This window comes from Sinohyriopsis cumingii, chromosome 5 (genome assembly GCF_028554795.1).
Source record: "Sinohyriopsis cumingii isolate HCF-2022 chromosome 5, ASM2855479v2, whole genome shotgun sequence".
In the NCBI taxonomy this organism is placed as follows: Eukaryota; Metazoa; Mollusca; class Bivalvia; order Unionida; family Unionidae; genus Sinohyriopsis; species Sinohyriopsis cumingii.
Genome location: NC_142965.1, coordinates 48,561,938 through 48,634,026, shown reverse-complemented (window position 1 = coordinate 48,634,026; position 72,089 = coordinate 48,561,938). Strand labels below are relative to the sequence as shown.

At 37.2% G+C, this 72,089-nt stretch overlaps 1 protein-coding gene across 3 annotated transcripts; it reads right to left on the bottom strand.

Annotated features, from left to right (window-relative positions):
- Positions 1–40,267: 40,267 nt before the first annotated feature.
- LOC149799108 (metalloreductase STEAP4-like) lies at positions 40,268–62,226 on the bottom strand. 3 transcript variants are annotated; one of them, XM_089958123.1, is made up of 2 exons: positions 61,974–62,226; positions 40,268–42,103 (listed from the first exon to the last, which is right to left on the bottom strand). In XM_089958123.1, the coding sequence occupies exon 2, from the start codon at positions 42,099–42,101 to the stop codon at positions 40,593–40,595; it is 1,509 nt and encodes a 502-aa protein (XP_089814249.1). In that variant the 5' UTR covers positions 42,102–42,103; positions 61,974–62,226; the 3' UTR covers positions 40,268–40,592. The 3 variants fall into 3 exon arrangements, with proteins under 3 accessions (XP_089814249.1, XP_089814248.1, XP_089814250.1); XM_089958122.1 differs by lacking the exon at positions 61,974–62,226 and adding an exon at positions 43,345–43,530; XM_089958124.1 differs by lacking the exon at positions 61,974–62,226 and adding an exon at positions 43,399–43,529.
- Positions 62,227–72,089: the final 9,863 nt, after the last annotated feature.

Genomic DNA, 72,089 nt, shown 5'->3' with positions numbered 1-72,089 from the left:
CTGAAGGATAAACCTCGACAAGCGTGCACATTCTGGCCGTGTTCACTAACGATGGAACACATTCTTGTGTGAGATGGCGTAATTAATTTCTTTATACGATCACTATATGCGCATCAAATACAAAATTCTGAATCATAATAGAAGATTCAATGTAATTAAGTTATTCTGTATTAAGAAATATCAATAACAGTCTAATGAAGCCCTTTTTAAAATTTAGCAGATCAGCAACCAGGGCACGCAATTCATCTCTAGAGTACAAGTGTTATCTTAGGATCACGTGATCTTGACATCACCTCCATTCAACTAAGCCATGGTATAATTTGACCGAATTAGTGGTTGCCATCAACTTGGTAATACCCTTGATTTATGAATAGAGTAAGTACATACTTGTACTCTTCTTATAATATAGGTCAGCAACAGAATTAAATAATTAATAAAATAGCATTAACCAAATGACTCAAATAAAACTAAATAATAAAAAATTATCCGTAACAACATATATATTACATATCATGCACATTAAGGAATTAAGGTTAACATTGTTTTTAAAGTATAGGTATAAAGCAGTTAGATATACCAATGCAGTTGGTATATCAAATTATGATCTGCCAATGGCGTATGAATACCCATATACAATCTAGGTTTCAATATTAAGCTATTGTGTCTATTGACTCTAGATCATTGATGAATTCCCACTTCATCATCATTTTGCATATATGAAAATAACTGGAAAATATGTTATTAATCCCTGTTATCTATGTGAATTAAAACATAGTACACAGCTTCATCAACATCACACTTACTCCCCCTCTCTCTCCCTTCTCGCTTCTGTCTGTCTCTGTGTGTCTGCCTGTCTCTGTCTCTGTCTTTCTCTCTCTCTCTTTCTCTTGCATCAGGAATAAAATAAGTGTTAATCTGTAGAGTGATAGAGAAGAAGACTTAAAGCTAGATGAAAAATTTCAAACTTGAATTTTCACAAAGTAACCTGCAAGACCCTTGGTCGTCGTAATAGTATGTGTTCACTTTCCAAAATATTTATCTGCAATATTCACAATACCAATGATACAAAGTTTGAATACCCTATCAAGACTGTAGGGTAGATTTTTCTGTTAGAAGGCACACTCATACTATACTCCATTAATTGTTTTTTTTTTTTATAAAAACAATGTTTTTAAAACTATATTAAGGTTTTAAAACATTCATTTTTAAATCTGAACATGTCAGAAGGCTGCTCTCCCTCCCTCTTTATCTTTCACACTATTTTGGATGTTAAGGCTAGAATAGTTGATCAACATAGAAACATAGGGATGGAAAATAATTAAAAATATAATCTTTTGTTAAGTCTCCCCAAGACTCTCTCTCTCTCTCTCTCTCTCTGTACCATCGTCGCAAGTTAAAGGCGAAAATCCGTGAAAAACAAAAATAGAGATAAATATGGTAATGAGAATTCGAGATCCATAACCATTGTACTCAACAGAATTTGCACACGTACATCTGTGATGGTAGCCAACAAACGTCCACGTGAAAACCCATATCAAGGTTATGAGCTGCAGTGATGTCAATTCTGAAGTAGATCGCGATACACAGGCAACCATTTACTCGAATTTTACGGCCTGTAAATCAGTTATTTGTTTTGGGTGTTACCTCCATACACCAGAGACGTCAGTTTTTTTTTCTTGTCAACCAACACCGTTTCGAACTATTCCATACTAATTGTCTTATCTTCCATGGCCACCAAATACAGTTTGGCAATTGTACTGAGAATGCTTTGTGCCGCAGCGAGAATTTTTTAATAGACACGTATTCTCACATGCAGCAGTAACGAAATTTTGTTTGCCAGATGTCCCTGCGACATCGGTTCCTATTGACATAGCCCCGACGGCAAATCCTACTGGTGTACCGACGATGGTAACTGTAGCCACAATTTCAACAACACCAAGGACAACAGTGGCCACGTAGTTTTCCACAAATAGCATGTACAACTACACACACGCCTTTGTATTTCGCGAGTAAAACAGGTTTTTATTTTTGACAATTTCATCTCGCAGCTATTGTTCGGCTTAGATTATTTATGTCATTGGTAGCTTTGAGGGTCCATCACAGTTCTTCTATTAATAATGTGACCTCGTAGTAGAATGTCTCTAGAGGGAGACTCCTGTCCATACTCATCACTTCTGGGTGCAATGAGCACAGCACTTCTAACCGAATGTTCTTTCTTTCTTGAACTGGTGCAACTGCCATGCAATAAAAGGCTATATTTTTCTGAGGAATATTTAAGTCTCAGACGATTGTACATTCTAGCGGCCTGGAACTATGGTTCATATAGAATCATACTGATTACGCCGTTGAACATTGTCTGAAACGATCGTTGTCGTCTTCGCCCAAGAAGTGTTCTACGGACAAATGCGTCATTATTCAATAATATTCGATATCTTTCTTTTCTTGGTTGTGCCAGTGCTGGTTTAACATGATCAAAAGGACATATAACCAGCGTAGATTGGTCGGTGAATTGTACTTCCTTATTGTAGAAATATTCCATCGGTGTTTTAGCGCCCGCGAGTGTAGTCTTCGACTTGCTTGTTTTCGCATGCTACTGCAATGTTTACAAACTACATTTGATCTAAAAGGTTGATTTATATATGACCCTGAGCGAGATTATATTTCAGTGTATACAAGTGATGGTTAACATGTCTTTGAAGCAGATATTCCTCGACAAGAGGCACAAATGACCACGTATTTTAGCATCCCTTATCAGCCAATCCAACAACTCATCTGTAACTTCCGCAACATAGGCGCTGAGTGCCTCTTCAAAATCCATCATGTATATGCAGTGATGATCTTATTTTAAACACGGTCGCCAAAGACGGTTAATAACCCCTGATTCTCATTTATCCCATGAATCTCTTCTTTCAAACTTGTTAATTTTGTACAAGCCTGGAACTAAATAAGTTTTTAATCAGTTATGTTTGGAACCTGGCTTAGATATATAATCTCTATATTATCTTACTTTAACTTCAGCATTAAGATCTTAAGTAATAGTCCTTTTTCTGCTAAATCAATAGTCCTGCTGGTCAAGCATCACGTTGTACACAACATGATTGTAGATAAGAACTCAACTGTGGACCACTAAGATTTCTTATGACGATGCAAGGGCTTGCCTTAAATATCTGATTACATCATCATAACACGGTTGATCTACAGCGGATGGTGCAATCACTTGCAGCCGATTTAACATTAACCATCTCTTGATCAGATTTAATAAAAGTTAATTTTACCCGGATCAGGTCTGACCAACGAGCGTTGCACGAACTAAATTCAGAAATACGAAAACTGTTTGGGTGGTTTTGGATCTAGCGTATGTAACATTAAGTGATATATGCTCATGCCAAAGCGTCGACATGGATCTCATCAATGACATGAGCACAATCATTTTACACTCAAAGAATGCTAGATGAAACATCAGAGTAGATATGTAAGCCAAGATTATACTCGGTGGTCAAAGTCCATGCATTGGAGGTAAAACCATAATATAATACATATGGACGCGAAGCTGTCCACAATATGCTATGATTCGCGCAAGTATTGGATAGTAAAGCAGCCGTAAAAAAGTGTTACTCACGGGGTCGCCTGAGAATGGCGTGCCAAGCAAGCGTTGTGCCAGATTTACCTATCCTCGTCAAGACAACTGCCCGTGTATGGTTTAATGTGAGCTCCTCCCCTCCCCAGGCTGATCTTTTATTTCGCCCACATGATCGGGTACATGCAAAGTACACACAAATCTGCACTAATGGTCGTAGATATTGCCAGCAGGTACAAAGAAGCCATGCTGTTGTCGTCAAAAGATTCAAAAAGTGTTGCAGACGCGTTCAAACGTATCTTTGAACGTTCGCTTCTAACATGGCCATGTTTGCTGAAGATAGAGCAGTTGTAGACGGAACATCATGCAAACATATCGGTATACATCGTGACCAAGCCATCGTGGAACAACTAAATGGCACACTTGTGGTCAATCATAGCAGCGTTGAATAATAAAACCACATACAAGATCGGGTTGAAACCCATTGTCGCGATGCGGCAGAAAACTATAATCAAGAACCAAAAAGGGTTTTCACAGCCACTTTCATTAGACCCACTCACAAATAAACTTTATGGATATCTGTATCCTCTGTTAAAAGAAGACAGTATCCTGCTACTGACCCAATGTGATATCTAGGTGCTTTCTCGATCTCAGACAGAATCGATATTCCGGAAAATCAATGCCCTACCATATTTTGCTGGAACCGTATGTTGCCCTGGCGGACAAACAAGTAAAGCCGAATGAGGCATTAGTGCGAGAGGAATTACAAGTCATTCCCACGAATACACAATTACCACCAAGACTTTTTACGATCGCACAATGCCCGTACGGGTAAATGGTGACACCATGGGTGAAATCCGTCGCTTGGTATCCAGAGGGTATAAATTCACCTTGGTGCAACGACACACAATTATGTGATGTTTCCGCGACCAAACAAGATTTCCGTATATGCTTAGGTACTTCATATATATGTATCATCGATGACCCTTTTGTACAATCACGCGTAGGGCTCCTTTTAGGTTCTTAATATTTTTATTAGAGTCAACTGTCATCAAATACAGTTTAGGGCGTAGTCTTACGTACTCCCATATTGGCTATTCCACGAATAGGTCCTTAAAGTTTCCCATTACTTTGCTGTTGACATTGCAGAGCAGCGGATAGTCCTTCGGATACTCACTGGTGTCAAACTCGTTGACGAGTATTGCCTCACCCACGTTCGCATAGACGTAATCAGTAGTATGTGAATCCGTGTTCGTGGATATTGACCACAGCTTGGACTAGTCATGGCAGAACTCATACATATGGACCATCGACATATCCAGCACGGATGCGTCAACATAGGTCGGTTCAACCGTTTCCTTTTTATTTTTTGATGTAGAAGGCAATGATTCCATCATAGAAGGTCTTCCGGGAATCGATCAAACGCCATGTCTTCAATCAGCCTGTTCTTTTTGTCTTGCTCATTGTCCAAGACAAGGTCCACGCGGATTTTCTGCTGCAGGTCCGCTATGTTTATCCCAAACACAGCAAATGAGTTTCAGAAAACATTTCTGCACTCGTATATGTAAACTACTTTGCAGATAAGCACCGTTATCAGCACCACCATATCGGCAGAGTTCGTCAAAGTTCGCTGCAAGGTTGTTCACTAGTTCATCCAGTCCAGAATTCAGGAACAGCTACTGACCCAGCCAGAACGTCATATATTTCCATGTTGTTGATGATGTACGGTGGTGGGCGGCGAACAAGGCGCAAATGTCTTGGAGCGCCAAATTCCTTTTGGGCCTTCATCTTCGCCCCGAGCGCCACTTACCCTTAGTACGCCACTGGTATATTCGCGAAGATTATGGAGCACTACAAGAAACTTCTCTTGCTTGGGAGCCGCACACAGTTGCAGGTTGCAAGCGCCGTGCGCGGCTCCTCTATATGCGTCAGTTATGTGACAGTGATCACGAACTTTGGAGCTGTTGAGCCCAAGGGGACAACCACAAATACAACAGTAAGTCTCCGCGGAAAACTCGCAAGTATCATTCAGCTTGAACAAGATCACCTATTACGAAAACATGTTGTCCTCATTTTTCTCATTGACTACGAACAGTGGTGGAATACGTCCTGGTGTTAGTATATAACTCGATGCACGAAAAAGTTTGTACGCGTAAATATGAAGCTAACTTGCAAGCATCTGGAAATCATCCATCATGAACTTCCTTCAGAGTATTTTTCAAATTTCTCGAGGATCTTTGCATAACCTTAATTAGTTTCGTCATTGTCGTTGTGGATCAAAACCATTATAGCACCACTATGAAACCATTGCTGTGATGTTTTTGAAGCTAGAGAACCATCTTTGAATAGTAAAATGGCATGGTAAAATTCACATTGAAACAATGTCAACCTTCACCCACATGTTGTAATGTTGATATAATTACCAGGCACATATTTGATAGAAACTTCACTTCGTCTCCGTTTGTTTTGCATACTTTTGGGATGATTGCCCGGTGATCTTGAAAAACTCATCAGTGAGTATATCCCACTGTAGGTATATGTGACTTTCTCTTACAGCTTGTAATCCTTATTCCATGCTCCCGCGCGGATTGATAAAAGTTGATTCACAGTAGGCATGCTCGTATATAAGGAAAAAACAAAGTGGTTTTGTTTACTTACGAACTAAATTTTATAAACAACATTTGCTTTGATCCGTGACGACCTCATCGGCTCTTCGCGTGACGGGTACGTTACCTTTTTCCGTGACGGTGCTTTTGGCAAATTTTGCCACCGCTCAGGATAATACTACTCGGCAACAGATCAACCTAGCCGGCCAAGCAGAATACATGACTTTGCTCCGATACGACACTGAGGGCATGGTCGAGCAGCTGGGCCAATACGCAACAAGAACAAAATTGATTTGAGATATTCATAATGGCAAGTTCTTGTTTTCCAAAGATTATAACTGTACATCGATTGCTTCCTATTGACATTATATTGTATTCTTTAATACGGTATACTGCTTGTCTATCTATCTTCTCATGGTGTTTGTCACAAAAACTGCAGTAGGTCATATCCATTGATATTACTAACGACCATTCAACATGGCTCATAATGGTAATATTAAAAGGCAGGGTAGAATCTCGTAATCAGTCCATTTTGCCATGCGGCAGCCTCTGCAGCTTGATATAACATAGCTTTTCTTGTTCGAATAAAATTGAATTCTAGCGGGCATGTGGGTGAAATCACTACACACTAACTGTTGCGATACTACATCTATCTAACTCTAAACTGACCATCCTTTGTACGTGCACATTCAAGAATTTCAAACGTGTTACAGTGGGTATCTTTGAACCTGAAAGTTTCTACGACTACCGCTTTGTCCTTGAGTATCGACTTTATGGATTGTGTGTCTCTGCATTTGAATATCGTTTCGCAGAAATGCCATCATGTCCAGGGCTGAGTATTATTCCTCACAGTATTAATTAGCTCACAATGAGTGCCATTATTGTTTCTATTATGCTGAAATCTTTTCTCTGATTAATTTATTCTTGGCTATCTTCGCTATGATCATTGTCCTCACTGGCCATTTTAATGTTTTCACTGTCTTCACTAGTCATTACAGTGTAATCGCTGTGTAGCTCCGTCAACGTCAGCGATTTAAATTTATTCTTATACATAATCTTGCAATGCTTTTTCTGGCGTCATGATATGACGTCACTGGTTGCCTAATTGTATCGTAGTACCATAGAACCTAGGAAAGACTGGACGTAAAATGACGTATGTTTCCTATTAAATAATGATAATGACTAAACCTTATACAGTTTTAATAATGTAATGTAATTACAGTCCTGTAATAGAAAATTATTAAGGCAACAAAAAAGTGCACGAAAATCTTCGGAAATCTTTTACGGTAATCGGTCTGCCACGCAGGCCTTCTGTTGCCAAAACTTGACGTGATTTCATTACATGTTACCTCTATTGCATGCCAATATACACTGTTCTTTATATACTTGATAAACAAAAGTCCATGGTATTCAGCATGTGAAATCTCACGAATGTTATGGAAAATTATTAACAAAGTACTTTTTCCATGTTATTTTATGTAATCACCCATCGATCGGGAGATATGGATCCTTCTTATCTCTCTTTCCTGTTGATTTGACCCAGTAAACAAATTTGAACCCGTAAACATTCATAGACGTTTTGCACTGTAGCTGTTGTCATTTGTTTCCTTTATATACAAAATGCTAATAGGAGCGAGCATCTGCAAGAATCCGGTGTAATGCAAAGGTTTATTGTTTCACTTAGGTCTCACTGGATAGTTTCGTATTTTGACACCTTTCTAATTTTTAAGGTAGAAGGCATGAACCTAATTATCACAAGCCTAGCATTTATAAATTCACACATAAGCTAAATCTGTAATGTGGTTTAGATTTACTTTGAGTTAGGTTTGGAAATGGGTTGGCTTGTTGGTGACTGCCTGTCACAGTTAGATAAGCATTGGAGATTAAATGCGTAACTTGGGCTGCAAATGAGCAGCCGACTTGGTATAGGTATTCACGTGTGTCTGCTACAGTAGTAAATATCTAACAATCTAGATAGTTGAGAGGTGATGAAAAGTATACTAATTTGTTATAGTACTAGTGAACTTTATTCATGCACAATGCACATACTGATTCTTTTAGCTTCCTTGCCACAGGAAAATATTCAAAATAGCTATTTCCTGTCAAAAATGAATGTAAAATTTAGGGGTTGGTGGCAGTGTTGGTTCAGTATAAAAACCACCAGTTGTAGCAGAAATGAACCTGATTGCTGCAGTCAAAATCTCACATGTATGCTTTCTACAAAAAGCATTAGTTTGTTTTTATTTGTATCTTCAGTGTAAAATTATTCTCATTTTTCTGCAATATGTCACTGTTGGATGAAAATTCACCAGATAAACTGTCCAGTGACACCTTATGCCGCATTTTGCAGAGCATGTTGACAGTGTTGATACCACTTTAAACATGCTCTGCAAAATATGGATAACTGTATTCCGTAGACACTTATGACTCAAAATGTCCATGTAAAATCTCTATAAAACTTATGTCAGCAATTTCTTCGGGCGGGGGTCTAGGACAGGATAAATTGCTGAAAGAAAAATTTCGATCCAGACAATAAGATTTTAGAGCAAGTAATTTTCAGATACATTAGTGTGCTAGTCGCCACAACTATACTAAACTCCTGTACTTTAAATTTTGAATCAAATCCCTGTCTTTGATGTGATGGGTCAGTGCTGTAAAGCCCCCTACATGTGACCGGAATACACGTCAAAACATGATCTGTATAATTATTTTCTGTTTCAGATTTCGTTTTATCCACCAGCCTATACTTGTCATTTGATTTTTTTTAAAGAACCCACATGTTCACGTGCATAAATAAATGTCTGCCGTGTGCGAAGTGATTCGGGGCTAATTAAAATTAACCCAGTTCATGCTAATGAGTATTTAGTTTCTATATTTCTACGTTGATGGCTGAATGAAAAAGTATTAAGTTGCAAAGGAAACAATAACCATTCATGCATTTGGTTGTAATGTTGCATGCCATGAACAACTACATAGATTTCAACCAAACATAAAAGGTAAAAAGGGTGGTAAGCACCTTTATCCCTGGGGTTAACTCAGTGAAGTTTCATCCAGTCCCTATCCCGCCGATTCACGTTGACTTAGAAACACTAATCACTGTACAATGTTGACCTAAACTAGGAGTTCTTATTTTAAACGGTTTTAATTTATTTTACATGTACATGGCTGTTCATATACGTTACTTAGAATTTGGAAGATGAGATTAAAAGCTTTTTTGTTAAAGTTGTAGAGGATACTCATTGGATGCTTGTTTTGCAATCAGTGGATCTGCGAACAAAATTCTAAACGTTTATCCCAATACGAGGTTGACCGCGGTACTCAATTTAAACCAGCCTCAGACTCCTAATCCAAGTATCTCTGATTCGTTACCTGCCTAAGCCAAACCGGTTCGGCTGCCTCGGTATGTCCATGGGAAGGCATTTTGTGTCATTTTCATCGGCATGATATGTCCTAATATGTTTGTTTTTTTTTTTTTTTTTTAAAAATACCATTAAAACGGTTAAAACCGTTAAAACCGAAACTAAAACAATAATATAAATACAAATAAATTACAAAATAATAGTCCAGCGTGCCTTTTTACAGGCAACTGCTCTTTAATGTTGACCACTGAAAGGTAGGACAGAGGTAGGGTCATACGTATCTGAAATCAATCCAAATGCAGTTAATGTTAACCTTTAATATGAAAAAGCAATATTTTTCCAACAGTTTAATGAGTTTGACACTGTATTTAAGATAGACAACATAGTTTTCACGCATGGCCTCGAAAATAAACTTTCATAAATACCATTTACATCAGCACGGTCTCTGAAGACAGTGTTAGACATAGCCCCATGTTGGTATTTAGCAAGTATTATTACTTTTTCTCCTGTTTAAAAACTTTTAAGTAGAATTAACCAGAAAATGTATATTAGCGTCACATATCAATATAAATTATCGTCAACAAACTTTCCTTAGACATGGCAGGTTGCCGAGTGGTCTACGGCGCAGATCACTAACACCTCACCCCTGTCCGTGTGTGTCCGACTCACGGCTTCAACCAGCCTTGATATGTGAGAAAGCCTGCCATTAGTGCCATTAGCATCTCGTGGGTCAGTGGTTCTCCCCGGGTGGCTTCCCAAACTCATCCTCCACCGATGATACTGGCCACCAGATATGGCACATCATGTGCTGAAATGGCATTAACCAACACATACCTCCATCCCGCCAAAAAAGAAACGATCTTTATCCCAACCGATAACGAGGACAGCACTTAGCCCATGCGTATTGTATCTGCCACGTATCGTACTGATGTAACGTAATTATTTATAAGGCTAAATGAGGACAGCACTTAGCCCATGCGTATTGTACCTGCCACGTATCGTAATGATGTTACGTAATTATTTATAAAACTAAATGTTATAAAATAGCCTAAAGATGTTTAAACTGTTTAGAATAAGATGTGATTTTGTCTGAATTCCTTATCTTTAATCGCTTATAAACAATACCACATAACAGTGGTGCGTAACGTGTTACATGGTATCACACCACCATTATGTTTTACTACATATTCTCATAGTTTCATAAAATTCATAACAGCCAATGAAATAAGATTTCGACAATTCTGAGTGTTTGAGTTTTAAATATATAGTCATATAGTGTACATTACCATCTATAATAACAAAAGATAATCCAGTAACCTTCAGACGTTTAGGCTTAAGTAATCTTATATTAGGTTTTAGGTTAGTTCAGAAACTATTTTCATCACTGCAAGTTATCGAGCTATTAAACTTGAAATGAACTTTATGGTAACTCAAGAGAGACAGTTTTAAAAAAAGCATGTATCATCACTAACAATTATAACTGTATTATAATCCAGCGACGTCTGTTTACAGAAGATCCATTCTTTCGACGTGTTTACCAGGAAACTGCAATTATAACTGTAGGGTAGTACAAGGAGCAGAAACGCATTCCATCCCTTGCGCTAGCAATATAATTGGGACACGGTGGAGTGGAGTGGGAATTTAACATTGCCTTTGGGACACTAGGAACTCTAATGGGAATGTAACATTACGCTTGGGACACCATGGCACCCTAAGGATATTTCAAATTTCGTTTTGGACGGAACGGGGTATTTGGAAATTAAACATGTCCCGGCGGGCTTAATGGGCCTTATGGGAACTTAAACAATACGTTTTGGCACTGTATTGAAACCTATGGCATTGTAACGTTGTGGGTCAACTATAGCAATCCAGTGGAAATAGAATATGATGGGTCAGTATGTGGTCAGTGAAACTGTAACATAGGAATGGAAAATATTGGAAGTCAAACAAATACACACGTATAACGGAGAAACACTTTTTATAACTGGTAGAAACGGTGGAAATTCTTAGGTATAGTTCTGTATTTAGAGCAGGAATTGAAACTTTGGAAAGGATCGTATAAACTCCTATTATATATTTTGTTAGAGCGACGGGAAAGTTGGACTGATGACCTGATTCCAGGCATGCAACAGCAACAATATTACACTTTAGCAAAAGCACGGAATGCGCTCAGTGTCATTTCACTATATTCATAGTTGTTGTTGTTATTAAAGGTACGAGAGTGGCGATGGGATTAAAACTACAAAATAATAACAAAGAGAATGTTAATTTTGTAAACCATCATGTCACGCTTAACGAATTCGACAACTCATAAAAAAGCAGACGTGGGATTATGTCGGTCTCTCATCATTATCGTCATATTCAATGCCTAGGTTCGAAATGGGTCATTTAACGGAGATACAATGTACAATACAATACAATACAATACAATACAATGCAATACAATACAATACAATACTTTAATAATAATTATATTTACCAGGTTGACAATAAAAGTGTCAATTTAAAAGTAAAAAATGAGACTATCTTGTTTTGTCATCTTTTCTGTCTTTAAAGAAATAATGTCCTTTCTACTATATCTGCCAACGCTTTTTAGCGGAACGAAAACTTAAAGTTTTTACAAAGATTAATTTCAAATAATTATTTTGATCCGTTCCTTCAATTGATTTCTCTCAAATTTTGAAATATAACCTATCACTGGCAAGCAGCTAATACCCAAATCTGCCTGCGGATTTTTCTCCTGACAGATGGTTTTCCTTCCATTACACCTCTGATTACGCCATGGCAACCACAAAATGAAATAGTTTAGAAACTTGCAAAAAGGGAAAGAATTTGCCAAAAGTGATGAAATATAACATTTGATCATTAAGCTAGCAGATTTAGCGCAGTCGCAGTAGATGTATCAATTATTTCGTCAATGCTAAGATCTCACTGGACAGTTTATCTGGTGAATTTTCATCCAACAATGATCTATTGCAGAAAAATGAGAATAACTTTACACTGATGAGACAAATAAAAACAAACTAATGCTTTTTGTAGAAAGCATACATGTGAGATTTTGACTGCAGCAATCAGGTTCATTCCTGACGCAACTGGTGGTTTTTATACTGAACCAACACTGCCACCAACCCCATAATTTTACATTCATTTTTGACAGGAAATAGCTATTTTGAATATTTTCCTATGACAAGGCAGCTAAAAGAATCAGTACGTGCCTTATGCATGAATAAAGTTCACTAGTACTATAACAAATTAGCATACTTTTCATCACCCCTCGTCAATCTAAAATTTTAGATATTTACCTCTGTAGCAGACACATAAATACATAAGCCAAGTCGGCTGCTCATTTGCAGCCAAAGTTACGCATTTGATCTCCAATGCTCATCTAACTGCAGTCACCGACAAGCCAACCCATTTCCAAGCCTAACTCAAAGTAAATCTAAACCACATTACAGATTTAGCTTATGTGTGAATTTATAAATGCTAGGCTTGTGATAATTAGGTTCATGCCTTCTACCTTAAAAATTGGGGGTGGGGTCAAAATACGAAACTATCCTGTGAGACCTAAATAACAGAAATGGCTCTTCAAAGCGAGACTGTCCCGGAGTCAACTATTCTGTGCTTACAGTACTGTCATTTATGAGCTGGCCGTTATATATGCACAGGCATTTCAGAATCTCTACTGATCGTTCTTCTTAACCCAGATCTGTCAGTCTACTATGTGACTACAGACCTGACCGCTCTGGTGACCTTGTTGTTAGAGCGTCCGCCTCAAATGAAGGAGGTTCGAACCCCGGCCGAGTCATACCAAAGACTTGCAAAAATGGCTCAAACACCTGCTCGCTAGGCGCACATCATTAAGAGGTTAGTGTTAAGAATGATCGGCTTGGTGCCAGGATAATGTGACTGGGTGGGATATCACGCAACATGGATCCCCCAGTGTTAGACATGACTATAAACTGCCACACTGCATACATCGTTGTAATATGACTGAATAAAGTTTTAAAGCCACGTTAAAGATCCAAATCACACACAAACACACATACAGATTACAGATTTGGGTCTACGTGTTTATATCTGAGTGTTTACCCTACACCCATATATACGGTAATTACTATAGCTGTTGCAATTCAGCTGTCTCTGATTATGCTCACTTTCAAAGAAACACTGCAAATTCAGGTTGTTGTAAAGCCAAAAGTGGCTTTAAGAATTAAAGACATTTTAGCTACTATCCTTCTACATGCTCACTTTACAATCGTTTTGACAATCATTTCAATCATATCATGTTATCAGTTGAAGGGGAGTAATCGGAGTACTAGGCACATCATAGAAATCGTTGTTATTAATAGACGTCCTTGGTAATCTGCGAATAGAGAAGAAATTGTAAAATGTAATCTACTTTGAAAAGACATAAATACCCAATGATAAACAAAAAGCATTGAAACTTTAAATTGGTGACTTTAACATACGCAAGCAAAGGTTTACAAATTCGAGAATCTTCTAAACATATGTATCTGTTTAAGATGTATAAACATGTCATTGTTTTCCATCCGTTTTACAATTTTACTTGACAAGATGTATTCTGGTTTACTATCTCAATCTGGATTCTTATCTACCATCTTCAAATAAGTGCGAAAGAATTCACCGACTTTCTTACTATAATAAAAGGTCACTTGTCTCGTTTACTTAACTGAAACAACACTTGTTTGAACTCTTGAAAATGCAACGCGCTAGACGTACATTCCGGCCCCACGTTCACATATTTTCTTCTTTTGAATACCAGTATCAGTCATAAATTTAAGGAATTCGGTAGGACATTCTCAGAGCAAATTATATATCTACTGAGAGAGAGAGAGAGAGAGAGACAGACAGAGAGAGAGTGTGTGTGTGTGTGTGTGTGTGTGTGTGTGTGTGAACAAATAGTAAAGCAAATATTGCTGTAATTCGATTGGACATTCTCAAAGCAAATTATATCTCTCCTCAGAGAGAGAGAGAGAGAGAGAGAGAGAGAGAGGGAGTTGATATGTTTGTCACTCTGGATATCTCAATTAGTACTGAATAAAACCAAACAAACTTGGGCATTTAGATACATCTGATGGATCGCAAGACGCGTTTAGGTTCTGGTGACTATGGCCATATTGTCAAGGTCACAGGGCAATACATTGTTTTAAGTGAAAGACGCTAGACTGTTAGCAAGATATGGTTGACTGAACTGGACCTTATTTGATACAACGATGCCTTTGAGAAAATCCCAAAATACATTTATAATATGGCGACCTTGACCCAACTTTCAAGTTTTACTTATTGACATTTTGTGAACAGGAAAGGGTTGGTTGTGCTCACACTGACACAATAATCAATATATCTAAAATAAACCTTTGAACCAAACTATTTCTAGTCGGATGTTTATACGCCTTGAAAATGCCCCAAGACATGATTAAACCGTGATCAATGTGACCAAAATATCAAACTCACAGGGGGATAGCTTGTGTTTAGTGAAGAATTGAAGGGATCGGCTTGAAAATAAGTTGATAACATCAGTTAGCAAACAAGATCTCACTATTATGGTTTGAAAAAACTGGACCAAACTGTAGATGCAGATGCCACAATGGGTTCCCAAGACCGAATTACCTTTTCATTACCGTGATCCAATTTTGAGTTTACAGGAATGCGCTCTGAATGCAATACGTGTTTATGCATAATGTGTAAGCAAGATACCTCGAACACAATGGAACCGAACCTGACGTAATTGCACATATAGATGCTGGGAAAGCTCCAAAGAGCTTCTTAGGTTCTGTTGACCCTGATCTCATTTTAAACGTCATAGGGCAACGTTTGGTATGCATGGACTTCTTTCTTAGTAATCGTGCATAAGTTTAATCGTTATTTTGGCGATTTTTGATTTCGATATTAAAGATAACAAATGATTTTTCAGATATCCTACACACAAGTGAACATCCACTCCTTTGCACGAAATAGGAACTAACGACCTCAGAAATTCGTTTAAGATCATTATGACCAAATTTTGGTTGGGTTTGATCCAGTGATACTAGTTCTAGACACAGAAAGATACATTTAAACTAAAAAGTCAGGGGCATTCTAGATCACATTTTAAACAAAACGTGGAGGGTGGCGTTAGGGAATTGGGCAAACGCTGCTTGCTTTTATAAATAAATTCTTTTTAGTTTAAGTTTCCTATAAGCATTTTAATCTGTTTGAAATTTAGGCATGGACTTAAGTTATGTTACGATACCCTATTCCGTGTTGGACTTTTAAAGCTAGTACAAAACTGTAATGAAAAGTGTTATTGATAAAATTTTCAGCATCATATTCTCTTGGTGGATGGAAAATGCCACACTATAAATTAACAGCATGACCCCGTAAAAATGTGCATACAAATTAAGACCGGTCCAGTTGATCAGCCTAAAAATATATACAGACACTTGGGTGAACCGGTCCCCGCGCCCATGCTAGTTAAAAGGTGTTTTGAATATCCGAAACTCAAATATTTTAACTTGGTAATGAAATTCGAGTCTTCTCTGAATTGCAGGATTATAACTCTAATGACATTCATCTTAATGGATTACAAGTCGAAACGGGATCTGGGTTTTACTTCCTGATTCAAATTTCTTTTTTATGCACCCGAGTAAACTTGCGGTTTTGTTGTTGTTGTTGTTGTAGGGTTTAACGCCATTTTTCAGCACACGATAGGCTATACATGGCGGCCAGTATTAATGATGGAGGAAGAGCCCGGGAAAACCCCGGAAAAAACCACCGACCCACTAGAAACTACTGGCAAGCTGTCTCACATACCCACACTAGCCGAATCCGAGACTCGAACCCACGCAGACAGAGGTGAGATGGCAGTGATCCGTAACGGAGAGCGCTTTAGACCACAATGCGGTTCTGTTATGTATGCCATTGACAACGACAGAGACTTCAAGGATTACCGCACTATTTTAATTGAGGTTTCATCCTGGCTCTATGCCACAGTTTGTCTCGTTTACTTTCCACCATATACCTGGATCAATAGAGTGCTAATTGACGAAGACTTAAAATGTATTGGTTGATCTCGGGTTCAAATCGGGTTGTAATGCTGACCTAAACTTAAAGCTCTCACTTTATTTTTTAAAATAAGTTAAATCTGGAAGATATAATAAAAGCCTTTATGTATAAATGGTAGTGAATACTCCTTGAATGTTTGTTTTGCGGGTAGTTCTAGAATGTTATCTCAATAACAGGAGCCGTTGTAACCCAGGTGGTAGAGAGTGTGAGTCATAATTGCAAGGGTCGCTGAATCTATACCTGTCTAAGAACTCCGCTCCAATTTCGTCTGATTGAATTATCTTTAATCTGCTTATAAAGTGTCGTTAGAAAACAAAACGATGAAAATAAAAACGAACAGAAATTTTATAAACGAATAATCTGATATGTTTCTTTGCAGGGAGCTGTTCAGCATTGTAGGGTAGGATCAAAGTAAGCTTGTACATATCGACAATAATTATGACATGCAGTTAATGATCACCTTTAGTAATATTGTTTCCTACAGTTTCATAATTTTGGCACTCTATTTAAAATAGATAACACAATTTTCCACTCAAGACTTTGAAAATAAACTTTCATTAATACGATTTACACGGGAACCGTCTGTCTCTCGAGGCATTATAGACATCGACCCCAATTGGGATATATAACACATATTAATGTTCATCTTGCATACAAAAACGTTAATTAGAATTAATCACAAAATGTTTTATAGCGTCATGTGCCAACATAAATTATTGCCTGCATTAATTTACCCACGCGTTACATAAAAAGTTGGTTAGCACATCCGCCTCGAATGTAGGAGATCGCGGGTACGAACACTGTCCGAGTCATACCAAAGTCTTACACAAATGATGTTAATAGCTGCCTCGCTGGGCGCTCAGCATTAAGGGGCTAGTGTTAGGACTGGTCGGCCTGGTATTAGGAAAATGGCACTGGGTAGGACATGATTCCACATGTCTTCGGCATGATGCCCCAGTGCTAGACATCACTATAAACACTGCAGACATCATAGCAATGTGCCTCAAATTGTTAAAGGTACGTTAAACACACACACACACACACACGCACACACACCATACTGTCTACGGCAGAGAACAATTTACTCATGCTTAATGTATCTGCGAAGAATCGTACTGATGTAACGTAATTATTCATTGGAAAACAAGGCACCTGTTCATATTGCATAACATACTGTTTTTGTTATAACAATATAACACGTCTGTGTCACTACGTTTAGCCTGGTTCTTTTACCCACGTTCTTTATGAGATTTCCATGCAAGTACAAGGAACAAAAGTAGGAAGCAGACAATACGACCTGGTTTTGTCTGTGGAGGGGGATTACCACCATAATTATATGCATGTATTTTCTAATCTTCCTTGATGCATTATTGCAAATGGCCGCTTGCAAGTGCTACTTTCATAATTATATCAATTGTATTCTTCATTGATACAGATTGTACGCGGCAGTTTGCAAGTGCTACTTTCCTTCTGCATTAATGTCAATGGCTGCTTGCAAGTGCTATATTCATAATTTTATACATGAATTTTCTATTCTTCATTGATGCAAGCTGTAAATGGCTGCTTGAAAATGCCTAGATCTACTTTCCTTCTGCGTCATTGTATCTTGCAATTTGCCAACTATTAAATTGATTATGTAGTTTGTCGTATGGCAAATGCTATGTCAGTTATTACAAGTTTTAATATTCTATTTATAATCTTTCTATATCACAAGTAACACAAATTGCACCTTCCATAACCATGACTATAATGTAGCATCAAGCACGTTGCAAGTTAGAATCAAGGAAGTTGGCATAAAATAATGCCTCATTATGACAACAGATGGAGCTGTGACACGTCAATTTCTTACAATACGACTACTCCCCTGACCCGAGCAACAAGAGGTTATACCAGTTTAAGGCATGTTTGGGCGTCGTTTTTAAAATATCAAATTACAGCAGCTGATGTCTTAGAGTATTAACGTTCGGAAGAGAGGTGGCATAGAAGTAGAACAAAACAAATTAAATGTATCAAATTGTATTAGATCAAATTAGATGTATTTACACAACGTTATATTTCCACTGACCCTACCCACCACATTTTATCTGAACATTTTGTCTGTTTAATTTACCGCTGCCGCACGGTGGCAGAATAGGGTAGCCGCTTACAAGCAAGATTTAAGGCCCTAATTTGTTTATATATTCTCATTCACAATATGAGTGCAGTGCAAATTCTGCTACAAAAATATGAACTTATTTCATTATATAAGAAAAGAAATTCTAAGAGTATGAAGTATATTTTCTATATGTAAACATAAAGAACACTTCCATACAATTATGAGATGCTTTATTTCGACAGATATCGAACTGGAAACTATATTTTTTTAATTATTTTAAACGTATTTATTCATGTATGAAGCGATATGTATAGTACAGAAAAGATGACATTGTATGGTACCTCATTGATAAAACATTAGACTCCTTTGGTAGCAATTATAAAAATATAATACATTGACTATAAATAACATTGATACCGCTATCAGTAACCAGCTCAATTTGATTGTATTATTACTGCTACAATACAGCACTAAAAGTGATTGCTACATTTGGATATGAAATGAATGTAGTAGTTACAAAGTATAATACAAATTTTTACATTTGTCTTCTACAGATGTGATATTTTTCTGTTAGAAGAGTAAGATACACCCCACATAATATTCTAAAAAAACACTTGTTAAGTTTTTAAGGCTACTCACAGCTCAGGCTGTTGTAGCATCCACCGCCCCTACCACCCCACACAAACATCTTCATTTGTCTGTGATTTGCTCATTATTTTATCCTGTTTAAAATATAAGTTAATATTGTCAAGACACAAAAAATATCAGCACAATACAACTATGCAATAAAGCAAAATAAATAAATGAAAACAATATACAGACCTATGTTTAACTTTTCATAAGAAATATAAGAGAAAAAAAAGTTTAGTTTAAACCGTCATTCATAAAAACAATATTGTTTGATGAATTAGTCTGAAACAAAAATTATCATACAGGTAGCCACAATTATAAGGAACAAATACCTGGATTGTCTTGTTACATTGTTCTTATAGATTTATTTGCCAATCCCTTTTGGTTTTCACTTTCACATAAACAAAACATGAATGAAGACAAGCTTTTCACACATTCTGGCTTTTGGATTGGATATACACTCATCATTGCAAATTCTGAGGAATTAAAATTGTAAATTCTGGATTGGCCAAGACACATTACCTTTTGTGTATCACATACATTTGTAAATTATGACTCAAGAACAGTCAGGTTATATTCCCTAGTGTCTGTGTCAAGAATTAATCCCCCAAAACATTCCATTACTGGATCTGTATTCAATATATACACTGTAAAAAAAAGTGCTCACTTTTTGGAGAATTTTTTGCGGGCAATAAAAAAAAGTTATTTGCACTTGCTATGAGCAAAAAACCATGAAAAGGATTATATTTTATTTGCTAATTTGTTATTTCTGATACTTTGACCTTCACAAACTAATGTATGTGCCTTGGAATAGTGGATAAGGTAAATTCCATAATTTAAATGTCTTAATCACTGAGCAGAGAGAGAGAGAGAGAGAGAGAGAGAGAGAGAGAGAGAGACATAAGTAAATTAGTTTCTTCACAAATAATAGAAACCACTAGCCAATTTCTGACTGCAGTTGTAAGATATCTGAGCAGAAAGTAAAAGCTACTGTATAAGCATGCAAGTCATTTTAATGTGAGTTATAGGCCCCCAAGTACTATTCCTCAGAGAAGACACAAGAATGGGTTTTAGAAATTAAAGCCACACAAGTTCCAGTTTGTTACTTTGTGAAAAATGGGGTCATTATGAGAAAATGGAGACACCTGATGTACCTGCTGGTGATGAGTGGTCAGTGAGCAATCAAATTGTTGTTCCTAAGTCATACAGACAGGAAATGAAATAGTCTAGCCCATAAAACTCCTTAAGATGGTCATTTTGGTGTCAGTAAGACTTATCACAAGATCCTGAATCATTTTTATTTGCCGAAAATTAAAAGTGATGTTTATAAGTACCATAGATCTTGACACACTTGTCAAATGTTTGGAAATCCCAATCAGAAGATATCTAAGGCACATCTGCATCATATTCCTGCATTTGATCATTTGACACGCCATTTAACAGAAAAATGGTAGACTGTCGGTTCTTTCCAACAGTTTAATTTTTCTATCTATCACCCTGAAAGTAATGTGGCTAGCTCAAGACTGTCCGAAAACACTCTCACCTACCCAGGATGCATGTATACCATTCTATTGAATCAAACCTTAAACAAAACAGTGATCAGTAAAATCCTGCATTATATAATTATCGAGTAAGATCAGAGGAGTTTTTTTTCCCCATATTGGTATTTTTATCACCAAATGAAAGACCCCATGACTACTCTAAAACAACAAAAGACTGTCCCAAAACACCCTCAACTGCCACGTACAATTTGCATCAATGAAAATACAATATACAGTGATATAATTATGAAAGTAGCACTTGCAAGCAGCCATTTACAATAATGCTTCGAGGAAGATTAGGAAATACACGCATATAATTATGGCGCCAATCCCCCTCCATATTTGTACGCTTTTTTATATCAGAGGGTGTGGCTTTAAAAATCGCTTATCCAGCGCACGCCCTGAACGAAGTTGCATATACCTGGATTCGATGATGAACAAAGGATTATGTGACCTAGAAGTCTAAATAATGTTATGTCAATGGCATATTTTGAAAGAGTATGAACTGTGAGGAGGGTGGAGTTAAAACTTTAAAGATTGTAGTTTTTATATACCATGTTTTGCGTATACTGGTTATATAAAGATGTCGCTAATATTAAATATGCAGATCCTAGAAAAAACGTGCGCAGCATCAATTAGTTGTGTATTGATTGAAATATGGCCGGTTCTGACTGAGTGTTTTTTAATAAAGAAGATGAACGAAGAAAACAACAAGATTGCATTAAGATATGGAAATCTTATGTGAGGTGTCATCTGCACACCTGCACATTCTTTACCTGTGGACATGAAGTGTTTCTGCATTGAGTGACATATATTTTCCCTCTACAAATATTTTATTTAAAGTTTCGTCCTACCCCTATTCCACCGAGCCACGTTGACTTAGAAAAAAACAACACACCTGAATAAATAAAGTGCTACTTTTAAAGTCGAATTCAGGAAGATTTAACAAGTGTTGGTATGATTTCGGTCCCAGATCGGGTTGTAATGTTGACCTAAACTAGGAGCTCTGATTCTAATCTGTTCTCCGTTCTTTCTGTACATATCTTTGACTTTTACGTAAATATTACTTAGCTTTGTTAGAAGAGAATAAATGCCTTTTGTTAAAGTTATAGAAGATATTCCTTGGATGTTTGTTTTGCGATCATTGTTATATAGTTTTGTGTATTTCCACGCAAAGTGAACAAGACGGTTATCCCAATACTAGGAGCTGTAGTAGTTCAGCTGATAGAGCGTTGGACTCCTAATACAAGAGTCGCTGATTCGATATCTTCTTAGGTCAACCCGGGTCGGCTACCTCGGCGTGTCCTTGGGAAAGGCACTTAGCTCTAGTTTCATTGGGATGATATATCCTCATGGGTTAAAAGCACCGTTTAAACCAAAACTAAAGCTAAACAAGAAATAAAGAAAAAATAAACTAAAAATGGTATTATTATAATATGCCTCCTTGCAGGCAGTTGCTCGTCAATGTTCAACACCGGAAGGTAAGGCCGATGATGGGTCGTGTGTATTGAAAATAAATCTGATATGCAGATAATGGTCGTGTGTATTGAAAATAAATCTGATATGCAGATAATGGTCGTGTGTATTGAAAATAAATCTGATATGCAGATAATGTTCACCTTGAATAAGAATAATGAATATTTTCCTACAACTTAATAATTTTGGCACTGTATTTAAAATAGACTACACGATTTTCCAGTGCATGCCTTCGAAAATAAACTTTCGTAAGCAGGATTTGCACCATCACGGTCTATCTATGCAATATCGACGTCGACCATACAGGAATATGTAACTAATATTATGAATGCTTCTCTTGCTTACAAAAATATTAAGTAGAAGCAACCAAAAAATGTATAATAGCGTCACATATCAATATAACCTATCTTCATCTGCCTCACCTTAGCGTGGCCGAGTGGCATGCATTTACTGATTACTCACATCTATCATCTCTCCGTGTATGTTCCAGTCACGTCTTGAACCAACGTGGTTATGTGAGCAAGCTTGCCAATAGCTTCCTTTTTGTCAGTGGTCCTCCCCGGGGTTCTTCCCGAGCTTATCCTCCACCATAACACTGGCCGCCATTTTTGGCGTATCATGTGCTGACCCCCTCCCACCACAAACCCCCTTACTGTACCCGCTAATCGTTTCAACCTTTGTCCCATTCGTACTTAATCTGAGAATAATCGTACTGCTGTCAGACAATTGTTTATAAAGCTAAAGTGCGTAATAGCAACTTTGAGAAATGAATGGAAAAAGCAAAACTAAATAACATAAAGCATTAAACGTTGAAATATACAATTTTCATTTTCCATTAATTTGCAACAATCGACGATAAGTCCAATCTTGCCAAATTATTTAATAGGATAAAAATAGATATCAATCATGCTATAGGTTACTTTATCTCCAAAACTCATTTTTCGTGCCACCACTCTGTCTAACCTGAAACAGCACAGATTGTTGCTTTAATTCCGAAATGCTTGTCTTGACATTATATTTATCTTAAACCAAGAAGGTCAAATAATGAGATTCCTTACAGTTTACTCATGTTTCTCTATAAAACTAATTTTTGCGGATTTATACTCATCAATCAGAATATCGTATCGGCTCTTCAGACACTTTACTAAACGCTACAACACTGGCGGCAGCTGGGGGGGGGGGAGTACATTTCCGATCAAATCCGGTTCTCAGGAAACATACCTTTGGAAGCTTATGGTAGGATATATTATTTATAGTTGAAAAGGATGAAATTCATAGAATGTCCAAGTAACTCGATGTAGATGTAAATACATAAACATGAAGAATGTGTGATGTCACTCGTTGAGTCTCAATATGTGTTACTTGGTGTCCAGTGAAGGACACCAGATTGTTAGCATGGTTTGACTAACCTGACCCCATTTGATACAGATATCTTAGGGAAAGTACCAAAATATATTTATATTTTCGTTACCCTGACCAAATATTTAAATTTTGACGATTTACATTCAATTTATTGGGGATGACTTGGGGGGTGCTCAAACTGACACTACAGCAAAAATATTTATTAAAAATGGTTTTAAAGATATCTTATATACATGTGGACATATACTGCTTTGCATGAAATATAAACTAATGTTCCTGGAAATTTGTATAGTGTCACATGACCTTGAAAATCCGCGTAGTTTCACCATAACCAAAGTTAGGTCATGTTTGGTCCAGTGATACTAATTCTAAACATAACAATCTTGAAACTAAAAATCTGGGACATTCTATATCACAAAACACGTCGATTCGCATTGGGGAAGGGGGTAACTGTTGTTTGCTTTCATAAAGAAATTCATTTTAGTTTAAGATTCCTTTAAGCATTTGAGCCTATTTGGAATTTGTATATGGACTTAAGACGATACGAAACCCATTTTTTGCGCTATACGTTTAAAGCTAGTACAAAATTTTAATTAAAGGTACTTCCGGTTTTTTATTTTATTGCATATGCATTTATACCAATAGGTTTGTTTACATTTATTTGTGTGGGCAAAGTTATATCCGAAATGTTATAGAACACGCGCTTATTCCGTGTTCACTGTTAGAACATTCGATTTGTCAGACGTTGTAAGCATCATTTATAGTTTTAAAGTGATGAAATTCATGGAATATCAACGTGCATCGATGGGGATATAAATATATAAACGTGAATAATGTGTATAGCGCTATGATTTCTGAGATTGACTTTACGTAAATGACGTTACGACTTTTGCTTTTAATTAAATTATCGTAAAGAAAAATGCTTATAGTCCTGTAAAAAAAATTATAAAGTCAACAAAAAGTTGGTGAGACCTTGGTAAATCATTAGCAATTTTCTAGTCATCCCTTGTCGTATCTCAAAATGGCATCTAAGGGTTCTCATAGAAAAGGCGATCGCAGATTGTCCAAGTCCCTACTGGTGTTAGTGCTCCACGTCGGGATACATTCCTTCCTTTCTTTCTCGACAGTCGTCCCACGAGTCTTTTTGGGATGTCCCCCTTCCTGGATAGCGCGTTCGTTAATGCACGGCACAAGTGTCCAACGCCATCTTTTATCCTTGACAATAGTAGTGAAGTGGGGCGATATAGCGTCAATGGGAAAATACATTACAGACCCCTCTTGGGCCTCTATAGTGTCAAGATTGATAGTTGGGTCTGTATAGCGTCTGACATCACGGTAGGGGAGATTGGTAACAATGTTGCAACCAGGGGAGGTGACGTCACAGTACTGAGCAAAGGAGTAGGACTTAGATTGATATAACACAGACAATAGATCAACACTTATACAACATTAAAAAAAATGTGAGACAAGAAAGCAAATCTTTTCTAGCCATATGAATGACCCTAACATTTACTTCACATATTATATACTATCCACACACGGGAAGAAGCAAAAACAAACACAAATCTACTATCCACACACGCGAAGAAGCCAAATTAAACCCAAAATCTACTATCCACACACGCGAAGAAGCCAAAACAATCCTTAATCTACTATCCACATACGCGAAGAAGCAAAAACTAAACACTAATCTACTATCCACACACGGAGAAGTGCCATAACTAGTAGAAATCTACTATCCACACACGCGAAGAAGACAAAACTAACCACAATTATATTATCCACACAAACGTACGTGAGAGCTTACAAACCCCAAAATCTACTATCCACACACGCGAAGAAGCAAAATCAAACCCAAAATCTACTATCCACACACGGGAAGAAGCAAAACACATAACCAAAATCTACTATCCACACACGCGAAGAATCCAAAATAAACCTTAATCTACTATCTACACACGCGAAGAAGCAAAAACTTATTACAAGTATACTATCCACACACGCGAAAAAGCCAAAGCAAACAAATTTACTATCCACCCACGGAAAGGTGCCATAACTAACTACAAATCTACTATCCACACACGAAAAGAAGCAAAAACAAACACAAATATACTATCCACACACGGGAAGAAGCAAAAACAAACAGTTGTACTATCCACACACCCAAATATCTACTATCCATACAAACGTACGCGAACGCTTACAATCTCCAGGCTTCGGTACCAGACTTTGCCTGACACGATGTAAATTCGCGTAAGCTTCGTTCAGCTTGGCTAATCATGAGCACATCTTCATAGGAGGATGAGTCAACAATGGATGGTCAGACTGGAGACTACCCCGCTTTATATGGTTCAAGTGTGGATGCGATCGAAAACATCCATACACTGTGTAGAGTCGGAACACTAAAACAGCTTGATTTGAGGGATAGACAGAAGCCAAAGAGCATGGTTCATGATAACAATGGCAAACGAACGACAGACACATTATTTCAAAACACAACATTTTTATTAAAAAAACTAACAACTAGCAACCAACAATTAAGAATTTTTTTCAATTAACAATTCAATCAATAACAAACATTTTTTTTACAGTAACCATCTATTTTGGACAAGGTTGACAACGTTGTGAACTGAAGTTAGACTGCCATTGTTGGAAGTCATTGGGCCATTGTTGTACACTACGTTTCCTAGCTAAAGACAAAAGATAACCATAATGATCACATAACCATCGATCTACTTTCTCATCGTTTCTAGAAGAATACCGATCAAAATAAGTCACTAAATGTTCTAAAGAATATCCAAGACTGCGTTGATGCAGAAAATACACACAATATTGTCCACACACCAAGGAATCTGTGCTTCTTAATTGTACATTATTGAATCGTGTTGTTTGAGCATTTCTCCTCATAAAGTCAATGATGTCGTCTTCCAAAGGAGGCAATCCATACAAATTAAAATACTCCACACAACCTTCTTTAGGAAAGTAGACGGCTACCCAGTGGGTTCCTGGGAGATGACTGTCGTCCGTGTTGATGACATAAGCTTGATGGTCTTGAGGTTTGCGATGAGGTAGTTCATCTTTAGCACACACGACAGGATTCCAAGAAGCAGTGTACGAACTGTGGTTCAAAAGGTAATAAAGTTCCCAGGTATCCATTTTTGTGTTGTTTTTTATTTTCTTGTTTTTTCTTCACAGTTAATGATATGTGATCAATTCAATCCTGATTTTCCCAAGGAATCTGTGCTTCTTAATTGTACATTATTGAATCGTGTTGTTTGAGCATTTCTCCTCATAAAGTCAATGATGTCGTCTTCCAAAGGAGGCAATCCATACAAATTAAAATACTCCACACAACCTTCTTTAGGAAAGTAGACGGCTACCCAGTGGGTTCCTGGGAGATGACTGTCGTCCGTGTTGATGACATAAGCTTGATGGTCTTGAGGTTTGCGATGAGGTAGTTCATCTTTAGCACACACGACAGGATTCCAAGAAGCAGTGTACGAACTGTGGTTCAAAAGGTAATAAAGTTCCCAGGTATCCATTTTTGTGTTGTTTTTTATTTTCTTGTTTTTTCTTCACAGTTAATGATATGTGATCAATTCAATCCTGATTTTCCCTTTAAATTTTTCTGACAAGTAACCGTTTCTTTGTTTTCTCTCTGCACTCTGAGCCAAGAGAGCTTCGACGCGATAGGTTTCTAGAGTCGTTTAATGGAGGACAAGAATGCTCACGCAAGCCTTTATCCCACTGATGCAACACAGCTTGTTCCGAGATGAGACTCCAAGCTTCTTCCTGATACTCGTCCAATTTTTCTTCTTGACTTAGCATCAGACATTTATCGTGTTGAATTTGACTGGGACGATCGTTTTAACATCCATAGCAATCATTCTTGATCAATTCCGTAATTTGTTTTGCCAAGTGTTTGGCAAAACAGGAGACTAAATGCTGTTCTTGTTCTGGCCATCTGGACTTTATCACTATGTCCTTTTCGCCTTTGTCTTGGGGTTCTACTTCCACGGTCTCCTCACATTTCATGTCCAAAGATTCTCCACTATGTAAAGAGGGATAACAGTCTTCCATGGACTTCTAATAGTCTAGAATGATTTCTCTCAAACTGTTGATTTCTATGGTATTATCGAATTCTGCATACAGGATGACGTTCACCGTTTGGGGCAGAGCTTCTGCAAACTGAAGTTCCACACGCAGTTGACCAGATTTTATAGGGTAGAAATGTCCATGGTCACTGCCTTGGTCTGGAGTGAAATCAAAAGCCCACAAAGTGTAACCTCCTGTATAATCATCGTACGAAATGCCGTGACTGGTATTGTTCCCTAACTGCCCCGTGGCTTCGTACAGGGACAAGTACGACCTCAAGTAATTATTCTGGTAAAGTTAGGTTCGAAAGGTCTGGTACACAAGGCCTTGCCATCGCGACTGACTTCGATTTTGGACGATCTGTAGTGCTTAACCTAGAATGGATTTTGATCGTGGGCTCCGTTGAGTGTTGCATTGCTCAAGATGCCAATGATTGAACGTTTGGGTAACTGTCCTTGGAAGAGATGATCTTCGATCTTAGATCAGAGTCCAGAGGCAATGGTGAACGTTTTCACTTCCACGCTTCGTATCGGATACTTGGCGGTCGTTGTGCTCAAAGTGTGACTGATGTCGTTTCCCACTTTAGGTAACACTTCCAAACGACGCACGTAGAGCCTGGCTTCTTGGATGATGGTTTTGTATTCGTTAGCATGGACCATCAAATGGAATGTGATACTGCTACGATTCAGTCTCAGGCGGATATCCACACCGTTCAGCAAATACTTCTCTTGCAACCACATATCCAAATGCAAATGATCCATCAGTTCTAAACGACGTCCTTGAAGGATTTTCTTTCTACGTTCGTTAAAGCCTACATTGTGAGGATCGTCATCTGCTGTCAGGGCTGTGTCCTTAAACGTGTTCTCACCTGCTGTGTCAACTTTCCAGACCATTCAAGCATCCAGATGAGTGTTTTTGCTCTCTTTTCCGTACGTCAAGAGATTTTGCAGGTACGCTTGGTAAGGGTAAGTATCCATGCTGCTGCTGACCAGTTTGTTATTCAAGTACAAATCCACTTCACTGAACAAGGAATGCATGAAATTGTTGACGGGAGCTACTCTAGCATCGGCTCCTGGAGCAGTGTCGTCCGTTTTGATCTCTTTGACTTTCAGATAGGGGCCCGGAGTGGCCGAGTGGTCTAAATCGCTCTCCGTTACGGATCACTGCCATCTCACCTCTGTCTGCGTGGAATCGAGTCTCGGATTCGGCCAATGTGGGTATGTGAGAAAGCTTGCCAGTAGTTTCTCGAGGGTCGGTGGTTCTTTCCGGGGATATCACGGGTTCTTATTCCACCATTAATACTGGCCGCTATGTATAGCTTATCGTGTGCTGAAAAATGGCGTTAAACCCTACAACAGCAACAACAACAACGACTTTCAGATACAAGTAACTGCTGTTCAGATCGATGTAATCTTCGGGTTGTCCTTTGATTTCAAACTCAATGGGAGCTGAATCGGTCAAAGAGGAAACGGGATGAAATTCGACCCATTGGGATTCTTGCATTGTCATCATGGTGGGTGTCATGGCAAACAGATCCAGTTCCGACTTGGAACAGGCGCAAGACTCTCGGTGCATCATTTTTTTGTTTGTATGCTTTAATAATCAAAAACGTCTAAGTCTCGAGCAGTTCTTCTTTTCATAGTCTTTCTAGCTTTATAAGTGTGAAGTCTTGTGAAGGGGTGTTTTCTTCGTCGTCTCTTTCTGTTTTGTAGTTGCTGTGGCTTCAGGGAAGCGTGAATGCCTGACTCGGTAGCGTTCAGGGCATTTATAGGCTTACTCGCCGGCCCAAAATGTCTTTGCCCGTCTGAAACAAGATATTTTTCCCTGCTCTCAAAAAAGCTTCTTTTAGGTTTCGTTTGTCAATGATGACATTTTGGAGAAATTCTTTACCTTGCGTCAATGCGGCATTTTTCAAGGCATGCAATCCTCGTGTCACCATCGGTTTCAAGACTGGAGCCACCGAACGAAAGGCCGACTTCAACATATCTCCTAAACCGTGTCCTCGCTGTCGAGCGACGCCTCCGTACACTGGATACATCACTTACAATTCGTTAGAGTATCGTTTTCGAAAATGGAGTTTCACCGTGACTTTCTCTTTGGAGAATGGAATATTTTGTTCCAGATCTCCTTTTATAGTAATGTTGACAGTGTCGAAATGCGGCTTACTGACGGGTAAATAGTGAGGATGCACAAATTCACGGTGTACGTGATAGGTATTTGCACCTTCCTGGTCATTGGTCGTGGTACTATCCACTTTGAAAGGAATGACACGCAGTAACGGTACGGAGGTGTGCCCCACCACGTTATACTCCACCACATCGGAGGACACAAAGATCAAATTGAGTCCCTCGTTCAGATTTACTGGGGATCCAAAAGCCCTGTAAAAATCAATATTACTCTTGATTTGGGGACCAAATTTCTGTGCTACTATATGTGGATGTCCACCCAAAATTTCAAACAAACTACTATTAAACCTGAGGGACAATGTGTCGGTATCCTGAAATTTGATCATGAGGCGACGAGCCACTTGATGACAATCAATCTTACACTTCTTTTGGCTCTGTTCAGGGCTTTGCCAAAGGCTAAGTCAAATCTGTCCGCAAGGGTGTCCACCAAATGTTCACCACTAAAATAATAACCTGAAGGAATTTTCAACGTGTAAATATCGAAGGATAGATTGCTTGCTGACTTGATGTCCCCTGAAAACCCGATTTTATTTATTTCTTCTTGCAATTGGGGATTCAGGATTTCGACCTGGAAAGTGTTTTGCTTTTCAGTTATATTTTTGATTTGTGTATGGTAAATGATTTCCACCAAAGCCACTTCCCAATGGGCTTCGCGATCTAATTGGATGGCCTGATGTAATTTGGCCGTGTAACAACACAAACTGTTATTGGGAAACACCTCCATGGAACTGTCACTGGGTAAGGTTATATAAAATTGGTTATGGTTCAAAGGATCGACCCCTCCGTGTTCCATGAACAGTTCTCGAAATTTTCCACAGCAACACCGTAAAATGTCCACGTCGAAACGACAATACTTTAACATTTCTTCTTGAAAGTCGAAGGGGTCCGAGGCGTGAGCCTGATACCATGCGTAGAAAGATTATCGTTGTTCGGTACGCATGTTGTCGTGGTCGTAATCGTGAGCCGCGAGCAAATGGGATAGAACGGTGTGTTGATTGGCTACCGAATTGAAAAAGTGTTGGAAAGTAGCCGGTGGCCATTTCTGTCATTCCAAACGTTTTGGATAGCCCTGCTTCTGTAACAGGAGTTCTGCTTCACTTCCTTGTTTGGCTCGGTCAGATTGTTGAATAGTTTTCCAGGATCTTTTCCATTCTACCGAGTCGTTCTTGTCGGTGTAAGCTCGTCCCACCACGATAGCCCTGGTTAAACATATCTTGTCTTGGGAGTTGTTAATTTGGACGAGGCTCGTTTTGGTGCTGCGAAGGTCGTCCACCAATAACACCTTTTTGCGTTGTCCGGTCCCCTCGGGGAGAGAAACGTGGGTCATGAGCAGTGTCGCTTTTCCATCGGTGATGTGAAATTTGTCGTTCGATTGTTGAATCTTGTCGATGATTTTGGAAGGTGTCAGTTCTGCTGGGTTGCTAAACTCGATCCAAACGGGCTACTTCAGACTGTCTAGATGAATGGAAAGTCTCAAGCGATCGTCTTCTTTGGCTTGACATTGGCGTTTCAGAGTGGTTAACAAAGAATCCCACACCTCGGTGATGAAGTCCTCTGCTTTCTCCAGTGGTATGTTGGACTTTAAATCTTTAAACTTCGCCGTGTAGGTGTAAGCTGTGGTTCTAAATTTTCTAGAGGAGCGCTTTTCCGTCTCTCGAATGCGATAGTAATTTTCAGGGTTTACTAATGATGGTGAACTTTGGCTGGGTGTAGAATCGCTGAAGCTGGATTCTGGTTCACTCGTGTCATCTTCAAAATCACTGGCATGAATTTGTGCCAAGACTTCAGCTACTGTACGAGGCGATAAATCACGTTTCTGCCTCTTACTTTCTTCTCCTTTCTTCACGAATTGATGCGATCGTTTCTTCTTGATTGCAAAAAGTCAAATGACTATATTTTAAACATATGAGTCACTTTATATCCATGGTAGATATCTATGGTAGACCAGCGTATATATAAAGGGTGTGTGACTTCCCTTCCCATATTCATTTCACTCTCAAACTGAGCAGAACGATGGAAGAGCCCACACAGATCGAACTTTTGATCAGAGCTTTGCGAGGTGTCATCAGAAAATTTCCTTCAGACAAGCCGACGGACTACATACCCTCCTTTCGAGATAAAAGTCAAGATACTTGCTATATCTGCAAAAAGAAAGATCATTGGTCTTCAGAATGTCCAAATCATCAAAAAAGCAAAACAGGTGCTAAAAGAGACAAAAGTCAAGATACCTGTTATCGTTGTCAAGAAAAAGGTTATTGGTCTTCATATTGCCCTAAGAAACAACAGGAGCAAGAAGAGAGGGATTCAGAACAGGAAGAAGAAGAGGTACCCTCCCCAAAGGAAGAACCCAGACACGCTCAGAAAGAAAAACATGAGAAGAAAAGAAAACGAAGAGAAAGTGAGGGAGAAGCGGAGGAAAAACTTGTGAAAGTGAAGAAATTCAAAAAACAGAGAGTGAAGACAGAGGCAGAAGAAGCCTATGAACTTTGGAAAGTGCTGATAAATCATAAAACTTAAGTGTCTCTTGGTTTTGATTTTTAGAATATGGACCTACACTCACGCACTCACACTTGCTTTTTGCTCCTCACCTCTGTGTGAATAGTAATTTGGGTTTTCTGGTTAGTAAAATTTGGGTTTAGGTTTGGCTTCTTCGCATGTGGGTATAGTAGACTTGTGTTTGTTTTTGCTTCTTCGCGTGTGTGGATAGTAGATTTCGGTTATGTTATTGCTTCTTCCCGTGTGTGGATAGTAGAGTTTGCATTTGATTATACTTCTTCGCGTGTGTGGATAGTATTTTTGAGGGTTTGTAAGCGCTCACGTACGTTTGTGTGGATAGTATAGTTGTGGTTAGTTTTGTCTTCTTCGCGTCTGTGGATAGTAGATTTTGGTTATGTTTATGCTTCTTCCCGTGTGTGGATAATATATTTCTAGGTAGTTATGGCACCTTTCCATGTGTGGATAGTAGATTAGTGTTTAGTTTTTGCTTCTTCGCATGTGTAGATAGTAGATTAAGGGTTTATTTTGGCTTCTTCGCGTGTGTGGATAGTAGATTTTGGGTTTAATTTGGCTTCTTCGCATGTGTGGATAGTAGATTTGTGTTTGTTTTTGCTTCTTTCCGTGTGTGGATAGTAGATTAGTGTTTAGTTTTTGCTTCTTCGAGTGTGTGGATAGTATATAATATTTGAAGTGAATGTAAGGGTCATTCATATGGCTAGAAAAGATTTGCTTTCTTGCCTCAAAAAAATGTTTTTATGTTGTATAAGTGTTTATCTATTGTCTATGTTATATCAATCTAAGTCCTACTCCTTTGCTCAGTACTGCTCACCTCCCCTGGTTGCAACATTGTTACCAATCTCCTCTACCGTGATGTCAGACGCTATACAGACCCAACTATCAATCTTGACGCTATAGAGGCCCAAGAGGGGTCTGTAAAGTATTTTCCCATTGCCCATTGACGCTATAAATCTTGACTCTATACAGGCCGGGGTGGGGGGTGGGGGGGTGGGTGTTGTAATGTATTTTCCCATTGACACTATATCACACCACTTCACTACTGACAATCATCTTGAGGCACGCATTTCAGAAGCTTTCAAGTGTATGTGCCGTCTTTGGTGGTAGTAATTTTAGACCTGCCTTCTGCCTCTGTGCAACAGCAAACAGTTTTGCGATCTTAGTAATTGCGTCTTATTGAAATATTTACATATGCTTTTGTTAGTGTGTTTGGTGACAGGGATCTATGATATTCAGCATGTGCAAATTCTGATACATTATTTTAATAACCAATTAGGTATTATATCATGGAAATTTCCTGCCAAGATACTTTTTCGAATATTTTTTTTCTGTGTAATCACCTTTATATTATATCTGCGAAAATTCTGTCAGCAATATATTCTCGGTGCTGTGGAAAATGTCACACTATAAATTAAATGAAGGAACACACAGAAAGGTGCATACAATTTAAAACTTCGATCCAGTCGATAAGCCTAAGAATGAATCATTGTCAGACAAAATTGGTGAACCAGTCGCCACTCCCATACTGCTAAAATGTGTTTGAATACCTGGACCTTTAATGACCTGCATCTTATTAGATTGCACGTCAAAACAGGATCTGGGTTTTACTTCCTTACTAAAAATTTATATTGTATTCACCAGGTTTTGTTATTTATTGCACTGACAACTACATAGACTTCAAGGGTTAACTCCTCATTTTTCTTGCAGTTTCATTCTTCCTCTATCCTAAATTGTCTCGTTTACTTGGAAACACATGCCTCATTGAATGGAGTGCTAACTGAAGAAGATTTAAAATGTATTGGTTGATCTCGTTGATCTCGGTCCGAAATCAGGTTGATATGTTGACCTAAACTTGAAGTTCGCAGTTTATTTGTTTTTAAATATGACTCAGATTTGGAAGATGCAATAAAAGTCTTGTTGTAAAAGGGGAAGTGAATATTCCTTGAATGTTTGTTTTGCGATGAGTTCAATGTGCATTTCCATGCAAACTGAGCGAGCTCGTAAACGGCTATCTCAAGACGAGGAGGCGCGATACCTCAGCTGGTAGAGCGTTGATGTGTCCTTGGGAAAGTCACTCACCTCCAAATTCATTTGCATGATATATCCTCAATGTGTTCGATGTGGCCTTAGAAACCAAAAGATGAAAATTAAAATCAAAAGAAATTTAAAGAAAAGAAATATCTAATACGTCTCTGTGCAGGCAGCAGTTCAGTATTGGAGGGTAGGATCAAAGTAAGCTTGTACATATCGACAATAAATATGACATGCAGTTTAGTAAAAAGAACGGATATTTTCCAGTTTAGTTTCATAATTTTGGCACTGTATTTAAAATAGGCAACACAATTCTCAACGCAAGCTATCGAAACGAAGGTTTCGTTAATACGATTTACACTTCCACTGTCTCTCGAGGCATTATAGACATGGAACATCACGAGTATATAACAAATATTAAACTGTTTCTCTTGTTTACATAACATTAATAAGAATTAATTTTAAAAAATGTTTATAGCGTCACTTGTCAGTATAATCTATAGTCGACTTCATTTCCTTACCTACGTGTCACATAGCATGCAGGCTAAGGGATACGGCATTATGTCCCTGTGTACTGTATCTATCAAGAATCGAACTGATGTGACTGTATTTGTAAAGCTAAACTTTATACAGCAGCTGTGAGAAATGAGTGCGAAAATAGAAAAACTAAATGATATAAATATTTAAATATACAATATTTACTTTCCGATAGTTTGCAGCAATTTACTCTGAGCTCAATATTGTCAAAATTCATTGTCGATATGTACAAAATTATGCCTAATATTATTAGCATAATCCAAAAAATATATAGTATGTCTGTTTGCACATTAGAATGTATTCAATACATTGGCCGTGAATTCTGAAATAATCGACAATGTCTTGTCACTAGGGAACAATACTTTGCTACGTCTGATGGCCAGTAAGGCCTAGGTGAAATATTTACACAGTAAGTACAGCTTAGCATGGATTATCCTAACCAAGATCCTCTGACTTTTGAGTTAATCTGGACCAATACATAATGGCCCTTAGGAGAATTTATACACAAATACGATCTCATTTTTAGCATATGCTTGTGTGTTATTTATTCTAATACACGCATCATGGTTGGCCATAAAATTGAAATAGCATGAAATTACAAGGTAAATCTAAACATGTTCACACTTATTTCAATTTATAATATTTGCGAACTCTGGTATATGCATTTTGCAATTTTTGAATTGTAAATTAAAAGAAATTATTTATTGTAATCTCCAGACGTGAATGCGTCTGTCACAGCATGTTTACCATACACGAGGAACAGCCAGTAATCAGGGATAACCTGTCCAATAACAGGATCCATTTGGACATTGTAGGTGAACCAGCATAACAGTCCCCAGCAGGTTATGAGAAGTTATACCACAGTAGCTGTCAATCACATCTTGGCGATATGCTGTTAAATCTACTGGCAAGAGCCTTTGTACTAACTCATGCAAAATATTTAAATTTTAAATATTTGAATTTTAGACAAAACAGGTAAACCACACGGTTTAAAAAAAAAGCTTTATGAAATTATAGTGTTACGAATTTAGACTTTAAAATATCTAGGATGTGAAACCAACAAATTAAGCAAAATCAATAAATGATTTATTTCCGTACAATACAAAATGAAAATTCAAACGACACATACAGTATTGTGAATCAAATCCAAAATAATCCCAATTGTCCCATCACAAATTCAAACATATAAAATGTTCCGAAACGAATTCCAATAGTCTTGAATGTCCTGATGTAAAACAATTATGCAGTCCAGATTGTCTTTGAAAGAATTCACAATAATACAAAAGCAGTGTACATAAATCTAAAAGGTAAATGAGCACTTTAGTAATTCCAGTGAATATTTGAAATGTGTAATTCCTCTCGAATTATATCTGACTTCAATAACTGGATTCTAATAGACTGATCCCAAACAAGAATTAATTCTTTGTTTATGAAATAACAGAATGTGAAGAGTTTCAACGGATAAACCTAGTCTAATTGTAAATAAGACTGACCTTGAATTCTTGATACGTAAACATGTTGTTTATAACTTACAATCATGGACAAAAGGTATCTATATAAACATTCTTTTGCAACTAACAACCATGGATAAAAGTTAAGCACACAAAATAAATTAAATATTCATAACAATAGCATAGGAGTTCATGCAAAGATAATTTTTAATCAGAGTTGATTCGTAGTGGTATGGAAAGTGAAATTTGGACGAAAACGTTATAGTTTTAGTTAGTCAAGAGACATCAAACAAGCCATACACATAACGTACAACGTATGCATACAAAGGTTTTATTAAGGTCTTTACAAACGACAATAACAATCAAAACGAAGCTTTTCAAATATCTGATGAAATCGACGACTGCATGACAGACTAGTCAGCGTTCATAAAGAAACAAAACAGAAATAATGATATACATGCAGTTTACATAATTTTTCTTATACTTTGAACAACCACATAAATTATTGCAGCAGCCTGGGATATGTGCTATTTGTATATAGGTCTTTGTTTGTAGCTTTGTTAGATTTTGGTGATTATTTGTTATATCACGGGAAGATATTTCTCTGAGCAATTAGCCAAGTACAAGAAGCAGTACTAATGCACTGCATTTAAGAGACTTGACCAGACTCTCTCTCTCTCTCTCTCTCTCTTCATGAACGAAAGACAGAACAATAACCGGTACCACAAATATACGTTTGAGCAAGTGTAAGATGTGTGTGTGTGTGTGTGATTTGGATTTTTAACGTAGCTTTAACAATTTTGCACGATGTCTGCAGTGTGACAGTTTTATAGTGATGTCTAGCACTGGGGCTTCATGCCGCAGACATGTGGCTTGATGTCCCACCCAGTCACATTATCCTGACACCAGACCGACCAGTCCTAACACTAACCTCTTAATGCTGAGCGCCAAGCCAGGCAGATGTTAGTACCAATTCTTTTTTTGCAAGTCTTTGGTATGACTTGGCCGGGGATCGAACTCACGACCTTCCGCATCCGAGGCGGACGCTCTAACCACTAGGCTACCGGAGCGGTTCAAGTGTAAAATGACAGAACGCGATATCATTTGATATAGTCAAGATATGACTGTATAATTTAAAACACTGAGTCAAAACAAAATGATATGGTGCAGAGAGGTATATTTGTCAATAATACACGAAATAGATCTCCATCCGGTCTCGCGGTTTTAGTCAGTATGCACATGTCGTCACACAATGTAAGTCGACTGTGTTCCGAAGGTTCTGTCTTTCACTGTTTGTTTCCCTCTATCTAATGAGCCAGATGTGAGTACCTTGTGGGTGGGGATGTTTATAGCCCCATCATGATATTTGTAAACGAAATAGCATACGATAGGCAGTATTCCTCGATAACTATTTTTAAACTAAATGCATATGAAAGAGTAAAGACATATAAATGCAACTTTTCTGCAGTTTTCTTAAGTTTGTTGGGTATGTGCGTGTTCTGATTAGGGTTGCGTGATGTCATGGAGATGTGATGTATTGTGACACATGCGTGTTCTTTGCGTGCTTAGAGTAATGTTCTTGATTGTGAATAAATATTTATCGATTGAATAAAGAAAGTGTACAATTCTTATAGATATTTTTAACGGCAAATACGTACCATGACCATAACAATAATCTTTGAACACAACGAACACTTACTCGCCTTTCTTCGTTCTTTTCGTCAAAAGGTCAAAACTCTCCACAAATCGGAGGATACAATTGGGACGCTCAGATGATATAATTTACTTCTGAGCGAGTGACGGGTGTAAGGTGACGTTGTTCGCAACATGCACAACTGAAAGAAATTTGGCACAAGCTCTATGTTACTTCCATGTATTGTGGCTGAAATTTCTTTGGATATTGCACTTGTGGAAACAGTACATGATCTTAGCATACAGCTAACCAAAATGGCTGATCCCATATATTCAAATCAGCCTGAATTAGTCTAAAGAACAGTCTTTAGCAGTTATTAAAATCCGGAATATTAAATTTGCCAAATTAGTCGATCCCGACTTCTGAAAGTGCAGTACATGAATTATAAAATATATTTTAAAAAATTGAAACAAAAGTTATTAGTTCTTTCCTTACAATTTACCTTTGAAGTCCAGAAAGTAAAAATGGCCAACCAGAGCTAGGAATTTTTGATAGATGCACATCTGAAGTAAGGCCAGTGCGATTACTATATAACCCAAATTACACCAATCAATCATGCATGAAAACAAAGGGAATTAAAAGCTAATTTAACCATATTATAGATCATTGAGGTCATTATTTTAATAACCATTATAACCAGTGAGAAAAAGCAGGAAAATTCTTTTCTTTAAATCGAAAACCCTTAGCAGTATAGATAACTGCACCTATGACCTATCCAGTGAAACTCTTTTCGATAACACCATTACCGTGGGTTACCTCCCCTTGTTAAGATAACGCTACTTCCATCGTGCTGTAAAAATGGTTATCAAGCAGCACGTTAAGGAAACAAAACACAATGAAACTTTATTGTATTTACTTTAGATTGTATTTACTCTGGGATTTGCTCGTGTGTGTCCTTGGTGAAAAATCTAAAGATTTTCTATAACATGCCAAACAAAAAGCTCCTAGGGTTTCTATGTTGCAGTGATGGAACACAAGGCACGTGACCAGACGTCATAACATCCTTTTTTGACGTAGCAATGTACCACTAGCGCTACATTTGGACTAGTTCCTTCACCCACGTTCTTGATGGAATTGCCATTCTCGTGTACGAATCTGCTTGGACTATGCATTGTGCAAACTACAGCACTGGTTTTATCGGATTATTTATGTCGTGTGGCTTTTAAAATCGCATATTCAGCCCGCGCACTCAAGAAAGTTGCATATGCCTGGATTCGACGATCAACGAAGGATTATGTGACGTAGAAGTCTAAATAATGTTATGGCGTTAGTATGTTTTTGAAAGATTATGAAAGATTACGAAATGTGAGGAAGATAAAGTTTAAACTTTAAAGAATGTATATACCTTATTTTGCCTATAAGGGTTATCTAAAGATATCGGTAACATGAAATATGCAGATCCTACGAAAAGCATGCACAGTTTTAATTATGTGTATATTTACTGAAATACAATTTGTTCTAAAGAGGACGAATGAGGAAAGCAAAAAGATTGTATTAAGATATGGAATTTTTTGCCAAGTGTCACGTGCACATTCTTTACCTGTAGACATAAAAAAAAATATCTGCTTGCGTGGCATATGAATTTTCATCCACTCACGAATATGTTAAAGAAAATTAAAGCTTTTCTTGCTTTCACTGACTTTGTCTGCTGTTTTAATTTTACTTTTTCTACTGCAATACTCATACGAGTAAATCATACTAGTAAATCATGCAGATATCTTGAAAATGAAAATTGGGAACAATTTTATAACTGGACCACTGTTCACTCTGTCACAGCCTCTGCATGTAAAAAATATATTTCATTTTAAACTCAGAAGTACTACAGGTGTGTATACATATAATACAGGTGTATACATCTAATAATATATATATATTTTTCAAACACTACTCACTTGCATTATTATTTACGTTAGCATTTTTTTCAAAACAGTGTGAATCAAAGTGAAATTGTAAGAGTAATTAGTATGCAAAATAAGCGATAGAAAGTAATACTTCTCAACGAGAAAGTCTAAATTTGTAAGGAAACAAAGTAAAATGATAAACAAAGCGACGTTCCACAAAGATTCAACCGTCGTCTGGTTTAATGATACAAAATATCAACAAAGATCGTTATGTATCATCAGTTCAGTACCATACCATTTTTTATTTACAAACATCATGTCATCAACTATAGCTGTATTTAGTATAATTTTTTTTTTTAAATTAAAGAACACGAGTTGACATTGATTCTTCAATAAATAAGACGTTCAACCCATTTTTCGATAAAGTGGTACTCTAACTAGTGAACAAATGGATACACTCACACACACACACACATACATACATACATACATACATACATACATACATACATACATATATACATACATACATACAGCTACACAGTCTCGTTATTAGCACATGGGCAAGAATGTTCTTCTAAAATAGTTTCCATGGTGATATCATCCCCAGCACATTTACATGACTCTTTATTAGGTCGGAAATTAATTGGCGTATATCCCTGGCCGTTTATTCGCACTCGGGTACACTTTCCCTTGCACTCCCGAGGATGTCTCTCCCACCCTCGTCTGATTTTGTTAACATAGCTGTCCAAGCATGGACAAGAGAGCATGAACTTCAGAAGCAGAGTCAACCATGGTATTAAGGAGCTCAAAAATGTGATTGATTTAAACATTTGAACTGGTGTTTTTGCCCATCCAGGTGCACCCATAATTATCACGTGAAGTGCAGCCAGGAAAAGAGCAAGATGTCCAAGCTTAGACTGAACAAACCGCCATTCTCGCCAATTCAGCACATCTGCCACCGTCGGCAAGGTAGAAATGGCGATGAAGCAAAGAACAAGAAAGGACAAAATTCCCGTCAGACACGCGGCTTCTCCTTTCCAGGTCATCCACGTCTTCATGTCAAGGTGCAGCGGTTGGGTGAGGTTGTCTGGAATGGTGATTTGCGTTGATTGATACCAGGAAGGTAGGTATGTGGGACTCATGATCAGGATAGACATCAGTGCATGTATAAATATCAGGGTAAAAGACACCATTCCAAGCTGTTTTCTCGACCTCAGCCATTTGTCCAACCATTTAGGAAAACTTATGTGTTTTGTTCCATGATAAATCTGAAAAAATGCAGCCACGGAACTTGCGAGATATGTAACGGAAAGTGTGGTTATTCCAGTCATGCACAAAGGTTTATTCAGGACTTTAACAAATATTTGGTCCCACCTGTAAGCTGTTTTTTCTATGAAGTAGATATAAATAACGTACAGCAACCATAAGTTGAAGACACCTAAAGTGAACCCAAGGGGAGCGCGCCATTCGGGAAATAGACGAAGAGTGAAATCTTCAATCCTCTGTGCAGACCGGAGGTAACCGAAGTCAACGGAAAGAAAACCCATCTCACGTGCTATGCTAGCAACAATCTCGCGATCACATGCTCTGTCCCCTGCAATGAATACTCTTTTGCTGCTGGTGTTATAGTCATATTCCATAGTATATGCTGATACGACATTAAAGGCTTTCACAACATGTGCAGATGGGACTATGCTTTTTAAATACTCTGCATTTGATTGTCCTTTGCATCGTGTATCTCTGTTGGAAACATCAATCAACAACTTTTCTGACAACATGCCCTCGTAATTCTCCAGTGTTGCTTTGTAATTTTCAGCATATATAGCTATAAATAAAATCTGGTTCGTTTTTATACAGCTCTCGATTGTCGTTATGGCGATATTACAGAAACATTCATCAATAGACGACAACTGTGAAAGTTCTGGATTCCGACTTCCCAATGTTACGTCATATCCGGAATAGAAGAGTCTCTTGGCTAGGGCACGTGCGTAGTTACCGGTACCAATAATTCCAACAGATCGTGAATCATTTTTGTTCTCCATCTCTACAAAAAGAAAGTTAAATCATTTTAGCGATAATCTTAACAATAATTATTCAATTATTTCCTGATTAAATACATATATGTGTAATTAGTATTACTGATCAAGTTTTCTACTGAACGGTGCGCTTACAAAGCTCATTTTATTTGCACATAATAAACTCAGTTTTTCTGAAGGTAATAATCGAATTTAGTGTGGTATCTCCTGGCTTCTAATATTGTATGTGTCGGTACTAAATGATCTCTGCTTAGGTCTGTATCCCTTAAGTGACACGAGGATTAACAATCGATCATAGAATTAATTCGAAAGAAAGAAAGAAAAGAATCGCCAACCATTAAGATCACATCATGTAAAGTTTATACTTTAAAGCAACTTCCACTTAGACATTTGTTTTAACAAGTGACTTGTACGCAAACTGTAACTGCCAAGAACTCGTGTCAGTACTTGTCCCAAAATGTTACATCATACACGGCATTTGAATAATTCAGATAAGGATTTGGAATAGCTGGTATGTTAAACAAATAAAAACAGAAGGAGAATAACAAAAACACGCAACAATACGAATCACAAACCTTTAGTAAGGAACTCTCTAGATTGATCGATCGATAAAGAGAGAAGGGAGAGAGGGGGTAAAGGTAAACTTGTCATTTGGATTATCATTTACACCACCACACCACCACCACTTGTATTACTACTAATACGATAACAACAACTACACCCGATTCTATTGATGTAACATGTACCATACATACGTATGTATGTATGTATGCATGTATGTATGTATCTATGTATGTATGTATGTATGTATGTGTGTATGTATGTATGTATGTATGTATGTATGTATGTATGTATGTATGTATGTATGTACTGATACCACTTCTACTACTACTACTATCGATTCTACTCCTGTCACAACAGATATACTATAATTAACTATACACCTACTCCTGCTACGACTACTGATTTAATATTTAACATTAAAATGGAGAGAGAGACACAGAGAGAGAGAGAGAATTTAAATAAGAGTTTTCACAGCGAACTAAAACGCATGGGGAACACATCAAACTAAACGAAGCACTTCCTGTTTTTCGAAATGTTTTGTAAATTTTAAGCCCTCAGCGAGAAACTCTTCACATACTAGGCTATACAACGTCACAGGAGACCTATCTCTTCATATCAGTTCCGTCAAAATTCCCCGAATATCACAGGTGTCTAAAACTAGATTTGCTCAACCATACACATTTACCTCCCAAGAATGGACCTTATTTGCAGCAAAGTTTACTTTAGGAAATATATATACATCTTCATGAATCCACAGTGTTTTCTTCTATTATCCTGTGGAATTCTCTTATGGATTTTCAGAGTTTTCGTCAGCGCGATAAAGGGCCAAATCTCTGTAAATGAGAACATTAAACGGGAAGGAAGGACGTCATCAGTCAAATACTCTGTATGCAAGCCACTAAACGACACCATGCTCTATAAATAGACATGTGTAGTGTTACATGCATGTATGCCCGTATGTCAGAAATTTGCCAAAACGTATTGTCGCTGTATGGATGGATGGATGGATGGATGGTTTAAAGGCGCATCATCACAAGATAGTCAAGAGCCTAGTAAATTTAGGTATCCCTATGTATGTATGTATGTATGTATGTGTGTGTATGTGTGCATGCATGTATGTATGTACGTATGTGTGTATATTCATGCATGTATGAATATGTGTACATGTATGTATGTATGTATGTATGTATGTATGTGTGTGTGTGTGTGTGTGCGTGCATGCATGTATGTATGTAAGTATGTATGTGTAGGTAGGTAAATATTTGTTTTATCATTGGGAACATTCTTATACTATAGCCATCCTAACCAAATATTTTTTTCCCGTGCTTTCAATATACACATCTGTTGAAGTATGACATTACTTTCATCCTGCATATACGTCTCTTAATGTATCCATTTACTTGCCGTTCCTTTCGGTTGCTTTTTTTAAAAATGTTTTTATTCTTTTTTCGAAACTTGTAACACTCACTACTATAAAGTTCTAATGTGCCTCGATTCTAATTCTATTTGACTGAAGACAAATCCGAATCTGCACTACACAGAGCGTATATAGTAACTTTTGTCTCTTCTGTAGATACTTTGTAACTGTTGACGATGTTGCGGTTACTAAATGGTGTGTAACGTAGAGATCTCTTTTCTACGAAGAAGCATTAGGGCCAAGTGGATTTATTTATCATGAGCCAAGTAAGTCGAAATTTCGCGTTAATATCTCGAAATTTCATGCTAGTATCTCGAAATTTCGACTTACTGTCTCGAAAGTTCGAGCTAGTATCTCAAAATGTCGGTTTAGTATCTAGAAATTTCGAGTTATTGTCTCTAAATTTCGATTTAGTAACTCGAAATTTCGAATTAGTATCTCGAAATTATGGGTTAAAATATCGGAATTTTGAGATATCTTATGGTAATTTATGCAGATCCACATCCTGTTGCACTGGTTACAACATATAAGACTCGTGAGAAACTTTGACTGGCTCGTTACAACTGCGAGAAAAGTGACTCGCGCTTGCAGTGATTGGTTAAGTAGGCTTATTCATATTTTTCTTAAATAGGGAAATCTCTGCGCAGGCGACCATGGTGGATAAAGGAGCGTAGTGGATTATCGACTGTGGCTTGAGACAATGCTAACAGTATTATATATTGTATCCACTGCCAATTTTGTACTGCATATAACAAAACGGCTTTACATCACAAAATAATTTGTCTCATTACAATTTTTTTTAAAATGTCATCTGATATACAAAGGTCTGCATGAACTACAATCTTTGAAAAACAGCTATGACAATCACCCTTGGTACTCTGATTGAGACTAATCATAACATATAAGAAATGAATTTAACCACAACAAAATATGAACATATACAATTGCTGTCCTCGTAAGTCATAAGGTAACACAACTGTTAAAATCAAAACTATTTGAATAAAGATAAACGCCAGAAGTCCGGCAAAATTACCTCTCCACAAAGGTTTTGCAACTCACTTGTGAAAAGATTACAGTCAAATGCACATTATACACCTGCCCCTTGTTTAATATTCCTCTATGTAGATAGCTTAACATTTATGAAACAACCATATTTGTTTCTTCCAATTATACTGACCTACACCTTTAACTGAGCCTAAAATCAATAGGCTTTTTCCTTATCCCCATGACCCCATGTGTAAGCCATACACAAAGTTTAGTTAGTTCTATGATGTGAAAACCAATGATGTTGTTCTGACGCCATTTGTCTTCTCTCAGTCATAGTGACCTTGGCCTTTGACGTTTGATCCCGAAATTGATAGGCTTTTTCTTTACCTTAAGTCAGAAGTTTAGTAACTATAAATGTCGGAGATATTGTACGGATACGAAATTGGTAACAGACAAGAGAACTGACAGACATCATACCGCAATACACTCACTCAATAGATGGGGTATAGAAAGATGGAATGTTTGGAGTAGCTGTCAGTGCAAACATGCTAGCTTTTTTTTTAGTTATTTTTACTTCAGAATACAAAATGATCTCAGGAACATTTACATGAGCAAGAAAATTAAGCAGATTTTCGGGTGGAAAGGATAAATAAAACTCCTGAAGATATCTACCATAAACTTTCTCAGATTCTGTTTTAGTGATAACATATTCAATAAAAATTATGAATGTATCTTGAATTAATTTGCTGCGTAATTTTTGCTAATAACGACAAAAATGCAACATTTTCAGTGCAAATGTTTAGCCAGCTGATGAAGCTCAACAGCTAGAGAAAGTTGTGGTGGACAAATAACCACTTTAAGTATCGTTCCTAAGTGCATTACCTTGTTTATTATCAGTGGAAGAAAGAAACATAATAAGATTATAGAACTTCTCGTCCTAAAACAATAACGATTTTTCATAAAGAATATAAAACATATTTACACATAAACGCGATTCCCCTCGCAAATATTTGACAATATACAAACTGGATAGGATGGATAACTCTGCACTATTACATATAAAAAAAGCATCACTCATGCACAAATATTAAGTCAGAGAAACCTACTGATGCATCCATGCATATTTTGCATCGTTTAAATATAACAGGGTCGAATACAATAGAGATGCAAGAAACGAATAACGTTAAATAAATAAATCAATCAACCTTGAACATCAAGTTATTGTCACCTACTTCATATATACTGTATTAATGACTTTGTGATGCAAAATAGAGTCCAAAACACAGAGGTTATAACAAACGTATGGCAAAGGATAATACGAACAAACGTATAGGAATGAAGGAAGAAACAAACAGAGGAAGTGCTACATCTTCTCTTAACTTTGTTTGCGAGGGAATGACACACTTTTTAAACAGAAGATTAAAGTTACTTTTGTTCGCTACGGTCTACTTGATCAATATCTAATCAACATACACCGCATTACGAAATTATAAGATAATAATTGGAAATTTCGAGAAACTGTGTCAAAATTTCAAGATAGTAAGTCGAAATGTCGAGATACTAAGTCGAAATTTCGAGATACCAAGTCAAAAGTTCTAGATAAAAACTCGGAATTTCGAGATAATAACTCGAAAATTCGACTTACTGGTCACATGATAAATGAATCCACTTGGCCCTAATGCTCCGTCATACTTTTCTTATATAAGGCATACACAACACACACATCGCATTATCTTTATTGTCTATTGATTCCATTCTGGTACCATAATCGGCTAAATCATAGCATGGCTCCAACAAAAGAGGTACGTGAGAAAGTTTACCAGTAGCTTCCCGTGGGTTGGTGGTTCTTCTCCGAGTCTTCCTCCAACAAACTTGCAGCCATGTATAGCTTGTCATGTGCTGAAAAACCGCGTTAAATCCACCAAACCAAGCCATAACTGAGATGCGTATGAACAGTTTCTAGGATTACCGTATCTATTCTCTTTTAAGGCATGTCCCACTGCAAACTGCACAGATCCAGATCTGCCCGCGCATGATGCGCCTGCGGATCTGGGCCTGTGCAGATTGTTTGGAGTAGTCAGTAGAACAACATAGACCCTGATATGCACTCGAATTATGCAATGGATCGATCGGGATCTTTGTTGTTTGCAGGTTAACTAGATTTAGAAGCGAGTACATAAGATAAGCCGATTGTGTAACGAGAATGATTGATACACATGACGTTATGTGCGCTATCACACTGTATACACCTTTCTAAGGTTTACTTTAAACGGAAGATACAACATGATAGTATTTGCCCAGCAAATGATCAATCATGTGTGTAATAAAACTATAATGACGCACGTTTGTCTACCATTAAAAAGCATGAATGCTGAACAATCCTTAATCTGCTACTCATAAGGTAATCGTTAACCGGTTTTCATCCTATATGTTATACCAGGGGTCTCAAACACGCGGCTCGCCAAAGCGTATCATGTGGGCCACAAAATGATTGGCGTCACAAGGTGTCACGATAGACAACAAAGGAGGTGCGGTCCTTGCGCCATCGAAAATGCCCTGATGAGGCTGTATGAGTTTAAGACCCCTGGGTTATTAATCTCTCTCTCTCTCTCTCTCTCTCTCCAACCAGACGATGTTTGAATCTTCGTCGATCGTAGCTTTTTCTACACACACACTGTCGACTTATTTCATTTCTCATTGGCCTTAATAAATGTAGATCACGATTGCGGGTGTTGTTGTTGTTGGGGTTTAACCACCCATGACCCCAACGAGCGCATTTGGCTGAGGACTGTTAAAGGCCAACACAATTTTTGACAATAGTTTTAGAATGGGGGATGTTGTTGTTTTTGTTGTTGTTGTTGTAGTGTTTAACGCCATTTCAGCACACGATAGGCTATAAGTGGTGGCCAGTGTAAAAAGGTGGAGGAACAACCCGGTAAAACCTCGTGAAGAACCATCGACACACGAGAAGCTACTGGCAAGCTTTCTCACATTCCCACAATGGCCGTGCTCGGGATTCGAACCCATGCAGACAAAGAAGAGAGATAGCAATGATCCGTAATGATGAGCGCTTCAGACGCCTCGGCCACTCGGGGCCCCAGAAAGGAGGATGACTTAAAGTTGATAACATTTAAAATATAAATACCGTCTGTACTTGCTTATAAGTCGGGTCAAACTGCACACAATGAAATCCTGATCTGCCGAAGCATAATGCGCCTGCCGATCAGGGTCTATATTGCTTGTTCTACTGAATATTCATAACAAACTTCACAGAACCAGAACTGCCGGCGCATTATACAACGGCAGATCTGGGTCTGCGCAGTTTGCAGTTGGACTCGTCCTATAAGCAAGTATAACGGTATTTGCTAATGAAAGCCTTGTAATTTCGGAGTCAGTAGAATTCCTGCTCTTCACACATAACAATATGCCGACGGTTCCCAAACGTTTTGGGCTGCAAACCTTAAAAAGTATATTTTTCTTTTGCGCGACCTGGGGGATTGGAACCGCTGCATTACGCTATGTAAACATTTTACAGCCAACTCATATGCAGGTTACGGATTCATATACTCTAGAGATGAGTGTATCTATTGCTAAGATCGTGACAGGAAAATCAATAATTAAAATTTTTTAAGGGTTGACTAAAATATCAAGGATTTGTGAATTACTCCCATTCTTCCGCTGCGAATATCAACGACTTGTAACGTGTGCATTTATTGTTGTTGTCACTATGCAAATAAAGTTTGGGGAAAATAATTATTGTAACGTGTCGCAGCCGGGAATCGACCACGGTTTGTCTGTCCCACAGTCCGGCTCACAGACCACTAGGCTATCAGGTCCAGGTCAGCTAAGTTGGTTAATATGTGTTACCGTAGCTACCTAAACCGCTACTATATTGAGAATTTTATTGTTCTTATTTTAAGACATGAAACATTCCTAACGAACGATCTTGTCCATCAAGTCGAAAATCCGCCATGTCATTATTCCAGTCATCAATCATTGCCAAATAATTGGTCATACTGACGAAATGTCGACGTCGACAATGTGTATTGCGACCTGTCTGGGTAACCTTATGCTTATATACGTGTCCCTCGTTTACATTTTTATGACTCGAATATTTTTCTGTCTGCCTCTCAGATATACAGATAAGTACACCGGAAAATAGCCTTCTTCTTTTTTTTTTTGCACGTACCTACATGCTCATTTGTCTCTATTTCTAATCTACCTGGTTATTGACTGTATTTCTCTCACTCGACGAATTCCACTTCTTTGTTTGCCTTTCTCGTAAAGACTTTACATGACATCACAACATAGTTGAGCTCGTACATTTATGTTTGTTTACGGTTATAAATACAATAAATATGACTAATTCAGCATAATTTATGACATGTACTCTTAGTATACGGTTGTTTTTACGCAGAACCTTGTCAACTAAAAAGGACAACCCATTCTGAGATGAGAATGTGACGATAAACTACAATATGTTTGTATTAGGCCAAGGTTTAGCTGTCTTGAATTGTGGTTTGTTTGGTTGTTTTATTTTTGTAAATGATTGACTATTAATAGGAAAACTTTAGCACAAAGGCAGGAAACTTGTTTGTTTTGTTTTAATTTAAACGGCACGTTGTATCACCATACTGACTATATCGTCCCAAGGATATGAAAGCAAAGTGCCCTTCCCACGGGCACACTGAGGCAGCCTACCGGGGCGGGGCGGGGCGGGGAAGCGCTGAGCTGGGTTGTGCGGTATTAAATCCGCAATCCTTTGATGATCAGTCCGACGCTGAACCAAATGATCTACCACAAATCTAAAAAATAAAATGAAGATTCAGACTGATTAAAAAAACAAAAACGTAAGAGTTAACTGGAATGGATATATAGCAAAAATGTCGCGTTCTGGAATTTAACAAAGGGTCATCTGTCCCACAGTTAGAGGCACAGATCACGAAGAAGAAAAAATGGTGTGTGTGTGTGGGGGGGGATAATCCCATGCCTGTTTATCTGCTTGTGTGTCCCTCATTTACAAAGTTAGAATCTGAAATTATTTTGTCTGCCTGTTTTAAAGATAGGTCTGTTCACCGGGAAAATATTTTTATATGTTGGTCTTTTGAGTTGCGAGTCCCTTTTTCATTTGCTTATTTAATATTTGCATAATTCTGTGTATGTCTGCCTGTCTCACATCCGGGTCCCCGAGTGGCCGAGTTGTCTAAAGCGTTCACCGTTACGGATCACTGCCATCTCACCTCTTTCTGTGTGGATTCGAGTCTCGGGTTCGGCCTATGTGGGTATGTGAGAAAGCTTGTCAGTTGCTTCTCGTGGGTCGGTGGTTCTTTCCGGGATTTTCCCGGGTTCTTCCTCCACCATTAAACCCAACAACAACAATAACTGTCTCACATCCACTGCTTGATTGGCCTTCCTTTTTAAGACTCTTCATGAATCACAGCATACCTGCATAAGTATGTTTGTTTATGGTTATAACACGTTGTAAACGACGTATTCGAAATGCAATTTGAACATAGAGATGATAGCTTGTATACAGGACCTTGGCCGCTTTAAAAGACATTCCCTTTTGTGATTGAAGAATGATTCAACATTGAGTTCGATCTGTTTCAGCCGAAGGTTTAATATATACACACAACAGTAGTAGCCTAAAATATGTTGTAAAATTCAGCTGTCATATTCTTTCCTTCAGATATAAACCATACTTATAGAATTCTATTGGTAACATCAGTACGCTTAGTTATAGATGTATGGTGTGTGTGTGTGTGTGTGTGTGTGTGTGAGAGAGAGAGAGAGAGAGAGAGAGAGAGAGAGAGAGAGGGAGAGAGAGAGGGAGAGAGAGAGAGAGTATTCGAGTAGTAGGAAGATGGGACGATAGAATTAGATTACGTGACTTTAAAATTGGCTGCAATCTTTCAGTAACGCCTACAGACTAAACTGGACCTGTTGTTGTTGGTGCAGGTTTCACGCCATTTTTCAGCACAAGATAGGCTATACATGGCGGCCAGTATAAATGGTGGAGGAAGAGCCAGGGAAATCCCCAGGAAGAACCACCGACCCACGAGAAGCTACTGGCAAGCTTTCTCACATATCCACATTGGCCGAGCCCGAGCCTGAGACTCGAACCCTAGCAGACAGAGGTGAGATGGCAATGACCCGTATCGGTGAGTGCTTTAGACCACTTGGGGCCCCCTATGCTGGACCAGTAAAATGAAACCAATAAATTGCGAATCTAAATATTCTGTCGTGAATGTATTAATTTGAAAGAATAATACTGTGTTTTTTGTTTTTTACAGGAAGCATAGAAAGGTCACCTATCGCCCTATGTGTCTTCTTAAGTGAAAGTACGATTTAGCAAACAATAAAAGCGAATACATTACAACCTTTAAAAAAATATTTCTCAGTACGAGTATGGCTAAATTGAGATTTTTTTTACATTAGTGACATTGTAATAGTAATATCTATTCCCCCATGGGCGAATTTAGAAATATTAAAACTCAAGTTCTGTCTCTTTATACACTACTCTAAAATCAATGGACCAGTCAGACGATGACGACAATTGGCGAGCATAAAATAATTACTTCATATGTTTAAACATTATAAATAATGGCTCAAAGCTACATTTAATTAACATCCACAGTCTTCAGAGAGGTGAGATAAATATTTCATTAGCTTAATGACAGCGACAGTGTCCGTATTTAGGTATAATGTATGTGTATGTACACTTTATGGCATGCAAAAGTGGGATCAACGCTATTTGTTTCAAAGAGAATGTGTGTGATTCAAGAGAATGTACGTGATTCAAGAGAATGAACGTGATTCAAGAGAATGAACGTGATTCAAGAGAATGTATGTTTTAATTTGCTGATTTTAAATATTTAGAATGATATACTATATACTCCAATATTTAAGAAACCCGTAAATTTAAAGATTTCTTTCAACTATGATAACATTAAAGTAAGCAGCGACAGCTATGTTAAAACAATAGATAAACAATGGATAAACAATGGATAAACAATAGATAAACAATGGATAAACAATAGATAAACAATAGATAAACAATGGATAAACAATGGATAAACGCTGCAGTTTGATGAAGGAATAAATTGCCTATCTGACGGTGGCAAATAAACCAATTTGTTTTCTGCTAAAATTTACAGGACATCTCGCAGATCTCGTATATTCAAAATGGGCAATCTAATACAATAATTGGAAAGAACAGGCATATAAGTATTATATAGGGTTACTGTTTATACCTTTGAAAGTATTGATCAAACGTTGGAAATTGTTGATAAAAGCTTTGTCGATGAAAGTTTTCTCGCTTGTTGGCACCTAAAATTTAGGTTATCAGACATAAATTATTCTCTGAATGTTTCTTTTCTGTGTTTGGAGTGCGTTCTAAATGACTAGCAATAGGCAGTATATAAAACATATCTTACTACAATCTGACTTTGCTTAGAGTTAGTTATCGGTGTACATCTAAAGAAGCTTTTTCTCTTCATTAAAACGTCATTGATTTAAACAATTTAATGTGTTATGGAACAGTTTTAACATCCCACAAATTAGAAGTCAAAACTAAAAAAATATTCATAGATGACATAAGTAGTAATGGAAACAATATGAAAATTTATCTGATTTTGAAAAACAAAATAACCGAAAGAAAAAAGAAATTCGTAGATTTGGTCGGTGGAACGAGTAATTTATATCACCGAACAACTATTTTAATAAAAACATTAATACAGGCGAATCAGATAAATTGGCATACTTATTTCTGCAAGAAAGAAACGGATTGACAGATGATGATATCAGAAGTTACATAGTCTGTATTTTTTATATACGGATACAAACACACAAGTTTGTGCCGAGGTAGAATTGTACCGCATATTCTTAAAGTGAGACACTCTATGCTAGTGTTTTGCACCTGGCAGGGTGATACTTTTAAAATCGTAATAAACAATATAGTGAACTTTTATTAAGTATTGATGACTTTCGATTTTACAAATGAACACTTCTTATGCATTATATCCATCAAGTTATCCATATTGTATCATAGCATTGCTGTTGACGTGTAGGAAACAATGAGCATTTTATGGACGTGTTTTTCTGTTCGTCGTGTCTGTTTATCTGAAAATATACTAATTTTCAAACTCATTTATTCCAATTTATTTATGTATTCCAATGGGGCCCCGTTATAAACACTAAAATTAAATAAGTAATCTTTGTCGAAATACAAACATTTGGTGTTTAGTACACTACGCCCAATGCAAAGCATCTATTCCAGTATTTGTATAAACTGTATACGTGTTCTCCAATATCGTTCAATATAATCAGATTTGGTGATTTATCATCTTGATTTATTTTAGTACGAATTCACATAATACGGTGGTAGATCTATGCCAATAAATCTTGATTTTTATAGCATCCCCCTAAGCAAACCAATCCATCAAATATAGATTTTTATTTGAGTGATGTTGTATACCAAATGGATTGGGTTGGAGACTGATATGTTATCCTAGTCATTCTCTTCATTCTCTGGCTAATTTAAGTATCTTTAAAACTTTGTGTGAAATACTAAAGCTGGACTGGTCCATCAATTCTTAAAGTACAGACAGAACAATAATTTATATTCCTCGAACCTTCTTGAAAAGTGGATGGTGCTATCTTAATTTAAGCAGTGCTCCATGTATTTCAGTATATCAGTTACTAATGCGGATTAAAATTCCTAAACTATATAAGAATTCGTTACAAATGTCAATGTAAGTACACAGCAAGACCCCAAAAATAGTACAGTATGTAAACTATGAGGATTTCGCATCAGTACAGAATGTATATTTGTTAACAACAATAAACATTCTCGTGGGTGAAAATACGAGGCGAACCTGCATCCTTACGATTCCTAGTTTTTTGATGCATCAGCGACATTGAAATGGCACAAATACTAAATAAGGCCAGTATGAGGCGCCGTAGGGGACATACAGTAGGTCCAGTGAGAAAGTATAAATTCCAGTTTCTACGCTCAATGTCAAGAATTCCAATTCCACATGCGGAATAAAATTGTTGGGGTGGAAAGTTCCATTCCATATTTCAAGTCTTTAAAATTACTTAAATATTAGAGACCGCTCCGGTGGCGTAAGTTTTTAGAGCGTCCGCCTCAGAGGTCGCCGGTTCGATCCCCGGCCGAGTCTTACAAAAGGCTTATAAAAATTGATTTATCAGCTGCCTCGCTAGGCAGTCAGCATTAAGAGTTTAGTGTTAGGACTGGTTGACCTGGCGTCAGAATAATGTGAATATGTGGGACAATATATTTCATGTCTGCGGCATGATGCATCAGTGCTAGACATAATTATAAACTGCCACAATGAAGACATCGTAGCGATATGACTGAAAATTGTTCAAGCTACGTTACAAATTCAAATACACACATATATACACGTAACAAAAAAAAAAAATTATAGCTGACTTGTAAAATTCGAGAAATTCATTATTTCAAATGTAGTTTGTCGGTCGCCGGAGGTCGTGGGTTCGATCCCCGTCCGAGTCATACCAAAGACTTATAAGAAAGGTACTAACAGCTGCCTCGCTTGGCGCTCAGCATTAAGAGGTTAGTGTAAGGACTGGTCAGCCTGCTGTCAGGATAATGTGAGTGTGTGGGGCATGATGCTACATGTCTGCTACATGATGCCCTAGTACCAGACATCGCTGCAGACATCGTAGCAATATGACTGAAACATTGTTATAGCTAATCCAGATCACACACACACACACACACACGCACACACGCACGCACACACACACACACACGCACGCACACTTTGACCTTTTACCCAAGATGACAGGGACAGGCGATGAGTGTGCTATATACTGGGTCAGCTTATAGTCATAATGATCTATGCCAAGTACAATGTGACTCTGTGAATATGTTCAGGAAATCTTTGCAAATGAAACCTTTCAACAAAAGCTCAATAGTATTAACTGTCAATAAGTTGACAGTGTTACGGACCCCCCCCCCCCCCCGGCGATAATCAGATTAGAAATTATAAATCGATCAATGGAATAGCTAAGTTTTACACATGCTTTATAGCCTTGTTACTTTTTGTTTTTAAATCAGTAGGGGCTACCAACGAACGGTGTGGGGGATTTGTGTGTGTGTGTGTGTGTGTGAATACTATAACTGTTGGCGTTCGACGCCGTGGCTTCCCCAATAGCATGGGTCAAAATAAAAACGTATGGAAGCACTGAAGGGTGAAAATAAGATCACAGTGACCTACCTTAGTTGACATTTGTCATTTGTGATACTCATCATGTCATATAAATATAAAGTTGAATAAATCTTAAACTATTGCCAGAGGAGCTGACCTAAATGAAAGTCTAAACTGAAGTCATTTCATCTACTTGCGGAAATTCAAGGAGACACTCTTTATAAGGATTTACACTTTAAAATTCTATAATAAAAAAACACAATAAACGTCATTTATTACCTTGTTTAGATAGGGGGTTTAGGGAGAGGTAAGTCGCGATCATTTAGCTCGATCAGATAGTCATCCAGTGACATCTTTACAAAATAGATGTAACATCTCAGCATGGAAAAGAATACAAAGTTGCAAGGTTAAATGCACGAATAAATATAAAACAAGGTGTTGCATATTTTAGGGACTTCTAGGTATGGGAAACAGAGCTTTCTACCACCGCTATGTAATTCAATGGATCTAAAACCTCCATATAGCAAATGGAACTTTCAAGTCCAATATTACTTTTGAACGTATGAATTTAGAAATCTCGAGATACAACGTTGGTATTTCAACCATCGCTGCGCAATTCAAAAGTTAACATCTACAATCACAACAAAAGAAATTTAGTTTTCGACGATCATTGTTTTTCAACAAATAAAACGTAAAAACTTCTCTTATGAAATGGAACTTTCGAGACAAGCAATTTGACTCAGCATGTGAAATTGGCAATCTCGATATATAACGTTGAATTTTCAACAACCACTATGTAATTCACCTGATAAAACTGAAAAACACAACATACGAAATGGAATTTCTAATGCAAACAATTTTCGATAAAATACGTTGAAATTTCAACTGCGAGTTTGTCATTGGACCAAATTTTGTCCTCCACGTCGCCTTATCATAAACCATTTGTATGAGCTGAACGAACTACGTTCAAACTCAGTGCATAATATTAGCGGTGCAAGCTTTCTGTACTTCATACTGACACTTTCCAAGCAACCTGTGGTACATTTTGTCAATCTGACCAAATGATCCTGTTTTGACAGACATTCTGTGACCCAAAATGTGCTTCTTGATACACGTAGCATCAACTTTGGTCAAATAAGACCGGAAGAAACTGTTTCAAAATTTATTTCTAATTAATTTTTTATATTTGACTTACTGAATGATATAATGTGTTAACTTTAGTCACTAATTTAATAGTTCAATATCTCTGTAGTGACAAAAATTGTCCTTGTGCCTTGGTATATTTCTCGATTCACCATGTTGCCACGCTTTTATAAACAAAACCATATCATCAACACTGTCAGCCGGGGCCCCGAGTGGCCAAGTGGTCTAAAGCGCTCTTCGGTACGGATCACTGCCATTTCACCTCTGTCTGTGTGGGTTCGAGTCTCGGATTAGGCCAATGTGGGTATGTGAGAAAGCTTGCCAGTAGCTTCTCGTGGGTCGGTGGTCCTCTCCAAGGTTTTCCCGGTTTCTTCCTCCACCATTAATACTGGCCGACATGTATAGCCTATCGTGTGCTGAAAAATGGCGTTAAACCCTTCAACAACAACAACAACACTGTCAGCCGATAATCAAAGCGAAGCATCTTCGACTCGCATGTACCTGTACACATACCCAAGAGATAAAGGGCGAGAATTCATCCTCACCTTATAAATGGTGCAGCGTATATGTTTGTGTCGCATGGGCGGGGAGGTAGATTCAATATACATGTACCTAAGACCCAGCAATAATAATAATAATAATAATAATGAGGACTTTGTATAGCGCCTAATCATTAGAAGCTCTAAGCGCTTTACAACATTGGCAAACACCTATATAATGATACGATTACAAAAAACAAACACCATGAAATTAATAAACAGGAAACATGCTGAAAATATTTAAGGTAAGGAAACATTATTAGAACTTTATGTCTGTTCTTGCAATCGAAATAGATAATAGATTCGTTTTAAGAGCGCTCTTGAATGAGATCACTGTGTCTTTGTGTCTAAATTCAGTGGGCAATTCGTTCCTCGTTACTGGGCACAGGTACATACATACATACATACATACATACATACATACATACATACCAATGTTTCCCACATAAACTTGCGACGGCACTGCATATACCGCACTAAAATAAAGGTAGTGCTTGGGGAAATTAGCATGAATTTCACGTTTGGACATCCAAGAATGGACCTTACACCAATCTTTACACATGTTTGACGTAAACATAAATGAAATTTAATGTAATGTACAGCAAAAGGTCTCCCTAAGGATCCTAAGGATGCATATGTTTGCATATTTTAAAGAATAGGTTATACGAGTCCCCAAACCACCAATCAATATCATCACAAGTGAGGGGCTGATTTATCGGTCTAGTCCAGAGGCGTAGCTATGATATTTTGCGCCCGGGGACGAACTATAAAATTGGCGCCCCAGCCCCCTCCCCGTTTAATCACATTTTTGAATATTACCCTTGTTTACTTATTATAATGTAACGTTGTAAGCCTCATTTTGGCGCCCCTGTACCTTGGCGCCCGGGGACATATGTACCCCCCTTCCCACCCCATCCCCCAGCTACGCCTCTGGTCTAGTCCTACTCAGTCAGTTTATCCTGACACAAGGCCGACCAGCCCTAACACTAACCTCTTAACGCTGGTCTCCTATCGATGCAGCTGTTAGTACCATTTTTGTAAGTCTTTGTTATGACAACCAGGGTTGAAACCCGCGACCTTCCTCATCCAAGGTGGACGCTCTATTTAAACAGAGCGGTTATTTAAAAAGTAGCCCTAGTTTGGGCAAAATATTACAAAGATAAATTACTCAGTTATTTTCCCAGCATCGTTCAGATTACAGAGACCGGTGATGAATCATCAAACCGTATGCGATTCCAAACACAAATCTATTATATTTACACATTCACTACTTGAAGAAGAAAAAAGAAAGAAAAAACAATATAGACGAACACTGTTAACAAACCGCCCTGGCATGTTACATATAGTGCATGGGAAAACCATTGTTAAGCAGCATAACCGAAAATGTGACCTGCATACATTTAACATCCCATGCAACATTGCTGTGACAGTTATTTCTCCACATGTCAATAATCACTACTTATGCCTGTGGGCATACACCACTGTGAAAGAGTATAGGGTCCCGGGGGATAGATTCGTCACGTGGATATTGGCTCTAACTGGCACCTTGTATTGATTTATATGAATGGAGCCGACCATTTAACTTTCAGGGGCGGTGGACTTAAGGATATTTTTAAAAAAATTGTGACCCCTACATAAATTGAAAAAAATTGAAACAAATTATATTATGGTACATACAAAAGATAAAATATCCTGGTTCTAAATCAAATCTTATCTCCCCTCCCCCAAAAATGAAATGGTTGGTTACTAAGGTCGTTTCTTCCCTCCATTTGATAAGCGAAAACATGCACAGATCAGGACATTATTTTTATTATCAAACCATATACTATCAGTCTTTTTCTTAACAAGTAATAAAATGTATGTAGCAGGACGAATGCTCATTTTATTTTCAAACAAGATATCTCTAAATATTTTTATTGACAACAATGACTATAGTCAAGCGGCTGCATTTTCTTTTCTCCAGAAATTTTTATTTCTTAAGCAAAGCTGTCTTATTCCTTTGACTGACCCCGGTGCATCACATATCCCAAACAAAATTTGCTGGTTATACTTAAACAACGTGTACAAAAATTGTGACGCTGTAAGAAATCCATATTTGTTCAATATAATATGCAACTTATTTTATTGTGCGAAAATAACAGCTGGTGCTAAGTTCGCACTTGAAAATCGCAACTTTCGGAAAACATCCATTAATACGATCAAAAAACGATTGTGGTAATTTCTTGCATTCCAATTTGCCACTCTAAAATACCCACTCATCACAGCATCAAAACGATGTAAAATAGTTTTTGCTTCAATCATTGAGATATCTTTTTAAATAATATGTAGTGCGCCAGCTATTCGTAATATTTTCAAAGAGATATTCGTAATATTTTCAGACAGCCATTCGTAGTATTTTCTGACAGTTATACGTGGTATTTTCAGACAGCCATTCGTAAGATTTTCAGACAGCCATTCGTAATATTTTCATACAGCCATTCGTAATATTTTCAGACAGCCATTCGTAATACTTTCAGACAGCCATTCGTAATATTTTCAGACATCTATTCGTAGTACTTTCAGACAGCCATTCGTAATATTTTCAGACAGCCATTCGTAATATCTTCAGACAGCCATTTCTAGTACTTTCAGACAGCTATTCGTACTATTTTTAGATAGCTATTCGTACTATATTTAGACAGCTATACGTAGGCTTTTCATACAGAACTGCGGTGGGGGGGGGGGTAAAGTTAAAGAATTAGGCGAAGATAGGACATTTGAATGAAAAGTCTTCGATACTGTATTCATCTTATTGATAAATTGTTTATTTGTGCTAATTCGACATTGAACGAATTTACCAGATCTTGCTACTGAAAGTTCTTTTGTTATCTCGTTTAGGAAGAAGTCATTCCCGATTTATCTCCGTATGCCTCCATGATATATTTGTTTTATTAGCGGTGATAAATGCATCTACCTTATTATTACACATACTGATAATAATTAACAAACAACAGCAGCATAAAAGCACGCCGTAATAATTGAATGTGTGGGCGTCAGATTAAAGTCATTATGAAGCTGGGTGGCAAATGGGGGTGGGGTTAGGGTAGGAACGGAGGCGTTGGCGTAGAAAGTTTCCGTCGATGACTGTAACGTTAACCAAATGTATATTAGGGACTTTGGGGATCAGACGGCACAGGTGTCTGAGGTTTACATACATGGTTTCAAAATTCCATGATTGTATTATGATTCAAATCAGACAAAAGGCAGACAGACGGATGGACTGTATAGACTTGAATGGGATTATCGAGACCATATGATGGGTTTTGTGTGACTATGTATCATTACAGCATATGTGTGTGTGTGTGTGTGTGTGTGAGAGAGAGAGAGAGAGAGAGAGAGAGAGAGAGAGAGAGAGAGTACCAAATTAGATCGAATAAAATATAATTTAGAAAAAAACTTCGTTAAGAAAGGAGTTTAATAAATGTCAAGGCATGAATAATAAGTCTGATGCACGCACGTGATGCTACCCAAATCTAAAGTAGCTGAATCATAAACACATATTTTAATATCCCGTTAGGTTTAAACTCTTTTAACTCAATTCATTCAAATGCTTTTCGTACAACTTTTTTTGTAACCTGACATGAATTGCTAATCTTCTAACAGTGTATAAACAAAACACTATTATTCAGTTAGCGGCCTGAATGTTCACAGGGTATTGTGAGTAAAAAGCAAAAGAAAAGGAAACAAAGAACTTGAAATCAGGAGTGTATACGTATCGAATGATAGTCACACGTATAAAGACCTTTGTCATGAGTGGGCGTGTAACTTATACAGTGACGTCCAAGTTAGATGGAATTTGAGCGAGTCGTTCGCCATACAGTGCTTGTCAGTCAACTGGTACCACTCGTTTAGTCAATCAAATGCCAATACTATGAACTCTGGACTGAAGAACAAAACAGGATTTTTCGTCACTTATATTTGACAATCATTAAAGTTGGCCAAAAATGTACCAAAGTTCCCCTGTCTTGAATTTCGCTCCAATTCAATTATAGGCTTCTTATATGTAACATTTCATAGTAGTCCAAAACGTTCCAAAACAATCTTAAGACAGCTACACATTGGCAAAGGCAGAAAACATGTACTCCAGTGGCCTAGCGGTTAGAGCGTCCGCCAAGGATGCCGGTTCAAACCCCGGCCGAGTCCTACCAAAGACTTATAAAATCAACGGCACTAACATCTGCCTCGCTAGGCGCTCAGCATTAAGAGATTAGTGTTAGGACTGGTCGGCCTGGTATCAGGATGATGTGACTAGGTGGGACATCATGTTACATGCCTGCGGCATGATGCCCCAGTGCTAGAGATCACTATAAACTGCCACACTGCAGATATCGTAACATTGTTAAAGCTACGTGAAAAATCCAAATCACACACACACACACACACACACGTGGTCGTAATTCTCATAGATACAATAAGTATTAGTTCACAATGACGAACAATGTATTGCAGAGTGAGCAAAGGTCTTGGTACTGTCAACACGTGAATAAATCATTATGATTGTGGAAAACGTACAACGTATGATAAAGTGAATTATCAGAAATTTAGCTATGTTACAATGCGAGTCAAGAGAGAGAGAGAGAGATTCAGCGATACAGTGTATTATTGTATTATTTGGATTGTGTAAATACTATCTGAAGAAACTTAACTGATAATTGATACAGCATTTACTTAACTGAGTTTCCTAATTAATATGAACAGCCGCCATGATGTTAATTGCTGTTTTAACATTTAGACCCAGAGTATGGTGGAGAATTCCACATTTTAGTCTCAAAGAGGGAAGAGGGATCGTGGTTAAATTTCGACTAGCGCGCGTGTGTGTGTGTGTGTGTGTGTGTGTGTGTGAGAGAGAGAGAGAGAGAGAGAGAGAGAGATCAAATAGTGAATTCAATACAATATGTATAAATTAGAAACAGACACGTAAGTAGATGTTTAAATAAGGAATGTAATACTTAGAATACACAAGTATAGCATTTCAAAATGTTGAATTACTTACCAGTTTAAAGTTATAGGAACTCCCGTGTACTGTACCATATAGTGATATCTTCTGATGAAAAATTACACAAAGCACAGTGAGTGGCTTTAAGGAGTGGTCAAAAACAGAAACGTATACATAGAAAACTCCTGGGCACTGAAAAGACAGTGTATCGATCAATTGGTGTGTGTGTGTGTGCTTGCTTCCTCGTCACGCGACGACGTGTTGTATCGTATGAAGTTACCTACACAAATAATAAGGCTTCTCCAGATGAATACATATATGTGTTTAACAGGAAGACACATGTCAATCACCTGAGACCCAACTTATGTCATCAATCAAAATTTAAACTGCTATACTGGAGGCCCTGAACCATGTATAGGTATGTCCTTTAAAACCATCGTAAGGATAGTTGATTGCATTCACTTTCAGGTAAATGAACGTTTATTCAAGTAAAAATAATAATATTTGATAATATTTTTTTTTCTCCATTCCCCTCCAATGTTCAAGCCTGTTGTTTAGTTCCTGCTTGTAGGAGCATACCAAGGAGCCAAAGTAAGGAACGCATGTGCATTTGATTTTTCATGTCTAGCAGTATGTGCCTATGTACGGTGAGGATCTCGATGGAAGAAACTACCAACACTATAATGGAAACCCGCGTAACGGATCTTACTTTTCAATCTAATATTTTACAACACCTATTTCACACACGCTAACCCATCCAATGGGAAATAACTTCATTCTTCTAAGAACCCACACGACCCTACCAGCCAGTGAGAAATTGCCCAAAACTTATTAGTTAACAGGTCTTATTATTAGAACTTGACAACATCTATTTATAGAGCCCATGCAATCTCAGTTACTGTAATAGCATAAAATATAATTTATATCCCTGTACAAAAGTGAATATGTAATATCATCTTTATAGGTATTCACTACCATTTAACAAGAATTACACATAATATATATAGTCATGCATCAAGAGTTATAAAAATATGGATATACATAACACTATTACACTTTCTGGGCGGAATCTACGAGTCTCGTCCTTACTGGAATTTAATTCTCCAGCAATGACATTAATGGTTAATGTAAGTATTGTTATGCATATCTATATTTATGAATGTATTTATCCAATCAAAATCACTAAAAAGTAATGATAGGTCACTGTAGCCTATATTTTATGCTTCCAGGACGACATAAATCATTTATATTTAGGTTAGTTTATCCGACATTTTGTTGGTAAAACATGAAGCTTGCAATACGCATGCAACCCGAGGAGCACAACACCGATGTTTAGGACGTAATTTATTTTGCGTTCGGTGTACACTTACCAGTGTTCCGTCAAATCAAGTGCACGGTTAAGAGTTTGGGACAAGAACTTTCTACACCATCTCACCTTTGAGGTGCATTGGATTGTAATGACGTAAGCACAATGGCGTCCGTCATTTACCAGTGTGTTCTTTCATGAATCATGTTAGGCTTCATCACTGCTTCTCAACATCATGTTAGTATAAAGTTTGCATATGAGAATAAAATAGTCTCATGTTTTGTACATATATACACCTATTATCTAAAATACTTAAGTACAATGCGATCAATCAGGCGCAATCTATATTGTTGTTTAAACTGTATTTGAAGGTTGTTAAATACGAGCATTTACTCAAATTAAATGAAATATTGTTGTTGTAATGTTTAATGCTAACATAGCTTAACCAAATAAATCATGGTTGTTGAATGCGCTGCATCTTAAATGTCATTAAAAAAATTCAAGAAAGAACTTATTGATCGCTATGGAGCTGTACATTGGTGACCACTTAACTTAAATGGCTCAAAAAAAGGAGAACGTCGGGTCTATCAATATGGCAGACAAGAATGAAATTTTTCATCGTGCGCAGCTTTCATTGTATCATCACAGCGTGCCACATTCAATACATTTTGTACTGGATAACACCTCTGTGTTGACCTCGTCCAAAAATGTATACGTACTTTAACATTTTTTGTTGTTCCCGTATGCATTTCTCAGAGTGTTAATAAAAACCTTCCAGCGGAATACGGATGTATGATGATCTTAATAAAGTGAACAATCGCCATGTAAAATTATATGTACTCAAACGCTAAAAGAATTGCACGCATCACAGACCGCCTGCATGATCTGCATAACATGTACTATATAGTACGGTCACATTGGAATCTTACGTCAATGAGGGTAATTTAAACCGTTTCATGCTCGTTTAATTTTAAAGCTTTACATGATGTTTAAGCGAGTATTGAGGGGTTTCTTTTACAGATAATTTATTGGATGGTGGATGTTATCTCTATATTCAGATTGCAAAACCCACCCCAAAGTAACCAAGTAGGATAAGACTTGACGGTTATCAGAGTCTGCCTAATGACGTTTGCATGTAACTGATAAGCGTACTGTTGGTTACTCAACGTTATTTAAAAACTTAAGTCTCTGTTGAATAACTTGGACTGCAATAATAATAATAATAATAATAATATTAATAACAATAATAACGAGGACTTTGTATAACGCCTAATCTTTAGAAGCTCTAAGCGCTTTACAACATTAGACAATACCTATAAGATAAAAAACATATAATAATATTATTACAAAAACAAACACCATGAAATTAAAAAAACATTAAAAAATAAAAAACATGCTGAGAATATTTCAGGTAGGAAACATTATTAGGTCTTTAAGTTTGTTCTTGCAGTCGAAATAAGTGAGTTTTGAGAGCCCTTTTGAATGTGATCACTGTGTCTTTGTGTCTAAGTTCAGTGGGCAATTCATTCCACGTTGCTGGGCCCTGGTATGTAAAAAAAACGCTGTCCATATGACTTTGTTTTCATAGTGGAAATAATGAGTATACGATTGTCAGAAGAGGAGCGTAAGTATCATGCTGGTGTGTACACATGGGTGAGATCGGATAGGTAGGCCCCTATGTTGGACTAGAGTCCGACAGTGAAACGTAGCACAGAGAACAAATTTTGTGTTTGATTCTGGATCGAATGGATAGCCAGTGTAGGGTACAGAGCAGCGGGGAGGCAGAAACCCCTATTCAATATCTTTATTAGCATGATCATCCTCCATTTAATCTAGAGAAACCATAATCTTTATTTTGAAGGACACCATCTTTAATTAATTCTGGTACTGACACTCGGCTTGATTTAGTTTATAACATTGCACTTTTCTGGTTCTTTACCGTATACGTGAATTATGTGCGCCATTAGTGCATATATCAGAGCGTGTTTTCATTTGAAACCAATGTAACTGTTGATGTTTTGGGTTTAACGCCATTTCTCAGCGCAAGATAGGCAATAAATGACGTCTAATATAATTAGTGGAGGAAGAATCCCGGAAAAAACACAGACCCACGGGCAGCTACTGGCAACTTTCATATATAACCAAACTGGCCGATCCCGAGACTCGAACGCACACAGAGGTGAGAAGTCAGTCATCAATAAAGGCGAGCGCTTTAGACCATTCGGCCAGCTGGGTCCTTCATAACATTTGCATTAGAATGCAAGACGGTCACAACTTCCTTTCTACCATTTTGACCCGACTTTAAGTCTTCATTAGTATCTGCTTACACTGTCTGTATAGTAAGTGTAGATTGTCTGTACTCTTTCTAAGATGGAAGTCATTACAGTAGAAAAGGAGGGGACGAGTTCGGCTACTAAGGCCAGTTAAATAAATAAATGATATGAAAGTAAAATGTGTTCATGGAACACGGATATTCTACCAAAGTGTCTGAAAACTGACCAAACTGCACATGTATATCATGAAGGACAAACGTCAATACTAAATGTCCTATCGTTGTCGTGATGTATACATGAAGACGTACATATACAGATAAATACATTATGGCTTTGCTTTGTTTAATATGTCCCACCACCGTGGCTGTGTGTCGACTGAACTCGAGGGCTCTTGTCAGCTGGACACAATTCCTGTACCGCATTACGTATTAAACAAGTGCTGAACTTTCCACACAGAGCGAACATTGAACCATGACCAAGATATACCGCACACTTTAACAGTGGACTGAGCCACAAATAGTCATTCCAATGATTGTGTCCTATCCGCAACTTTGAACCAGTCAATCAAGAACATGGCTGATATTACTGTGTCAACAAACTCAAAACATGATCAATTCTACATTAATTACGTATGGTTCCATTTATTATTACTTTTTGTTTAGCCAAAGTTTAAAAGAAATGATTAGGTGGGACCAAGAAAATAGTAAGATCAATTAGCATAGAATACATAATGGATTTATATCCACGACAAATAGTTGTCATAAAACAGAGACCACTTTCTAAAACATCTACAAAAGCATTACAGGCGTAAGGGGGGTGGGTTAGAGTTACGGACTCTCGTATGTGACACCACTGGGTTATCCTGTAAAATATGTAATTCTGATGTAATTATGCACATTTGTTGCATATAACTTTCCGATAGTACCAATTAAAACCATTTACATTATGTTCACAATGTTCCGATTTACAATCGCGTTTTTTTAAAACTTTCTCTCGTTTCTTAGATCCTAAAAATCTTAACAGAAAGTTCAGTTGTGTTAAATTTTTTTGCTAGTTCAGATTTATTATTAGGGGCTATTTCATTCCATGAAAAGATCGGAAGGGGAGCTCAGAGGGGAAAATAAGGGTTTTTCTTGCGGTCTCATTTTTACGATGCTTCACTCTCATCGTCAGTATGTACCGTATTAAAAAGTACATATATATTTTAATGAAGAAGTCAAAATACTCCTGTCCCAAAGAAACTCTTAAGACTCAGCCTTATCATTTACTGTGAAACATTGCATACTTTTCCAGTACGACTACAGGCGTCCAACAATATAGAAGAACCGTGGAAAAGAAAAACCAAACTCAGTACATAAACGAAAGTTCACAATATTAATATTGAAGTTCTATGCAGATCATAGATAAATTCAAGAACTTTATTAAGCCTAGAAGTTGAACTAATTTTTCAAACTGCTCTTTTGTGATTTATTTGATGAAAAACACCAACTATTGTCAGTCAAAAGCGACAAAAGTATGCCGAAGAGGACCAGACTGTCATATCGCTGAATGGTGCCTGGAGAGAGGACTATAGAAACGTGTAGGCAGTGAAAATGGTAATATTTACCCTTTTCCTTTATGGACTCCAACAATGTCCTTCCTCTGGCTTGTAAACAGAACCTTTTGTTCCCCACCTAGCGATGATCGTGTTCCAGCCTGATATGGCCGTGCTCCACCTAGCGATGATCATGCATCGTTTGATGTAAGTAAATCATATGGCGAACAAACAAAAATGGATGACTGGTCTAAACTTTAATGTTTCAGTTTCGCATGTCCTATTTCCAATTGCAAAGTAGCTAGTACATTGTTTCTCGTACATTAGATTCGGATTCTCTATTTAGTCTTAAGCGTTACATTCTGAGTACGACACAACACTTTTCGTAAGTACGGAAGTACTGTGTAATTGATTATTCAGTTTGTAAACAAAATTTCACATACGTGTCACGTACAATTTCTAGTATATATGATGGCATAGATGATTTCTCATTTCAAATGCCAAACATAATGTTACTTCTTACCCGATTACAATTCATTTGCTTTATACATGTTTGTTTTATGCATGCTATCATTTGGAGATTCCAATACTATATTGCAATGAGGGATTTTCTCAAGAAATAAAAGTTACTGCAAACTAATAACACATTACATTAGGCCTCAGCCCCAGCTTGCTTACAAAATAAGCATATCCTAATGTTTTTGTCTCTCCGCGTACTGCAAGATCTACCCGTTTTAACTTTCAGTGACTGAAACTAGACCCTTGGTTTTGTCAGTGCTGTTCTGTGTAATCGTCGTATCCATGACCGATTTATAAAAACAAACAGTTTAAATGGATATTGTAAATCCAATAAGAGATAAGAAAGATTTTTAACCATGAACAGAATCAAGATATTTCCATAAATTTATAAAACCGTACATATCTAAACAGGGTTTCAACAACGATAGCCCGTGGGATATTTTTTTTTTGGTGTGATTTTTCATACAATACTTTATATAATGTAGTTAATATTAAATTCTCATTACTTTTTAAGTTTTACGCGGTCTTTGATATAATCACAGTGAAAACCCTAGACCTCGGAGGCGAATGAAAGAATATGCGTGGTGTATTGAATAACATAACATATTTTCCTGGCTTCAATGTATGCCTTCTCACATATAAAGTCTAAAATGTTAAGTACCTTTAGTTGTTTTACGTGCTCGAGTCTGTTTTGCTCTTGAAAACTTACCAGTACTGCCATAATTGTAGCTTTTTAAAAGTTTACTACTTTTCCACCATAATATTATTTTCCAAATTCAAAATAGGTTATTCCCCTCTGAAAATGACAATTTTTGTTGTATCTGTATTTGCCCTTGGTCTTTGTAGAGAGGCCGTGGGTGGTGTGGTTGATTGGCGGATTGTACTTTCTTACAAGGTGTCCGCTTTATTTGGTTCTCGTTATTTAGGAGATGATAGCCTTCGGTGTTATTGCCCGGAATGAGTAAACTTATAGGTAGAATAAATAGAGATCTGAGGAGATTTGTAGAACAGAATGAATAACACGAGCCCCCGTACATGAAAAAGCAACAATTTAATCAATTACATAAACAACTGTGATAACACATTACCTTAGGAAGATACACTTCTTTTTTAAATAAATTTTTCACCAAATTTCAAACACAAATATATTTATATAAATAGCCGATCTGATTTAAATGATAGAATTGGTTCATCATATAATCGAGTGAACAATCGAAGTCATCGCCTTGTACAACTTCATAACCTCCTGGTCAAGCTAAACATGGCAGGCCATAAACAAACCTAGTTTCATAAGATTAATGTACTTCCTAATGGCTATTCCATCCTGACTCCCATTAACCTCACATGAGACATAACAGTTATGTTCTCGTCTCAATTATACAAATGAATGAATGAAATTCATTAGATGGATTAACCGCGTTATTTTCAGCGAATGCTCACATTCGAGTCTAAGATCGGTGATTTCAAACGGATTCTCGTACATCATATCAACTAAAGTAATGCATGAAATTCTTATATTCCTATAACAATCAAGACGACAAATTCTAACAATTCGTCAAACTTATATAAAGAGCACATTGTACGAATTCAGATAGATGAACTCAACACAGTTATACTCATATCAAGAAAATTGATCTATGAATTTAAACAAATAAATTCACGCAAATATAAACAATTAAATCATTATATTGGTATCAACGAATTACATGAGATTGACGCAAATACCTTGTGCTTTCAAGCTTTATTCACTTCTACCGCCAGAATTGTGTCCGTTGACTTTCCATACATCCGGTTGCTTTGACAAATGTTTTACGAGAGAATTTCTTCTAAATTCAATCTCGGAGTCCCTTATATTTTCACTCTTGCAGGAAAAATGCAGACAGATTACATTTTTCGATGGGGACATTTTAAATCCAACAAATTTCGTGTTGGAGCCACGCCCCTTATTTAGCGTATCCAGTCAGATTAAATATATCTACCGCCTTTCATAACTATGCGCCAAAATTGTTGTCAGTCTGACTTCTAGATTTCCAAACAAATGATTGTATATAAACTCAGCTCTGACAGTTCCGAAATAAAATCGAAGTTATCCTTCTCTTTCCTAGTCTGTCTAACGGTTAAATAAACGAAGGCTTAATTAAGAATCACTTCGTCTTTCGACACAGACATTATAAATCATTGCAGTATAGCGATTTAACAAGCACCTGTCCCCATAAATCTCATTAATTGTTCTCTTGCCCAAGTTAATGTACTCTTCATAGATCGACATAAATTTGCATCCTTACAGTCTCAATGGCATTTAGTAATGTCCAAATGACTCCATTAGCTGATTAATTTATCCGACATTTTTTTCTCGAGGAAAAAATATCTTTCACGAAGAGAAGAAGAACAATATATATTTGTTTTTGAGTTATTCTGGGACGTCCACAACCCCATTATGACATCAATAGATTACATATACTAATAAAACAAAATAAAGACACAAACCCTCACTGAAGGCTTTATAAAAGAAAAATGTCATCAACAGTTCGTACACCCTTTTTGAAAAATTTTAAGCATTATGCATATTGTTTTCATCCTAAACATAGATTCTATGGTAAAGTATATTGGTAAATATTGAAAAGCAACTCACGAGTGTGATGCTACTGTTAAGTTTTGACTGAACTAATAATGTCTTCTGTTTAAATAATTTTTTCATGACTCCTTCTCTTCAACTTGTTTGAGTTATTAAATAGCATGAAGCAATCTTTTTGCAATAAGGTATAATATTTCTTTCCCAGATTGAAGTTTTCATTAAGAAGCAAATGAGTGCCGTGTTTGGGGGTTCGATTTAGATTTAGCCGTCGGAGATTACTTCATTTTCCTTAATGGTTGAACGCAATATAGTATCACATCATGACAAGGATCAAAATATAAGCTTCTATATCACTTGTGTAAATATGTAATAAGAAAAAATGTACGTTTTTAAAATAATCTAAAACTCAATAATGAAACTGCATTTTTCATAACTTAATTGGAGCTTTGTGTGTGATCCTTAAATCTCATGTGCACATACTCCTCTCTCCATCCCCCATCTGTGTGACAAATATAGCAACATTAATTATTGCCAGACAGGTGGTTGCCATCTAACCGTTTTAGCTTATGACGCACTTTAATACCAAGCAATAAAATATATGTTTACATGTTAATTAAAAATGTTGTTATAATAATAAAAGATATCGCCTGGAGTCTAAGCCGTGTAGTAAGAGAAGTACCAATCTGTAATATTTAAGTGTCTATTAATTTGTTTTTATGTGATAAGCATAGAAGTGAACGACTGTATTTATTCCATAACTACAATAATCAATGTATTAGGTCAAGATCGGCAGCTATTGAGGTTTAAATTATACATATTTCGCCCACATGGTATAATAATATTCATGCAGAAAGATTCGAATGTTCATGTTATCGGAGAGTAAGATTTACATTTACAAACTATTCTTTTCTAGAATCACTTTGATACGACATATATAAACATACCAAAAAGCAAGAAGGTCATCAACGAGTACATAGCTAACCTGCAAGACATATTAAGTAGTATTCATTAGGCACAATAAACACTAATTATTAAAAAAAAACTACATTTTGACTAAACGTTTCTGTTCGTTTTCCCAATTTGTTACCTTTATATTTTAACTTGTAATATACACTGTTTTCTTACACTGCATTGCTTTATATGCCTATTACATAAATATATAAATATGTTCTTATTTAATTAATGTACAAATAATGAGTGTTTACCTGTCTTATCAATTCAACTCAGAGAATGTGCTGTATAGTTGGAGGTCACCAAGTTTACTTCACTAGTATAATGTACACATGACTCTCAGGGTCAAATAACGAGCTAAGATGTCACATTGATTACCTTTCCAGTTTCAACAGATAGAAAATATTGATTGTGCCGATGAACGAAGAAAAAACAAATTGCGCCAAGGCAAACAAATTCTTTTCAATTAGCCGCTCCCGACTCCCCTGCTCCCATTTCTTTACGAACGTTGGGATAATTTTTGTATAAGTTATGGTAGAAAGTATTGTGCGTTTTAAAACAACCAAACATTGATAGTTTTCAATATGGCATGTTAGACTAGGTCTAACAGATTTTGTCCAAATAGCCTACATTTACATATCGTGATCAGATATAGCCTGTAACTGTAAGGGCCAATATTTTGCACAGGGGCTCATATAGTTGCTTAAAGTTTGACTATAAATTAAATAACCCAAGGAAGAACGCTTCCTCATTCTCCTGCGACATATTTAAGAATCAACGCTGAAATCTCAGGCAACACCTTACTTAGCATAATAACGTTCGAACCGGTGTTTTTCTAAAGAAGTTTAGACTTCCATCAAAATTTGACTGACCATCTATTTTGAAGATAGCGCACTTTGGGATTTTACCATAGCTTTAAAAAAAAATTTCAACCATACTGCTATCATCTTTAAAGTGTGGTAGTTTATAATGATGTCTAGCAGTTGGGCATAGTGCCGTAGACATGTAGCATGAT

Bases quoted from the DNA above. Each gene is read 5' to 3' on its own strand.
- LOC149799108 (XM_089958123.1), bottom strand. From the start codon at position 42,101: ATGGAGAACAAAAATGATTCACGATCTGTTGGAATTATTGGTACCGGT.